This window comes from Gracilinanus agilis, chromosome X (genome assembly GCF_016433145.1).
Source record: "Gracilinanus agilis isolate LMUSP501 chromosome X, AgileGrace, whole genome shotgun sequence".
NCBI classification, from domain to species: Eukaryota; Metazoa; Chordata; class Mammalia; order Didelphimorphia; family Didelphidae; genus Gracilinanus; species Gracilinanus agilis.
Genome location: NC_058136.1, coordinates 74,140,147 through 74,210,637, shown reverse-complemented (window position 1 = coordinate 74,210,637; position 70,491 = coordinate 74,140,147). Strand labels below are relative to the sequence as shown.

The window sequence follows — 70,491 nt, the reverse complement described above, 5'->3', positions numbered from 1 at the left end:
AAGACTGTGAAACATGGAACTATGGGAAAATAGTCAAAACAAAAACTTTAAAAAAAAATTAAGGGAAATCAGGAGTCCAAACTCAAGTTTGTCACTACTTAGATGTATGCATGCCCTTTGGCTAGTCACCCTCAGTGACACGAATGAACTGAACAGAGAAACTAAAAGTAAGAAAGATGAAGTTGATATCACGTCATCTCCAAGCCACTTTCAAGGGCCCTGCCCAGGGTCACACATGAGGAGGTGCCTGAGGCCAGATTTGAACCCAGGCCCCAAGCCACTTTCAAGAAAGCACCCGGATCTTGAAAAGACCCAAGGACCAGCTCACCCGTAGGTTCACGAGGGGAGAGAGAAGACAAGAGGCAAAATAGGAAGAGCTTGAAGACCTGCTGGGTACCTTTCCTGCAGGCAGCCGGGCCACCATCAGACGACCTGCGCTGGTCAAGAGCTGAAGAAGAAAGGAGATAAGCAAGGGCTGGGACCAGGGCCTCCTCCCTCCTCCGTTTAACCTTTGGGGAAGGAGGAGGGAAACAAGCATTCGTCAGGTACCTAGTAGGGGCCTAAGCACTTCACAAGTACGGCATCTTTGCTACAATTCTGCGAGGTGGGTGCTAGGTTATCCCCATTTTACAGTTGAGGAAACAGAGACAAATCGAAGTGAAGCCCTTTGCCCAGGCCAGGCAGCCAGTCCATTTTGGAGGCTAGATTCGAGCTGAAGGCCCAGTGTTCTCTCTACTGCATCATCTAGTCACCTTGGGGGTTCAGTTCGAGCGTGAGCCCATTAATCTCCACGTGAAGGCGCTACTAGACTCAAGGTGGGTCCCTCAAGGAGGAAATCCCTCGCCGGCCTTGGGCCCAGCTTGAGCAGATGAAATGACTGAACAGTGACCAAAGGAGCAAAACAGGGATCCAGAACAGGGATCGTCAAAACATTTAAACAGAGCAGGGAGAATCGAACAAGGACATCTACAAACAGTTAAAATGAAAAAGAATTAAATGTAAAATGTTAAAGCTAAGTGGCCCAGCTGATAGAGGGGTGGGCCAGAGTCAGAGAGACCTGAATTCAAATCTGGCCTCAGACATGTCCTGGCTATGTGACTGGGCAAATCACTTCACCCATGCCTCAGTTTTCTCATCTGAAAAATGGGGATAATCATGGCACCTCTTTCCCAGGGTGGTGGTAAGGACCAAAGTTATAAAGTGCTCAGAGCGGTACACATAGCACTAAACAAATGCCAGCTTTTATTATTATTATTATTATTATTATTATTATTATTATTATTATTATAGCAATTGAGTTTTCAACAGAGGCAATTTCACTTCACAAGTAGGAGAAAAGCCTGGACCGACTCAGAGGTTGTCACCTTAGATTGCCATCCAGAAAAGCGTCCCGGGGCCTCTTCCTGAAGGGGGAGAGGCACGCCTTGCCAGGGACGCTATGGAGACTGTGCTCTGGTCGAGTGGAGGAGTGACACGGCTCAAACAGTCACTGTAGGACCGACGGACGGGAGGGAGGGAGGAAAGAGATCCAGTAGGAGTCTGATGCACTAAGATTGGGCAAGGGGTGGCGAGGGCCTGCCCTAATAGAGGGAAGGAAGCAGCCGGGAAAGCTACTCTAGATGCAGAGATGGCACCATACTGTGACTGGCTGGGGGCGGGGCGGGAAGAGGAGGGCCGTCAGTGAACAGACCTTTCGGAAGACTTAGTCTAGGCCAAAGGCTGCGGGTACAAAGGAGAGACCGGAGCCCTCGTGCTCTCAAAGGAGACATTCCATGGGGGGAGACACCATGCAAAGACCCTGTGGATGGCAAGAGAGGGAGACTGCCAGAGCACTCCGGTGGAAAGTAGGATTTGAGAAGAGTCTGAAAGGAAGCCAGCGAAACTGGGAGGTGGAGGTGAGGAGGCCAAGCAGGAGAGCCAGTCCCCCCAGGCGTGGGGGACAGCCAGGGCAGAGCTCAGGAGATGGAGACGTTTGTGTGAGAAGTGGAAGATGAGGCTGTGGCCACCAACCAGAGTGCATGAAAGGACAGTGACGCCATCAGCAGAAATTAGGACATGTGGAAAAGGGAAACGTTGAGAGGGAGAGTCTGACACATCTCTGGGCCGTACAGGTCAAACAATCCAGCAGCTGATTGGTTATTTAGTGTTGAACCTCAGGAGAGAGCCGAGGGCTTGACATTTATATCCTTGAAGTCAGTTAAGTCCGTGGTAGCAGACAGGATGAGGACTGAGGAAAGGCCATTGGATTTGGTACTTAAGAGATCACTGAGGGGCAGCTGGGTGGCTCAGTGGGTTGAGAACCAGGCCTAGAGCAGGAGGTCCCGGGTTCAAAATTGGCTCCAGACATTTCCTAGCTGGGTGACCCTGGCCAAGTCACTTTGCCCCCATTGCCCACCCCTTACCGCTCTTCTGCCTTGGAGCCCACATCTGATTCTGAGATGGAAGACAAGGTTTAAAGAAGGAGAGAGACAGAGACAGAGACAGAAACGGTGAGATCATTGGTATCTTTGGGGAGAGGAATCTCTTGATGAGTTGGGTGTCGAGGCCACATTACAAAGGTCTGAAGAGCAAGTAAGAGAACAAAAGAAGGCCATGAGTGTAGCCTGCTTTTTCTAGTTGTTTGGCCTGGAAAGGGAAGACGGAGACAGAAACAGAGGCCGGGGAGGGTGGAGAAAGGGGGAAGCTGCTAGAAAAGGTGGAGCAGCTGGCCTCCCCGGGGAAAATAAATGTACGCACGCACGCGCGCGTGCACACACACCACACACACACACACACACACACACACACACTTTGGAGCTCTGTTTTTACTGAAAATTTCAGTTTTATTTCTATGACTAACTAGAGCAAAAGCATACATATGTGCGCCTGGCGTCCAGCCACTACAATTGCCACTTTTTCTACTTGGCTTCTCCCTACAAAGCCAGGGCCAATTGGGGTGGCCATCGGCGGCCCAGCTAGAAATGCAAAGCTATAAGGAAATCGCTACAAAATCTTCATTTCAAACCGTGTCTTAAGAGACGTGACCTAAACTGTGTATGAGATCCCCCAACAGCTCAAGTGCCAGAAAGCAGTCCCGGGCGGCCAAGGCTAGCGTGTCTCCCCCCCCCCCCCCGGGTATCCGACAGCAGTCTTAGCCATTTGCCAGATGCTGTCTCTTTGCTACGAATGTAAGCGTCATCGGCTTGGCAGAAGAGCGACATCATGGCATTCCCTGTTCTGCTCTCGGGGATGTGGAAGTTGTCCTCGTGCCCCAATGAAGGCAGGCGGTCCTGGTGCTGGGCTCGTTAGGCCCCGGGCCCGATGACCAGAATTTAGAGAGCCTCTGCCTGTTCTTCTGCAGCAGGGCCAGGGAAGAGAAATGCACTAACGGACTCGGACCCGGGAACAGAAACCCCCAGCAGCCTCGGTCAGTGTAGCGTGCATGAAAAGGCCATCTTTCCCTTCTCAAGTTTCAAAGAAAGTGTCTTGGCGAGAGGCCAAGCTGCAGTTCTTGTGCCCCCACCTCCTCCGAGGCAGAGCTGGCGTTAACTCCCCAACGCGGCACCTGTAGGCCTCGCGTAGGCCCGTACACAGGGAGATAGAGGCGAATTACCTTGGAGGACCTTCTCTGCGGTCACGCAGCAGCCCTGTGGCATCTATCGGGCAGAACAGCGTCGTGTGGGCTTTGCACACAAAAGCGGGTGCTCTGGCCAGGGGTCAGTTCCATTTTCCAGCCCTGGCATGCTGCCCCCACAGGGAGCTGGGGAGGACTCGACCGGGATGAGTTCCCCCCCGTTTGCAGCTCTGAGTCATCTCGAGGAGGAGGAAGGGAGCGGTTTGAAGTTCAAGTTCTAGGCTGAAAAGTTCCAGCAGGACGAAAGCAGGCCAGAGCTCGGGCTGATCCCAGCCAGGGTCCTCGGTCTAGTAGCCGCAGGCTTGCTGTGGGTGGAACATTTCGTCAAGGAGCTGGAGAGCCCGGTGTAAGTGGATCTCAATCCAGCAAGGGGTTTGCTTAATGCTCTCTCTCGAGTACTCGGGCCCCCAGCCTTTGACGAGGCTCATCCTGAGCAAGCATAAGTGGTGCAGGTCTTCAGCCCTGATCCCAGCAGCCGCCAGAGGCCCGAGAGCAGGGACCCCTCTCCCTCTCAGTCCAGGGACATTTCCGGCTACTGGTGCCATCTGGGTAGCCGCCGCGGCCTGCGCCATAGCCACCTGGTACTGCATCTCATACTGGCACTGCTGTAAATCAAACACCTTGATATGTGCACTCGGGTAGATCTTGTGGATGGCTTCTCCGGGGCCTCGGCCAGCCTCTCGGTCCAGGTAGTAACTCTGCACGAACAGCGGGTGGTCACTGAGGCACTTGACCCACACGTCCCCTTCGTTCTTGCACTCCAGCTGCACCCCCTTGCCTACGAGCATCCTGGCTTTCTCGATGGCTCTGGTTCTGTAGATGTTGCGCAGCCGCCCCAGGCAAAAGTGGTCCCCTCCGGAGGGGTCCATGTAGCCGTCAACGGTCACAATTGGGCAGCTCGAGAGGAACTTAAGGGTCTCTCCTACCTGGATGTTCCTTTCAAAGTAGGCGATCGAACACCAGTATTCGAGGGGAGGACGAGTGGCAGGGAGAGGCTGCGACGGAACCTGGTTGGGAGCCAGCTGGAACTGCTCAGGATAGTGTGGCATGTGCAGGAGGGGCTGAGGGAGGCTGTTGTGGTGGTAAGGCACGTTGGGCATGTATTCTGCAGCTCTGCCGCCGGTCCAGGTGGCAGCGCTGTTTGGCTGCCAAGTACCTGGCTGGAGAGTAAACTCATTCTGCTGCTGCTGCTGTTGCTGCTGCTGCTGCTGTTGCTGCTGCTGCTGTTGCTGCTGCTGCTGCTGCTGTTGCTGCTGCTGCTGTTGGCCAGGTCCCGAAGCGATCTGCAGGAGTCCGTCACCGTGACAGCCCATCAGCACTCTGGCAGGCTGACTCGTGGGAGCCACCGGAAAATTGGCAAAGACGGGGGTCCTGGTGGTCATAGAACGCGATGGATTCAACATGGCTCCGTTGCCGGGTGCCTCTCCAGATACCTGGTTCCTCGATGGATGCTGGACGGTCTGGATCAAATGGCCTTGGACGGGGGGCAGTCGGGGCCGGTCGTCCTCCCTCAGAGCACGAGCATAGTCTATGGAGCAGAGCTTTGCTGGGTCAGTCCCAAGAGCTCGATGCCCGTCTTGACCCAGGCACCGTCACATTTCAGGCACTCTGACTGTATTTCATGGTCCTTCTCGTGAAGATCAGGCCACATCCAGAGAGGAGCAGATCACGAGGGAAACCTTCCAACCGGCCCCTCCCAACCCCCCCGAGTTTGCCAGCCAGCGCCTAGGCCAGGCCTAGTCGGAGCCACAACTGTTAGCGAATCCGACTCATCCTTCTCCTTCAGCAAACTTTCAACTGCTCTTTTTGCAAAAGTTTCACTTTCTCCACCTCGTCCACGGAACATCCAATCACGAACGGTGCTCGGACATGCGTCATTCCTCGTGGGGGTGTTAGCAAGACACATATTTATTGTCCACTTGTTACCATTTTTGTCCTTTGAATCAAATCAGCCCCAAATTCCTAGAACAATTGTGGCAGTGCCCGGGCAGCAAAGAACAGCTCCTGCCCATGGGCAAATCTCCTCCTCCTCTCCTTCCTCGAGGACTCGGGGTGGGAGGGGAGGGACACCACCAAGGCGGGGCACGGATTCTGCTACCTGGGACACTCCGTGAAAGCCATAACACTTTTAGGTCGACTCTATGTTATTAACACTTTCTTAAGTCCAGATAGCCAACCGGTAGTCCACTGAGCCCTGGTCCGTGCGGCTGCCAATTTCTGAGGGGCAGGTAGAAGGGGCTCGCTTGGAAAGGAGGACTCAGTCTTGGCAAAGTAGGGTTTGGAATGCCTTCGGGTTTCTCAGGAAGGCCGAAGTGCCCAGCCGTGGCGAGGTGGGGGTGGGGGCAGCTGAAGCATTTTGGGGCTGAGGAGGGAAGAGAAGGTTGGGGAATTTGGAATAACTTTGGTGCCAAATGAGATGGGGCTTAGGGGAAGGAGGAAAAGGGCTGCCTCACCCCAGACGGCCCGATCCACGAGGTAGCCATTCGGCAGCTTTATGACTTCCTCTGACCCCCTCAGCATCCCCTAATCCAAAAGTGAGTTTGGGGCAGAGAGGAGCGGTGGCAGGAGGGAACTGGAGGGACCTGAGGACAGAAAAGAAGGCAAATGGCCCACTCTAGGGGGGGAATCTCAAAATGGGGGAAAGGGACAGCGATCGGGGCGGGCCTGACAAAGTACTAAGGGTGGGGGAACCGGGCTCTCAAGGAGGCTGGAGAATGTTCAGGAGGGTGAGGCATAGGGAGAAGCGGATGCCAGTTCCTAATGAAGAACATGAGATGCTTGTGGCTATTGGTGAGACCCATTGTGTGGCCACTCCTTTGGTGGCTGATGGGCAATTTCTAGCACGGAGGGCAGTTGATTGTTTAAGAAACCGTCCGAGGTTTTTTGGTTGAGAAATCTTCAGACCACTGTCGTGGACCCCCCAAAGGGCTTGCAGATCACTACATGGGAATCGCTGCTCTAGGCCGAGCACGCCCTTCCTAACTAACTGTCGGAAGGTCATCCCTCAGGCTCCATCCCAGACCCAGGCCTAACTTGCTTCCAATCTGGCCCTCTCCCTGTAAGAACAGTGCCAGTTGTGGGGAGGAGGCACGAAAGGGAAACAGTTGTACATGTATTAAATGATCTCTTGTGGAAAACGACCAAGTCACTTGCCGGACCAGGCCAAAAACGGGCATGAAGGAACCGGCCACCCTGGACTGGGCTCTGGCACGTCGAGGTCCCGGCAGAATCTTCTCCCCTTCGATGGATGTGATAAGAATGAAAGTGGGCGGCACTCCTGATTTAGAAATGGGGCTCAGGCAAGTCTGGGAGCTCCAAAAATCAGGGCCACTCAGTTCTGGTTTGGGAGACGGACAGGCAACTCTCAAGCGAGAGACTCTCTCTGTGTCTCTCTCCGGGGGAAAAATAGCTCTGCCAGCAGTTTCATCAGGACGTCTCGTCCAGTTTACAGAAACGATGTCTTGATAGAAATGCGCCGGGTCACAAGCACTTTGTGCCCTTCGTGCCCAGGGCAGTTAGGTGGCACTGTAGCTAGCCCGGAGGGCCCGAAGTCAAGAAAAGCAGACTTGGTGAGCACGGGCACAATTGCTTAACCACTGTCTGCCCCCATTTCATCTACAGAAGGGGGAGAGAAGAGTGTCTACTTCCCGGGGGGGGGGGGTGGTGGTTGTGCAGAATCGCTATCTTGAAAGCACTTAGCATGATGCCCGGCACATAGGAGGGAAGAGAGAAATGGCAGATGCCACCCTTCTTTCTGCGACCCCACTTCTTGCAGTTCAACAGTCTTGGTGTCTCCCATTCCGAGGAATTCCTCTACTAGTATTTAGGAATCCTGGTCCTTTCTAGGGAGCACAGAAACGCTTCCCTTCGTGCCCGGCTCACTCCACCGCTCGCTGATCCTTTTAGGGGGTGGGGAAGGGTGCAGTTATTTACCCAGCACCGAGCTGGATGTCCCAGAGACATCTTAGGCTCAACGTGTCCAGAACTCAACCGATTATCTCCCCGCCGAGCTCGCCTTGATTCACTCCCACGATGGCTCTCTGATGTACTCCCTTCTTTCTGAAACTGTCCCCACTGTGGTGCAGGCACTCTCGCCTCCTGCCTGGATTCCTGTAGTAGCTGCAAGGTGTGTGTGTGTGTGTGTGTGTGTGTGTGTGTGTGTGTGTGTATGGGGCGGGGTGTCTGCTCGCCTCCGTTCTCTCCCTTCTCCAGGCCATCCTCCATTCGACCACCGAAGTGGGTTTCCTAAAAGGCAGGTCGGGTCTCATCATGTACTGCCCCACCCACCCAACTCGGGAAACTCCACTGGCTCCCTGTGGCCACCAGAATCAAGTACAAAACGTTTGGCCTGGCATTCGGAGCTCTTTGTAACCCAGCCCCCTCCCTACGCCTTATCCTTCTCCCCATATGTACAGAAGAGATCAGGGATATCTTAGGGAAACCTTCATAGCCGAAAGAGGCAGTATGGCATGGTAGAAAGGGCAATGACTGGGTGCCATTAGGAAAATCATTCCACCTCCTTGGGCCTCAGTTTCCTCATCTGGAAAAAGGAAGAGGGTGGTTCCTTCTAAGTGGCACAGGGTTCCAGAAGAGACCTCACAGATGAGCTCTCCGGGCACGTGAACTCACGGACATGAACTAAGCGAGCTAATAGGGTGGGTGCCAGAATCCAGATCCCCAAGAGCTCGATGAGCTAGAATGATGGACCAAAACAAGGAGGGTAACATTCACTTGGACCCGGTGCACCTCCCATGCAGAGAACACGTGGGCAAGATGGAACAAAACAACCTGTGGGCTCTGGCGCACGAGTCCCAGATGGGATGTGGTCATCGAGTATACCAGACATCAGCCCAGGGGAGCTGACCGCTTGCCTGCCATCAGACCATACTCCGAGGCTTGTGTCTGATCCTGGGTGCTGCGGTTTGGGAAGGGCCCAGACAAACTGAAGACCTTCAGAGGAGACTCAGAAGTGGCCGTACGAGAAATTGGGGGTGTTTACCTCGAAGAAGAAAAGATTTCGAGAACCCCGTTACTGGAAGAGCCCAGAGGAGAAAACTTGGACCAGTGGCAGAAGCTGCAGGGAACCCAGACGGCAACTCAATAGAAAGAAGAGCTGCATTGGATTGTGTACATGTGTCACACCCCCCCCCCCCAGTGTGTAAGCTCCCTGAGGGCAGGCAGGCTCGCGGTTTTGTCTTGGATACCCAGGAGGTGCTTGATTAAGGCTTGTTGAGGGAAAGAATCCTAGAACTCGGAGGTGTCCGGCAGTTGTGCATACTTGTTGCAGGGGGTAGTGAGTTCCCCATTCCTGAAGGCATTCAAGCAGCATATTGTTACGGGTGTCTTAGAGAGGACTTCCGATCCGCGAAGTCCCCTCCAAGTCTTTAAGTCAACTTGAACTCTGGACAAAACATAGCTTGTGTGAAGAAGGGGAACGCAAGGGAACAGGAGGGTTGTCTGTTTGGAGAGGTTTGAAGGCAGGAAAGGGAGAGCGAGGGGGAAAGGCACGAACAACAAGCCCTACCCAGAAGTCCTCATTCTAAAACCCAAGTGGGAAGAGTCACGGAGTCTCCCCTTTTCTTAACTCTTCCTGAGAACGCATGGCACTAGCTAGAGAGAGACCTGCTAGAATGAGCACCAAAGACTGGCACATCCCAATGGTGGCCCCAAAGCAAAGGGTTCTGGGTTTTTATTAGGCAAAAGTCTAAGGAAGTTCTCTGAAAACATCACGATGCAAAAAGCCTTCACGTCGGTACCTGCGGCGACATGCCATCGTTCCACTGATGTGGGCGGGGGCTGGGGAGGGAGTCAGCTTCTCTCCTGGCATGAAATCCCCCGGCTGGCGGCCCCTTGGGACCAGTGCTATCGCTGCCTCTGATGAGAGGTTGGTAATGGATGGCCTGGGTGACACCTAGATCCAGACTTTCCAGTCTGGGAGGAGGAGGCATGGTGCAACGGCCCAGACAAATCCCGTCTTGATATTAGCCACGTGACTTTGGGCCTCGGCTTCCTCCTCTAGAAAACTGGCCTGGATGATCTCGCAGGTCCTTTCCGGCTCTAGGCCTACAATGCTCTGATCACTAGAAGAGAACTTTTCTGCTCTGTGTATCATTTCCCTCCTCGGGGGTGGGGGGAGCCACCGCCTTGGATCTGGGATTCCTCCCGGACGCTACCATGATCCTGAGACAACTCGGGTGGAGGTGAAAGAACAGGGTTGGAATCACCTGGGGGCGGGGGGCAGGCACGGCGCCAGGAAGGCTCTAGGCGGCCCTCTTCCTCATGTCGGCTTGGGGGGCGTCTCTCTTTTGGCTCTGCGGTACGGATCTGCTCTTTCTCCTTGGCTGAGGAGGCTCCCTTCAGGAGGAAGGAAGGAAGGAGGAAGCCCAGGGCACCGAGATGCCAAGGGACTCCCCCGAGGTCACATGGGCAGCAGGTACTGGGATTTCTGACTCTCTAGCCACTCCGCACCTCCACGTGCTCATCTGTAAAATGGTGCCGTCGCCTTCTCCGTCTCTGGTACAGGGTTGGCCAGTTCAAGTGAGAGCATATCTCATGGATATGTGGATGCTCCACAAATATTCAGGTGCTACCTGGGTCCAGGGGATAGCGATTAGCAGCAGCGGCACGGCCGTTAGCTCGGAGCCATACCCCTGGACAGCGAGGCGGTGCCACGGGGCACTCAGTTCAAAATCTTGCCTCAGATACTTGCTAGCCAGTCACTGTAGCTGTTTGCCTCAGTTTCCTCCTCTGTCAAGTGGGGATCACAGCCGCATCCACCCCCCCAGGGTCGCTGGGAGGATCCGATGAGGTCATGTTTATAAAGTGCTTAGCCTGGCTCACGGCACACAGTCGATGCCCTGGAAATGCGACTTAGTCCTTTCTCCTTCCTTCCCCTGAAGCCACACTCGCTTCTCTGCCTTTCAGAGCCAGCAAAGTTGTCCCACTTCCATCAGCCCCCAACCCCATCTCATTTGCTCTGGCTCCAGCAGGGAGCTCCTTATGGCCCCTTCAGGTTCGAAAGCATCTGTAAAATGGGCTACTAGGTCTCCTGGGAGGCCCAAAGGAGCCAAACTCGAGTGGTGGAGATGGCAGCTCTGGCTCTCACCGGCCAGCCCAGATATCAGTATCTCCCTACACAGCCAAGGCCATCTGGCTGCTTTGGCGGCGACATCAGACTTCTTTACTGCCTGCCGCGAGGCAAGCCCGGCAAATCTCTGTTTCCTCTTTTCAGCGTCGTGCCCCTCCGTGTGGCATTCCAGGGCTTGGCCAAGTGGATTTCTAAAATCTTGTTGAACTCTGACATCAAATGGCATCAGCAAGGCCCGAGTTCGAATCTGAGATCTGCCACTTACTGTGTGACCTGGGCCAAAAGCACGGCAGCTCTCTGGACCCCTGTCCAATGAGGGCCTTGAAGGCCTCCTTGAACCTGACTTTTTTCCTCCCGGGGTCACAGTTTCCCCGTCTGTAAAATGAGGGGCTTTTATCAGATGGTCCCTAAAGTCACTTCTACCTGCCCTCCTGGGACCCGGTGATACGTGGGCTGAGAAGCAGACCCAGAATACCGCGTTCAGAATGCAGATGCCAAAGGCGAGATGTGAGAATCCCCTCCGGAATGGGCAGGGGGTGGGAATCTGATGCTTGCCTGAAAGCATGGACGAGACCGCCCAAGATGGCCACGTTCTGCTCCCGAAGCCGGAGCTTCTGACTTCCCGTGTCATTTTGGACCTGTCTTATGCCTCGATTTCCTCATCTGTCCAATAAGGGGCTGGGACTAGCCTGAATCCTCAGATGGTCAGGGAAGGAGAGAGGATTGGATTGGGAACTGGAAGCCCAGGGTTCACATACTGGTCTTGAGTGAGAGCATTCTATTTGGAGTCACTGGGCTTGGGTTCAAATCCAAGCCTAGTCCCTTGTGTGATTTTGGGTAAGTCACTTCCTCTCTATAAAATGTGGGAATTGGACTATCTCTGAGGCCCCTTTGAAAGGCAGACTTATCCTCCTCTGATTGTACCTCTGATCACTGACCTTGCCAGGAAGCAAAGGCTGCATGGCACGGGTAGTTGAGACCCCCGAGACTCCCTCTGCTATTTCTCAGAGCAGAGTACGGAGGCCTCGGTCTGGGTCCAGACTCTGAGGCAAACTAGCTATATAATCCTGGAATCGGGCACTCAGCTTCTGAGGACCTCAGTCTTCCTAATCTCTAAAATGGGGCGGCGGTTAAGCTAAGGGGTGAAATCTCTTCCAGGCCTAAGCAATGTTATTCCCTAGTCTGAGCCTATCTTAAGGAATTCAGAAACAAAGGGATTTCTCGTGGGTATTGCACGGGAGGGAGCTGATCTGGATTCCCCAGAAGGCCTAAGAAGTAAACAAAGCTTCTGCTCGTGGAAGAGAACGGGAAGTGCTTTGCCTTTGGCTTGGATGGGGGGCCATGGAGCCTACTAGACCGTCTTGGGCGCGTCCCCCCATGTCGCTAGCAAGAACATGCTTCAATGTCGTGGGGAGCTCAAGGGGGCCAGTCGGACCACTGGTACGAGACTTCCTTCTCCGGAGGACGTGCACTTCTTTCTGGTGCCCCGTGTGCTCGGTGGCTGGCGGGCCTCATCTCCACGGCTCAAGTCTTAGGCTTGAAGTCCGAGGAAGCGGGCCGTGTTGAGCACGTCGTCTCTTGTCAGGTAACAGCCGCAGAGCTGGCGATAGCCTGTGAATGATTCCCGGCCGTGTAGAACACGCCAGTTATCTATAAATAGGGCCTGCGAATGAACGAAGGGAAAGAGAGGACGTCGTGAGAACAGGACGAGGCCCCGAAATCCACACGGGTTACTTCCAAGCAAAGCTCCGCGTGGACCGCTCGGAGGGAGCTCGAGAAACCAAGCACTGTCTACCGCCTACTCCGGGGAGTCCCCACGGTGGGCCCTGCCGGAAGTGCCGTGTGTTAGCCAAGATAATTACCTCTCCATCACACAGACTTCCTGAGTCCCAGTTCTAGCACACACTCTGCTCCCAAGGAATGCTGGGAGGCTCACAGGGGCACCTGTAAGGACCGTGTGGATGGGAACTTGGTTCTTGGGGTTCCTGGCTCCCTCTGGGGTTCTACCCAAGTGCTTCCTCCTCCATGAGACTTGCCCTCCTCATATTATTACCCCGCATGGTACCTACTTACACGGATGCTTTCTCTGATAGAACACAAGCTCCCTTGGGACAGGGACCGTTCCATGTCCGGCTCCATTTTTTCTTTTAGACCAAATACTGCCGCTTTGCCATTCCCCTAGACTGTCTGAAGGCCCGAGCGTTTGGCTGACCTCCCCTTCTCTCTCTGTCCCGCTTCACTTGGGAGTCCCATCAGCTCCCGTGGGCGTACTGACCACTCCAGGCTCCCAGTGAAAAGAAGAGCAATGGCACCACTTGGAAACCCCAATACCTTCTCATCGCGCCCAGCTCACGTGACTTTTGATACGTCCCTGAAGGGGGGACCCACCTTGCCTGGCTTCAGTTTGATCCATAACTCATTCTCTGGCCTCCTCAACTCTGTCGTGAGGGTCCGGTGTGCTGCGTACCAGCGGTGGACGACGTCGTACGGCACCGTGTTGATGACGGCGCGGTCGTAGTTGTTGTACCTGGGGGACGACCCAGAAAAACGGGAGAGCCGTAAGGGAAACCCCAGCCTCAGAGCAGTCAGTCCGGGGGCCGGGGAGGAGGAGAGGAGGCTGGAGGGCGGGCGACAGGGGGTGATGGCTAATGCACATCAGCGACTTCAGGAGATTTCAACGGGCCACGGACAGGTGAAGAAGGGTCAGCCAGCCGGGCCGGCCGGCGGCATACCCTGAACCAGGCCTTCTTCTTCTCTAGTGAGAGAGACTTGCGCGCATTTGCATTCGAGGTCCCTCCTGCTTTTCTACCTACTAAGTGGTCAAAAGTCAGGCACTGAGACACACCCTGTTTGGATTTTGCTTTGGGGCTTCCCTCTCTTTTAGGAAGCTCCCTGAACCCAAGGCTCTCGTGGGGTTCTTTTCACTTCCCTCTTTCCAAGCTCACTCAAGACCCTTCTCTGGGATCCTCCTAGGAGCACAGGCTGCTTCCCCAACCTTGAGGGATGAAGCCTGAGGCAGCATCGTGCCAGCTCAACTGGTTCCCAGGGAGCTCCTGAGCAGGAACGAGCCTGTCATCTCCCGGTGATCCCCGCGGAGGGCCTTGGATCAGAGGGTGGGCGTGAAGCTCAAGAGTCACTCTGGAGACTGCGAAACCCCGAAGGGTTCATACGCACCTGATCAAGTAGAGCTCTTTGTTCCACGGGTAGATGTTCAAGACGGGCCCAACCCCAATCATGTGGTTGTGACATTCTCCCACGTTCTCGATATACTCATGTTTCAGCGGCACCTTGCTGAGGAGATCAAAGTCCGCAGGAGCCCTCTGCAGGACCCTTTCAGCTGCATAGAATCCATCCACGAGCAGAGTCTTGCCTCCAGTCCCTTCGTGTTTGAGACAGTGAAACACCTGAATCCTAAAGGAGAAGGGAAAAAGGGGGAGCCGATCAATCCCTCCATTCATCGGGGAACAGAGGAGCTGATTGGAACAGAAAAGCAATGGGGGGGGGGGCGGAATGGAAACGTCCTCTCGTTAGCATGGATCATATTACGAAAGAATCCATAAAAATATAGCTGCCCCAATCATCTCCCTCCACTCCTCCAGATAATCTCCAGAGTGTCTCCTCCGTCCACATCACTCCTCTGCTCAAGAACTGGCGATGGCTCCCTACTGCTTCACGGATCAAAGAGAAATGATGGATTTTAAAGCCTACTTTCCTCGGCTCAGGAAACATCCTTCCCCTCCATAACTCTACACTCCAGCCAGATTCTATCTTCTCCATCTGGGCCTTGCTACGGGCTAGCCCCAGGACTCCAACGTTCTCCCTCCTCAGAAAGTCCCCCGTGCCTTTTGGGATCATTTAGGACAACTCTCCTTAGTTGCTAGTATTCTCTAAGTTCACATTTCTAGGAACCCCAGTAGAATAGCCGTTTCTTAAGAAGAAGGGCCAGTTCTTCATTTTCGTCATCTGGTGCCTAGCAGACCAGACCTAAAGAGAGGGCCGGCCCCTTGCTTGTCGAGCTGCAGACAGTCACGTAGCTCAGTAAAGGGCAGCCACTGACAAACGGTTAGTTGGTCCACAAACGCTTGTCGAGTGTCTTTCTGGGCCAGGGATTGTGCAAAACACTGAAAAAGCCAAAAAAGAACCCCCACCCTCCAGGAGCTCACAGTCTAACAAGGGAGGCAACAGGGGAATCCCCACTGGGGGAAGGCACTCTCGTTAAGGGAGATTGGGAAAGGCTTCCTGGAGAAGGCCAGATTTTCTCTGGGACTTGAAGGAAGCCGGCGGGGAAGTCAGGAGGTGGAGATGAGGAGGGGAGGAAAGAGCCTTGTAATCCTTGAGAGCTAAAAGAGGCCCCGAAATACAAATACTGGGGCAGGGAGGAAGCACCATTAGTTATTATTATAACTCACTCTTGGGGTAGTTAAGTGGCCAAGAGCACCAGGCCTGGAGTTGGGAGGCCCTGGGTTCAAATGTGACCTCAGACATCTCCTAGCTGTGTGACCCTGGGCAAGTCACTTAACCCCCATTGCCTCGCCCTTGCCCTTCCGTCTTAGAGTTGTTATTTGGACAGACAGTAAGGATTTGAAGAAAAATAACACCCCTGCCAAGAGTCATTCCTAATCTATTTTCTTGAAGAAGGCAGCATGAGAGAGAATCATGTGAACGCTTGGATCTTGGGTCAACGTAGGAAGAATCAGCTGGTCGCCTTGGCGTCGCAGACTCCATTTTGGGCCCGAGTAGTTGCTATCTACACAAGTTGCTTTTCCATAAGAAGACAAGGACTTTGGCGCTCTTGTTTGGCAATCAATGCGCGTGTGTCTTCCAAATGTGGTAAATGATGGCTTATGCGTCTTCCAGGTTTGGTAAACAACTGTTTAATGACTGGTAAAAGCCCATAAACCTCTGCTAGTGAACAGATCCTGCGTGTAACAGCCAGAACGAGGAGAAACCCACCGGAGACCCCTAGTCTCCAGCCTCCTCCCGAGTCATGACCCCGGCTGGCTCCTGTACTCCTTGCACTGGAGACTCGAATCCCCGGGGTCCCCTGAGGCAGTGCAGACGGCCCGAGGGAGATGGGCTGACTTTCTGGGCCAACGCTTCAGAGGGAGCTGCGTGGCCTCTGGCCGGGCAGAAGCCACACGAACCTTGCTGCTGAGTGCTAGTTGAAGCCATGTTTCTTGGGAAGCCCTAGCAAATCAGGCTGGCCGTTTGTTTCGGGGGGGGGGGGGGCTACGGTTTCAGGCCATCTAAAGGGACGACTGTGGGCATTTGATCGATGCCATCTCTTTCTGGCTCTGAGAAGGCGGGCCAGGCTGATGAATAGGTTTCTCCTGCTGGTTAGCAGAAGTGACAGTGAGTCTGTGGTGTGGGCACGTGCTCCGGCCTGTCGCTTTTACACAACATCATTAGTCTGACTTTCATGTCTCCATTTGCAGAGGACTCATGACTGCCTCTGAGGTTCCCTAGCAGCCACTGGCCAATCACTAGCTCTTGGGAGTCTGGCCGAGCTGGGAGAGATCCAAAAGGGAAGGAAGGTGTGGCTGTCAGTGGCAGCACTGACTTTGCCCCCTAGTTCAGATCTGAGGAATAAACAGACTTTGGCAACCACCAGGGACGGTCAGAGGTGCAGCCCTGGATTCTCCTCACCGTGAGGACAGGGGAATGAGAACAGGCCAGCTAGCCCAAGCCACAGGGCTAGCGTCTGACCGGCTCTCCTCTCCCCAACTTCTCATCCAGTGAGACACGTTGGTTTCCCCTGTTAATGTCACTCTTTCTGGGTCTTTTCTGGGTTCATCAAGGAAAAAGTGGATCCCGTTCTGGAGAAAAGAGCATAGGGAGCATGGCTGACGTTTCAGAGGAAGAGGACCAGAGCAGTATAGACTGTGCTTCTGGGGGGGGGGAAGGGATGCAAGGAGGGGGCCCTCGCTATTGGTTTTCTTTTCAGAGGGTGTGAAGACAGGGGTTTTCTCTACAAAGGTGCCAGACGATAACCACTCCATGGGAAAACTTATTTTGAAATGGTGGCTGCTTTGGGGAAAACCAACTTGATAAGATGTAAACTCTTGGCTCTGAAAGCGGAAAGCTTTCTTTTCCTGTGTAAAATGTTAGGGTCCCCTCAACAGGCCGATTAAAGTGACTGAATCACAAAATGGCTGTGCTTGCAGAAGGACAGGGACATAAAAACTCAATGCAATCACTGGCCTTCAAGCAAGATGTTGGTGTATCACTGAAAGAAAGAGTCAGCAGCCCAAGGAGTGGCCCCAGTGGCCGCCACCGGCCCGAGAGCGAAGCTCTCATCCTGGTTAGTCAGTTCACATACCCACATGGCTCTTGGAAATAGGTGGTGTCCGTGTGGCGGTCCAAGGCTAGCTTGGTGTATGCCGTGTCTCCTCTGGAGAAATCCGAAGTAAAATACCACATCCTCCCGTAGATGGTTTCTCTGTGAGATGAAGAGATGAGAGATGACCTGTTTGCCATGTTCGCTTTTCCCTTTCGATCTTCGCTCTGCTATCTACCCTGAAATCTTTTCTTCCCCTTCCTTTCCCTCCCCCCGCCCCCCAGTAGTCAATAAGCTAACCAGGCTGCTCTCTGGGAAAAGAGAACACGCTGCATCAAAGCCAAACATAGCCATATCCTCAGCTCGCTGCTCGCCCTCTCCAGAGGTTGGAATTGGAGTAAAAAAACGATAGATCACTTTGCATGACGTCTTAGAACTCTAGAGATTGCTCGACGCGGCCCCCCTCCCCCAAAGACGCACCCTAACGGGTGGGGAACTCGCTAACACTAACAAGAGGGCTGATTTCTCTGGACAGCTCTAGTGGGAGGAGGTTGCCAGCTAAGGCCCAGCCCTCTGTGAACTGTGAGACCCCCACCTCCTGAGGCATTCCCTTTTTCAGGCGAGCCATTCCCGCTTGCTCCCTATTACTTTGGGGGCACCGAAGTCACGCTCCGAGCCCCGGAAATGCTTCCCAACTGTGGCCTTCTATAATGGTGGCACATAAGAATCGAACAAACAGTCCAAATGTGAGCTGACCAACACAGGGCACCTCGAAGCCAACTATTACTTCTGCTGGCCTAGGGAGTCCCGTCTCGTTCCTGATTCATTCGCTGCGGAAGTTACTTGAACTTCTCAGGATCTCGGCCGCTCTGTCTCCTCCTTGGGCCATGATAAGAAGGAAGGCCCGAGAGAAGTCTGGGCAAAGTACTTTATGAACTGAAAGATCGCAGGAGGCAGAGACTGTGATCACTTCACATTTCGTGGAACAGGTGGTCCGTTAGGACCTTTAGGCCTTTCGCCCACGAACCCACTGAATGCCCAGGAGCACTCTTTCCTCTTATCCCCCGCCTGATTCTAGGCCCGAGAAGCCACTTTTTCTTAACTCCCGTGCATTTGTCCCTATGGATTCCCCTGAAGTTTTAGCTAAGTTTTCTAGCTGGTTGTGAGCTTATAAATGTGTGGTTGTGGCCGCTGACATTAGTGAGTTGTTCATTCATTCACTCATTCATTCATTCATTCATTCATTCATTCATTCATTCACCAAATTCTAGGACTTCAGAGACGAGAAGTCCTCAAGGACCTTCGGGATCGCTCGCTTCCCAAGGTGGCGCCTCCCACTCAGGGATGGCTCTCGAGATCTGTAGAAAGGTTTTGCTGAAGTCAGCCCATGCCCACACCCATCTTTGCAGCTTCTACACGTGGCTCCTACCGCTGTCTTCTGGGACTGAACAGCAGAGTTAAATACTTGAAGACACACGGGGCGTTTCTTTCCCCTCGATCGATCGCCTCTTTTCCAGGAGCCCAGTTCTAACCACGCTTCGTGTGCCTCCCCCCCTCTGGGCATTCTTTTGGTCTTCTCAAAGTGGGCCCCTAATATGCCAGATGTAGCCTGACCAGGACAAGTGGCAGCACGATGAGTGCCTCCCTGGTCTGGATGATCTGACTCCCGACTGCCGCCCAGGATCATCTTAGCTAACGTTAACATACTGACCTGTAGCAACCCTCCGAGGGTCTTTTCATGTGAACCGTCGTCTAGCTGGGCTCCCCCCTGTCCTGGGTGCAAGAACTGCTTTTTGGGCTGCAAGTGTGGCACTTTCTTTTTCTAGTCTACATTTCCTCTTCCCAGATTGAGGCCATCACCAGAGGCTGTTGAGGTCGCTGCCCCCAAGCTGAAGAGCATCTTGTCGGTTGGGTGTTGTGCAGAGTGGGGGGCAGGGAAGCCGGAGGGCCGGTGGGAAGCCCAGCTCCGCTACTCTTCTTTCCTGGTACACGCTTGGCCATGCATATGGAACAAGAAGCACGCGCGTGCATGTGTACATGTGTCGCGTCACTCCTAGGGTGCCGTACTCGCAACAACGGAGCGCCTCAGTTCTCTCTCCCTCTTGCTGCTAGCCCTTGTGACAAAGTGCCACCAGAATTCCCAGTTTTCCACTCATGTTTGCCCTCTTGGGGTCTTTCTGGCTTGGGGATCAATCACCCGGGGCTTGGAAAATGTGGGGGAACGTCTGTCCTGATGGGCTGGACCCCCTGAAATGGCCGCTCTGGGGGCTGTTTGTAAGGGCTTGGCATCTCCCAACCTGTGCTCCCATGCCACGACGGTGCGCACACGACCGGTGCTTATTCTTTGCATCCTTTTACAGTGTGCAGCCTTCAGCTCTCCCACCGCTCGGGCTGCTCCCGTCTCCCTCCCCGTCTGGGGCTCGGGCTTCAGCTCGCTCCGCTAGGGCATCCCCAGCCGGGCCCCTTTGCTAGTCCTGGCTTCCACAAAGCGCTGTTTCTGGCACACGGGAATGCCATTCTCCTTCAGCAGCTCCTCCTGCCCCTTGGATCCAAGCACTCTGCTTGCTTTATGCCCCTTCGGAAAGTGGCTGTGACCAGCTTTCTAGACTTTCTCTCATTCGCTCGGAATTCTGCTCGCTATTAGCTATACGCGGCATTTGTCTGCCTCCCCGTCCCGGAAGGCCCTCCTCCCTCCTCGTGTCCGCCTTGGGGAATCGGCCCCGAGCTCCCTTCAGGGCTCGGCTCAGCGGCTGCGTCCTCTACGAGCCACCGCCATCTGCATTTATTTTGTTGTGTTTGGTACCGACTTGGATCTGAACAGCAGAGTGTCAGCAGGTCCGAGGGCAAAGGCTCCTTTATCCCTGCTTTGTAGCCCCAGCACCAGGCCTGGCACATAGTAGGCACTTAGTAAGGGCGTGCTGAATTGTGTAGCATAGGAATGAGCTGTGGAAGCATTTCATTGTGTCCCTTGGGCTTAGCTCTCACAGAGATCATCCAGGTCTATGTTTTTGTCTTACTTTAAATCCTCCTCTTGGGAGCAGCCGGGTGGCTCCGTGGATGGAGAGCCAGGCCTAGAGATGGGTCGTTCTGGGTTCCAATCTGGCCTCAGACACTTCCCAGCCGGGTGACCCTGGGCAGGTCACTGAACCCCCATGGCCTAGCCCTGACCACTCTTCTGCCTTGGAGCCCACACACAGACTTGATTCTAAGAGGGAAGGGGAGGGTTAAAAAAACTTCTCCTCTTGCCACACCGATCCCTGCTCTCCCCTGGGAAATCAAGGCATTTCGTGACTTCTTCCGGAACTAGTTCGTTTCAACCAATTTGCCTCTTAAGTGCAATCTCTTCTAGAATTCTGCCAGGGCACAGCAGCGAGCGCTCCTCCCCTTTCTTCCCTTGGCTTCTGTTTCTAGAACAGACCTTCACAGACCCCTACATGGCACCGCATCAGGTTTGGACACACCAAAAAGCCCAGCACAAAAGGAAGTGCCAGAGATCTTACTGCCTCCCCGTATTTTGAACTTGGGCCTAAGAACGAGTGATCACGTCACATTTGACTCCTGGCCCGGCGGCCCTGCAGATTAGCCAGAGAACGGCTGTCCTCTAGGCCCCGCTGCGAACGCTTACCGGATCAAACTGATTCTTCCCGCTAGCTTTTCGGTGTCCTCTCGGGTCGGGGGGACATTCTCTACAAACGCAATTCCGTAGAGCAGGAAGTTTTGCAGAAACTTCTTCAGACCATCCTTGGTCTCCAGAAAGCTCTGGAAGTCGACAGGCAGCACCTGGGCCTGCCGGTAGATTTCAGCATTCCACAGAATTCTAGGCTGGACGGCCTGCTTCTGCCCTTCATAGCTGTTCTTCAGCAGCCACTCCAAATTGTACCTGGTCACATGACCATCTGGCCCTTTAGAAGGGAAAAAAAAGGAAACATCAGAAAACACACTGCCTGGGCGGGACTGTGGAGACTTCCTGGGGCTCAAGCTGGTGTTCTCCACAACCAGTTACCCAGGGCTACGCTCTCCACTGAGCATATTTCAGTGGGCAGGAAGCAGCTACGTAGTTCAGCGGATGGAGAGCCAGGCCTAGAGACAGGAGGTCCTGGGTTCCAATCTGGCCCCAGATATTTCCTAGCTGGGTGACCCTGGACAAGTCACTTGACCCCCATGGCCTAGCCCTGACCGCTCTTCTGCCTTGGAGCCAATACACAGAGTTGACTCCAAGACAGAAGGTGAGGGGTAAAAAATATGTCGCTGCTCCTGACCAGGAGACAAAGACGGTGAAGAGGATCTCCAAGGAGTGGCCAAGGGATGTGACACATCAAAATGAAGCTCGTCTAGGCTTCCATTACGAGGCTGGCCGCGAGCTGAGTGCTAAAGGAAACTCGGAATCCTAGGAGGCAGGGCGAGGAGGAAGTGGAAAGGGGAAGTGCAAGTCACCAGCCTCAAACGCAACCAATGAAGATGAAGTCCAAGCCACTGGTGAGAGCCGTTTTGCCTAACTATGTGCCCCAAACACTAAAAACTCGAAGCCAAACGAATAGTTACAGAAACCATGACCGGCCAAGCCAGACGGAAGAGGAGCTCGAATAGCTTGGCAAAAGGCAGCCAGGCCATCAGTGAGGTCCCCAAGAACAGCCCCGCGGGACGAGATGCATTTAGCAGTAATCCGGGCCAAACCCGGAAAGAAAAGCGATTTCAATATTCCATCAATGGGCTGAAACCAGGAAAGCAAGGATCCTGCTCGGTTCCCTCTAGAACAGGGATCTGGGGTTTGGCCCCCACTCGTCTTGTCTAGCTCCTCTGCTAGCTGTCTTGGCAACCTCCCTAATGGCGAGCGATGCGAAAAATGGAAATACGATATCTTCAAGGAGCTCGACAAAGCTCACACCCTCTGACCAGGGGCACGTAGAGCAGGCATGCAGGGCTGCTCCAGCATTAGCCAAAACATACTAACAAATGCAGAACGAGTTTTAGACAAAATACAACCCCAACACGAGAAAGCACAAGAATAAACGGGCCGATTCTTAACATGGTAAGAACAAACAGTAAAAACGGCCGGGAAGACTGGAAAGCAGTCAGAGAAAGTGGGCACGGCCCAACGTCTCCCGCCACATACCACAAGAGGGCCAAAATGGGCACACGATGAAGACACGCAGGAGGGGCGACATGATAAGCACATTAGGGGAGCAGGAAAAATGTTAGCCATCAGAACTATAGATAAGGGAATAGTTCAGGACCAGCCTGAGACAGAGGATCATGGGAGGTCAAATGAATCATTCGTATTGCCTTAAATTAAAAGGGCTTTGTACAAAAGCTCAATGCTGCCAAGATGAGAAGGAAAGCCAGAAACTGGGGGGGGGGGGTGGAGAGACAGGAACAGGAATCTTTACAGTGAGTTTTTCTGATAAAAGTCTCATTCCTAAAATATAGAGGCGACCAGGCCAGATTTATAAAAAGAAGAGCCAGTCTCCAGTGGATGAACGGCACCCAGGAACAGGCCGTTTTCAGAAGAAGCAATCAAAGCTATTAATTGTCACGTGAAAAAAGCTCCGAATCGCCAACAATTCGAGAAACGCAAACGAAACCGATTCTGAAGTACCACCTTCCACATTCATGACAAATGCTGGGGGAGCGGGAAATTAGGACTCTACTGCACATTGGTCCAACCACTGTGGAGAACAATTTGGAACTCTTCCCAAAAGGCCATCAAACAGTGCGTGTCCTCAACCCACCAATACCGCCTCTAGTTCCGTATCGCAGCGAAATCAAAGAAAAATGACCCCGTGCACAAAAATGTTCACGGCAGCTCTTTTTGCGGTGGCAGAGAATTAGAAATTCAGGGGATACCTGCCTGTCCATTAGGGAACGACTGAACGAGTCAGGGGATCTGACTGTAACGGAGAACGACTGTGCTACTGTAGGAAATGAGGGACAGGATGCTCTCAGAACAAATCTGGGAAGACTCGTGTGAACCGATGCAAAATGAGGTGAGCAGAACTAGAACACCCAGTGTCCCTCGAGCCCCCCTAAGAGGGGAATTCTCATCCCTGAGCTCTTTTGTCTCCTAGTCAGGAGCAATAAAATTTTACCTCCCAAGAGTTCTCTTGGGGTGCCGGCAATTCAACCCGTGCCATCGAGTATCAGACCAAAGCATGGATTTCCCTGGGCACTCCAGCAGAACCAGAACGCGGTTAAAAATGTCCCTGCTCCCCTCACTTGCTTATCCTATCATCCTGTATATCTGTCACGTACCCATTTTGGTCCTATCTTGGTATACGGTGTGGGCTGTGGCTCTCCGCCTACTCTCTCTGATTGCTTTCCAATTTTCCCAGCACTTTTTACTATTTACTATTTGCTTTGCGACAAATGCCCTTTCTCATTTTACTCGTTCCACTTATTCCTGTCCCTGCTAGTGTTCTGAATAGGAATGGCTGTTGTATTCGCATCAGCAATATCGTAAAGACTGATCAGCTGTGGAAGACTTAGCGGCTTTGAGTGGTACAACGATCCACACCAACGATCCAGTGATCCGTCGTCGTGTTCACCAGGAAAAATGCTCTCCACCTCCTGAGAGAAGAGCTGAATTCTGAGGGCAGATAGAAGCAGCAGCTTCTGCTGCCTCTTTCTTTTTTCCTGTTTCTTCTCCTTCTGTCACACCCTGGCCAACTGGTGGTTTGTTGGAGAAGAGACAGAAAGTGCACACCGATGAGAACGGTCCAAACTAGGACCAAGAAGAGAACCAGACGAACGGTTCCAGCGAAATCTGCTGGGAAGGTTCAGGATATCCTCATGGAGAAGAAGAGAAGAGAGAAGCTTCTGAAAAGGAGAAGTGAGAAAGGCAGCACCAGGCCTGGAGGCAGGCATCATTCCGGGCCATTTGTAAAATGAAGAGGATGGACTAGATGAGCTCTGAGGTCCTTTGAGGACTTCGCTCTATCAGCCCATGAGAAGCAGGTGAGGGCAAAGGAACAGAGGAGAGTCGTCAGGTGAAGACATGCAGAGATCAAGGAGAATGAAAAGAGGGAGGAGGCCAGCGGACTTCGCCGTAACAAGAGAACTGGGAATCTTGGAGAGAGCCGTTCAGTGCTTAGAAAACTGGGGCAGTGACTGAACGGCTCTTTCTAGGAACTTGAGAGAAAGGAAGAGTTAAGTGAAGAGTTCTTAAGGATGGGAGAAACCTGAGTGTGTTTGTTGGTGTAACCAAGAACTAATACAGGTACAGAGTCCGTGAGCACGCCGACCGGGCATAAATTCTCCGAGTGGGAGAGGGTGGCAGCCATTTTCTAGGAAAATCATGACGGTATGTAACATCCCATCTTGGAGAGACAGCAGAACGTGCCCAGCCATTCTAGAACTGGTTTCAGACTGCTAACCACGTGATTAGGAAGGGCAGAAGCTAGCTGCACCCGTGGACCTGGAACTAGAGGCCCTTTCAGAGGCCTGAGCTGGCTGCCCTCTCTCTGTTCGACTCCACGGCTAATGATATCTAGTAAGAGATGACGCTGTACGGCGGGGAAGCCGCCTCCCCTTTCAAGCCTGCACGCGGTCTCACAGAAATGGCTCTCTAGCTTTGTGCTTCTGGGGTTGTTCTTTTCTGTTTTAAGCAAAGGGGTTCACGCTTCTAAGCGTAAGAGCTTTGAAAGGGCCAGATGCGCCAGTGCCACAGGCTCTGGGTTCGATAGCCAGCTCAGCATCAACCTTCAGGGCGTCAGGAGTTGAGACAGACTCTCATTTGGTGGTGATACTCATTTGGACAACGACCCAAACTTGGCAGGCTCAAGGCTACGTAGAAATTGTGCCAAGCGAGAGCCCGCTCTTCCCACAAGATTGGGGCGGCATCAGGAAGCGTGCCCCCATGTTGCTGGGGGAGGGGGAGGAATATCTGGACTTCTGTTTTCATTTTATCTTCCAAGGAAGTAAACGAATTGATGTAAAGTGGTTAAAAGGATGCCGGCGAGGCGAAAACAACCAGTAAGAGCTCCTGAACGCCACGGGCTACCTTAGAATCCAGCAGGGGAAATAAAGCCTGCCAAGGGCGGGAAGACTAAGGCAGAGAAACTCGATGCATAGACAGGAAGGAGGCGGTAAATAGGGAGCCATCGGAGGTGAGAGTGGGAGTGATCTGACAAAAACTTTCCCACAAGCCTGCATTCCGGCTTCCCCCTTAGCAATGTGCTGCTCAATTAAGTTCTGAGCCTTTGGCTGGCAATGCTCCTCGGTCACCCCGCGATTCTGGCATCATCTGAATCCTAAAGCTCATGGGCATGGGACTCCCTCCCACTGCTGGAGACCAACAGCCCACACCTGGGTGGAGCTGGCAAAAACGGGAGAGGAGAGGTTTGGTTCCCCTCAAGTTCTCGGGTCTCTTGGGGTTCTGCAACAGTTTGGCCTAGTCTAGCTTCCAGCTTTGAGGGAGAATGGAAGATGGCAAGCCCACGTTAGGTGGCTGAAGGGAGAATAAGAGGGGGAAGAAGCTGGCATGAGAGGGGCTGGCAGTCTCCCTTAGGCCCCCTTCTCTCTCAGTCAGGCTGAATTTGAGCTCATTCACTCTGTATTGTCTGGTAGGAGCTTTCCTACGCATGCTTCCTCCGCTTCCTGGTTTCTTCACTGCTTACTACGGGAGTTCATGGTGGAACTGGCACTTGAGGATAAGGAAGTCAAGCGGTGGCTCTAAAGCTTGGGTTCCTCCTTTCCCCGTTAATGATTAACCAGCAGAAACTCAGTTTGAACCCGAAGATCACAGCCTTAGATAGGCTTCAACCTTTCGTACTGAAGGGAGCAGATCATATTTGAGCGAGCAGATAGAGCTCAGTATCGCCTCTCTCGGGGGAGGGCAGAGTGGCGATCTCTGGCTCCTTTCCCTTGGAGAAGGTGGGGCAAGGTGGGGCCGAAGAGGCTGGAGATGTTCTGCCTCCCTCTGAGCCACACAAGGCCACCTTTATGCTGCAGGTGGAGAGCAGGCCTCCCTCCACTGGCAGCGGGCTGCCTATACCTTTGTCTCCAACGTAGCCTCGACTTATCCGAGACCCTGGCCCGAGGGTCCTCTTTGCCACTGCCCCGGAATTTCACCCATGGCTGGTCTCTCAGACAGTGTATGACATCATCACTTCTGCTCAGTGCCCAGTCTGCTTTTAGCTGCAGTGACAGGGCTGCCTGCTGTACTACCACTCCCCAGCAGGGGGATCCAAAGACTGCTGAATCGATCGATCAATCAATCAATGACCAATTAAATGATCTGTTTAAGTGTGGAAGCAAAGAGGGGGAAAGTAGATCTTCCTTAATTAAGCATATTTACTGTACCGAGCCGTGGATAAAAAGAAGAAGCCGCCTCCGAGGAGTTTACATGTTACGGGGGGAAACACTGCACAGACACACACATCAGTGCACCCAAGAAAACCTGGGGAAAGAAAGAAACAACTGGTAGAGGGCCCGGGAGGAGAAGGAGGCAAAGCCCTCAGAAGGAGATGGCCTGTGAGCTGAGCTTCAAGGGAAACTAGGGCCAGACTGGGAAAGGCTTTCACTGCCAAATGGAAAAGTTGAAGATTTTCCCTCTTGACTAGAGTGGACCCCTTTGGCAGTTTGGTGAAGCCAATGGATCCTTCCTCAGAAGGAAGCTTTGGTGTCTCCATTCATCATGGAAGGACGTTGGTGAAAATCCAAATGTCAAATTTTGTTTTCTTCCCTTCCAAGATGGCGAGCTTCTTAAAGTAGAGCACGATCAGATTTGAACTTGCGGAGGAGCATTGGGGGAGCCGTGTGGATGATGGATTGGGGAGGATCAGGGAGACCAATTAGGAGACTATTCTAGAGGGGGATGAAGGGGAGGAAAGAAAGGCCAAGGCTTGGCGGCTGAGTCAATAGAGAGACTGGAGGTGAGAGCCAGCAAGGAGCTAAGGAGGACTCCACCAGAGAATCCAAGTAGAAAGTGTCCTCAGAGGTCATCTCACACACACACACACACACACACACACCCAGCCTAAGCCTGAAGTGAAAAGGGTGATGAAGCAAACAGAGCGCCAGGTCTGGAGTCAGGAACACCCAAGTTCAAATCTGATGTCAGATAGTAACTGTGTGATCCTGGGCAAGTCACTTCACCTCTGTTTGCCTTAATCCACTGGAGAAGGAAATGGCAAATTCACTCCAGTATCTCTGCCAAGAAAACCCCATGGACAGTATTGGTGGGCCACAGTCCACAACTGAACAACAAGCCCCAAAAGATCCCGCCCCACTCACAGGTGGAGAGCCCTGATTATAAGGGATGTTTTTCCTTTTGTCTCAATTGGCCTCTCTGCAATGTCTACCTACGTTTTCCAGTTCTGCCTTTGAGGTCCAGAAGAAGGTGGCTAACTTTGGCTCTACACGCTGCTTCTCCGAATATTTGAAAATAGCCACCAGACCCCCTTTCCCACTCCAAGTCTTCCTTGCTCCAAGCTAAACGGGCTAACCATCCCCCTACCCGAAAACCGGTATCATTACAGACTTGACAAACGGCCAAGGCCAGACCTCAGAGGCATCCCCTCCCCCGGGACACGGATCCGCCAATCGTTATTCTTGACACTCTATCAATTCTCAGTCCATCTCGTCCACAAGGAGAGACTTTGCCACATGTTTGGCTCTAAGCTAGGTAGCCAATGTTCATCCCTTATCTCTCTATCTGCCACTCCAGGATGCCAGCTAAAGAAAGGCATTAGGCGAGCCTGGCAGGTCCTGTTCTTATGAAGCTTGACTCACTTCCTGTGCCCGCTGTTCCCCTTTGAAGTGCTCACAAGCCATCCCTTTGATGATGAGCTAGAAGTTTTCCAAGGCCGCAGGCCTGCAGTCTTACAGACTCTTTGAAAACGGGCATGTTTCCCTTTCTGTGGTATTACGACACCCTTCTGTCCTCTGTGAGTTTTCAAAGAACACTGACAGCGACTCAGTGATCACGTCAGGTCGCCCTTTGGGGTTCCTCGTGTGTGCTCCAGTTAGGCCTGCAGATGAGCTCCCTGAAGGCAGCTAGAGGCTACACATGATTCTCAAGGCCTGGGCCGCCCTCCATCTTTGCTTGGGAAGAAGAGACATGGCACGGCCACCACACCTGCCCAGAAGTGCTGGAGGCCTCGTGTCGATGGAAGGGGGAAGTCAGGCAGGCAGTAGTAGTCTTGCCTTGTCTTTGGCCTGCCGCTGTGGTCAGCAGGCAGCCAGAAGCTAGGGAAGCTCTCTCATCGAAGCTGTGGTGGTTCTTGTCCTGGCCTAAGCCAGCCCACTCTGCCCCTCTTAAGACCTGAGGCTTTCTGAAATTCCTCCCAAGTGGCCTGCCTTGAGCCAGGCCCATGGGCACTGAGTGTTTGGCTTTCTGGAGGGGATCCAGCCTGGCCTCAGCTTTCAGAGGCCCCCTTGAGTAGGCAGAGCCTACTTACAAACGTTAGCACTGCAGGCTCGATTGTCTTCTCCGACCCAAGACAGAAAATGGCTCCTGGTGGTGGTGTGGCACTGCTACGCGAGCCCAGGTAGCCAAGGAGAAAGAACATGCCAGAGGCAAATAAGCCACCTGACCCTTCCTGCCCTTGGGCAGCCTCCCTGCTCCCTGCTGTGTGGGCTACAAGCATTATCGACAGGGGGTGTTCTGCTCTCTGACATGCTTGTGGAGTGAGAATCTTGTCTATGGAAAGTTCTCAAACATACTGGAAGGGTACTGACTTGTGATGCTTCCCTGGTAAAAATAGGACTTCCTATCAGAGGCTGCATAATGTGCAGAGCCCTGAATCCAGAGGCAGGAAGGCCCAAGTTCAAATCCCACCTCGGGTTCTCATCTGTAAAATGGGCATCGACAATAGCACCTCTCTGCCTGGACCGTCGTGAGGTCCGAATGAGATAACATTTGTCAAATGCCTAGCACGGTGCCCGGCACGAGGGAGGTCCTGAATAAATGTCTGTTGCCTTCCTTCCAGAAGGAGCCTGGAAAGATTTGGGATCTGGGTCACATGGCTAGCAAAGTACACTTGTCCACACTGTGTGGTTCGTGGCGATAAACGAATTGGATTTGCACCGAGTAATTACAAGTCTGCCTTTTTGCTGCCCCAACTTCACAGTCCTTATCAGTGGAACAGCAGCAGCTGCGCTCCCACGGCCCAGTGGGTCTGAATCCCAGGCCAAATAGGATACCGTTCGGGGCAGTTTCAGCCTTGGAAATCGTTATTTCAGCGATAAGAGCCCCAATCCGCACTGTCTGTGCTGGGGAGAGCAGGGAGGCTTCGACGGGACTGAATAGGAGGGCCACAGATGACCTGGGAGTCGCCACGTTCGCGGTATGTGCCACGCGCCGAGAAAAGAACCTCGGCCAACCTCGGGCAGCACTCAGAAGAGAAAAACAGGGGCTGGATGGCCCACGGAGAGGCACGATACAATTCGGTCTTCCTGAAAGCGGAGCTGGACCCAGATGCACAGACAAGGCCATTGCATCAGCTTCTGGGAGCCGTTCCTCAAGACGGGGCTCTTCTCTGGCTCACACGTGCACATCTGGGCACTGCTCTGGAGCCATGGCCGTCATAAGCAGAAGTGTTTTCATGTCCCCTACGTAGCCCACGTAGCCCTGCGATCCGAGCTTAACCCTTGTCTGTGGGAAGCTTGCAAAGAAGCAGCTGGCCCTGCCCATCCACATAGTTACTCAGAAATGAATAGAGGACATCGATCCACCTCGAGATCTGTGTTTACATTTACTGTGCCAGCAGAGAGCTCTCACTGCGTCCCCCAGTGCCTAGCACAGTGCCTGGCACACAGTAGACGCCGAAGAAACGTTTCAGGGGAGGGACACATTTGGAAATGAAGGGGATACCAATAAAGAGAAGAAACTCTCCACCTGCTCCTCCTTATCTTCCCTGCCAGGCCTGTGCTAGAATAGGCTCGGGAAAGTGGTTGTGCCCATTTACACCTTGGAAATTGGCAGACGCTATAAATCGGGGTTTGGCCGGCTGCCACACTGCTTGGTGCCTCTCTGCTCCAGGGCTCGGGAAAGCAATGGGAAGCCAGAAGTCTTTTTAAGGACACCAGAACGGGGAGCTAGGATGTTGGGAAACGTAGCGCTCATTCCCTTCCTATCCGCATCACTGTCTTGCTGAGTGACTTCCTTGGGGTATTGCAGGAGGCACTGGCGGAAGGCTGGCTCCCTCCAGAAGACCCCGCAGCACACTGACTCCCCTTAAGATGTGAGATGTAGCTTCTGTCCCCCTCCTGCCCGCACTCTGACAGGCGCATTGGGCCCTCCCTACTCAGCAGGCTCTTTCCTGGAGGTTGACGCTATCCGCTTTCATTGGCTGAAGCCTCAGAGCCGTATCCCATCTCCCAAGGCCAGTGGGCCTCCCTTCTCAAGGAGTTCAGGATTTGGGCTGACAGTCTTACTCCCTGTTAGCTCTACTGGTGGCCCTTCAGGAAATCTGCCCTCCCAGTTCATCAGCCTCTCAAACTGCCACGATGAACTCCTTCGTCCCGCTTTACTATCGCACAGGTCCGGCGTGGCCTCGAGCTCGGCACGTGGAGGGAGACGCGGAGAAGCACGAGGACCTGGCGTTGGTGAAGAACGCCACAGATGACAAGAGTCTACCTAGGAGCAAGCTTCATGAGGAGAAGACATTTTGGGATGGGGATGGGTCCCGTGCTCCAGCAGATCCCCCAATGGGTCAAACAACCCGTGTGACCCTGCGTCCGTGAGGGCTCATGACCTGCAAGGCGGCCCCTTGCAGCAAAAGAATCCGATGGCCACCCTCGGCATCGCTGAAATGCTATGGAAGAGCCAGATGAGGAAGTCCTTTCTCTAGCTTGGGGACTCCGGCTTATGGAGTAGAGAATGACTCGGGAGCTTCTGGGAAAAGCCTAGGGCCACGCGTGCCTGTTCTACTGTTGGCTGGTCGATGTGCTCGAAAGGAAATTCTTTCTCACCCGTTCTGAGGATGCCGGCGGCTTTGGCTGACTTGGTTTCTCCCATCCTCTCCCCCCCACTCTCCTAACTGGCCACCACGGACGACCCTGAGTCCAGAAGAAGGAGAACTTCTTTTGCTTTGCAATAACACAGATCGTGTCCAGGGGTCCTCTAGGTTTGCCTGGGACGGTGGATTTGGGCTAGAAGGGACTCCCTCGTCTGTTGGGGGGACGAGGACGCCGGGGCCCAGAGAGAGAGGAGGCTCAGGCTTACGTGGCGATGGGGTAGACATGGAAAAAGAAATTCTCCTTAATCTGAAAAGGGTCAAACGAACACGTGTAACAGAGGCCTGAAACTCGAGCTAAGTAAGGGGCCAGTAAGACGATGCCCCAGAAGCCCTAAGTGCTGAGTCCAGGCCACCAGGCACCCTCCTACATCACAAAGTGTCCTGAGCCTGATCAGGCATGATGCTGAGTCACTGACAGTGACTGCTAAAAGGCTGTGGCTAGTAGAGAAGGGGCCTTGGCCCTGGACACAGGCACATGTTAGCCACATAAGAAGCGAACAGCTTTTCAAGCCCTTCCCTTCCTTCTTAGAACCAATACTGTGCATGGGTGCCAAGGCAGAAGAGTGGTAAGGGCTGGGGGGGGGGAGTGACCTGCCTAAAGTCACACAGCTAGGAAGTGTCTGAGGTCAAATTCGAACCCAGGACCTCCTCTCTCTAAGCCACTGAGCCCCCCGGCTGCCCCCCTCTTTGGCCTGCCCTTTGAAAGGCCCATCTTCACGAAAGCTGGAGCCCGATGAACATCAAGAGGCAAAGCCAAAAGCAATGGCTGGAACTGACAGATGCTCAAAAGAAAAAAATCTTCCGAATCGGTCCACCGTTTTCAGACTTGGAAGGATCTATTTGCCTTCGGAGTCCCTCGACCTCTTCAAGCAGGCATGGAATGCCCACTTGCTTGAGGGGTGGGGGTGGGGTGGGGGGTTGGAGGACCTCCAGTCTGGGAAGATTCAGTGAAATTCAAGGAGCCCCGTCTTCCCTGCTGCCCAGATGAGCCACGCTTCCCATTTTAACATGCTAAATAGCATTGCTGTGTCAGCAAACAAACGGCGCAACTTCCTGTTCCGAAACGAATCGGGAGCCTAGAATTCGAGTGTCTGCAGCGCAGGCAGGCACAGAACCCGGGCTGGGGAGGGGTCAGCGACCACGTGAGCCCGGGGTGAGCTGGGCCGTCTCGCCCGGTCTTATTCCGAGTCGGGCAACTGAAATTCTCCATCTCTTTTCAGATGGTCCCATCTCTTTACAGCCCCTGCATCTTTGGCATGACCTAGGCTAGTCTTTCCTGGCCCTCTCCTGGGCCCCCCCCCCCACTGGGGAATCGGTTCGGCTCTGTCCTTTTGAATCCGTACACGCTGGTGGACCACCGACCACGTGTGGCCCAAACCCAGACATCGATCGCCCCCACCAGCCAAATACTTTGCTCCCATTTCAGCCTGCCAGACTGGGGGAAGTCCTGAAACTCTGCTACCAGTCAGCCAGCGTTTATGAAGCATCTGCTGTGTACCAGGCACTGTGGGGGTACAAGAAGAGGCAGAAGACAGTTTCTGCCCTCCAAGATGGGAGGGGGTTTGAGTGACAACACACTGAAGGAAGCTGAACGGTACCAGGGAAGGAAGGTGCCCAGCCCGGGGCGGAGGTGGGGAGGGGGCATGACGCAGCCCAGCTCAGGGAGCAGAAGCTGGTGGGAGAGGAAGAGATGGCCGGCCTGGGAGTCGGCCCTCTTGAGATGGAGCCTTTGGGCGGAGTTCCTGGCTCTGCTCTCCAATCAGAGGGGCAGAAGGGGCCAAGGGAGCCCAAGGCTGATACAACCTCAAAGGATGAGGAGTTTCCTGGGGGCTTGAGGAAGACCAGCCGCAAATGGGGCAGCCAGGTGGGAAGAGGGGATTCAGTTACCGTGGAGACCAACGATTAGCAAATGATTGCTTAGAGTTAAATGAGTGAACCAGGCCAGCAAGGTGGGTCTTAATCCGATTTTCCTGTTGCTTGGCATGGAGACTGTAGAGACAACCAGAGGTTGAACCACAGGTTCAAGAGTATAGCTCCAATCCAAGGAAGGGGACTGTCAGAACAGAGGATTCTGGGAATGGCGGTCCAGGGCTCAGGGCCTAGATCTGACTCAGCCAAAATGCAGTGGGTTCATTCGCTACACGTTTATCGGGTGCCTATTGTGTGGAAGAAGGGACTGTGCTAAATGATACAAAGTCCAAACTAAACTGAAGTCACTCTGGCCCTTGGGGAGCTTAGAAACAGATAAAAGATATACAGCCCGAACTGGGGCAACTACAAAGTATCTGATTTCTCTTGAGTCCTTGTGGCCCGCTCTTCAGCCAGGCGATTCCACAACTTGTCGTTCCTTCTCAAGCCCATTCGAGGACTTTGCCTTCCCCTCCCCAGAGGAAGACGTCCCTCAGAGTTCACTAACAACCCCAGGAAGATGGAGGCTATTCCCCGAGAGCTCCCTCTTCCCTTCACGTCCCCCCAGACATAACTCGACTATGGGGCCCGTCATTCACCCCAGTCTCTGATGGAGAAACAGCCCTGCTACTCGCCAAGGCGATCCCCTCCTCCTTAGAAGAACGGACCGAACTGAGAGCAGGTTGACAGAACTCGCTGCAGCTCGAGGTCCCCTTAAAGCCCTTTGCATTTCGAGTTTGATTTTTCAGCTCCAAGTTCTGTCCCTCTCGTAATAAGAAGGAAGGGAGCCTGCAGCCGGCGTTAGCAGAGAAGGGGGGAGAGAGGGAGAGTCTGCGTGAGTCTGTCCCGTCCTTCCACTCTCGGCTCTTCCTAACCCTCCCGGAGAAAGCAGGAAGAGCAAAGCCCGTCCTGAACATGAATCAGAGTTTGCCGAGCCTCCTCGACCTCACTCTCAGCCACGGCTTCTCCGTGTGGAAGTGGGCGGCGGGTTTCGTCGCGAGTCCTCTGCAGCCGTGGTGGGCCGCGGTGCCCGTGGAAACATTCCTACAAGCCTTCCCAGGTGCACTTGGAACCTCGGGCATAATTTCTCAGGACACAATAATATTCTCTCATATCCATATGCTACAACACGTCTCCCCCACTGTCCATTCAATGGACAACCTCCCAGTTTCCAAACCTCAGAACTGTCAGAAGTATTTTTGCAGGGAGCAGCTGGGTGGCTCCGTGGATGGAGAGCCAGGCCTAGCGACAGGAGGTCCTGGGTTCAAATCTGGCCTCGGACACTTCCCAGCTGGGTGACCCTGGGCAGGTCACTGAACCCCCATGGCCCAGCCCTGACCACTCTTCTGCCTTGGAGCCAACACACAGTGTTGATTCTAAGGCGGAAGGGGAGGGTTTAAAAAAAGCGAAGTAGTTTTGTACAGATGAGTTCTTTCTTCCTTCTTTCCCCCTTTTGGGGTCCAGATCTACCAGCGGTATCAATTTAACCCTGAACGTTCGCAGCTTAGTTCCAGATTGCTTTCCAGAATATCTAGACCAGATCGTAGCTCCGCCAATAGGACATGAATTCCTCTAGCATTTGTCATTGTCATTTTTTGGTCAACTTTGCAAATCTGAGGGCTATGAGGTGGCCCCTCAGAGTGGCTCCAATGTACATTCCTGATTGGAGCATTTTTGAATATGGCTCCTGCTGGTTTGGCCATCTTCCTCTGGAAACGGCTGAGAGCATTTGTCTCTTGAGAAGAGCTCTTCTTCAGATAAATACAAGTCGGTCCATCTGACATCTCATAAAGAAGTTTTCATCAGCAAAACTCGCCGCAAAGGATCCTCCCCCACCAGTTTATTGCTTCTCCTGATTAACATTTTGTGTAATCAAAATCGTCCATTTTACCCCCGGTCAACCTTTCTATCTCTTGCTTGGCCACAACAGCTTCCTCAACCCACAGATCTCATGGGTAACTTTTTTCTTGCCCCCCCCCACCTTATTTACGATGTGACCCTTTATGTCTAAGTCATGTAACCATTTGGAGCTTGGCTTGGTATGACGTGTCAGACATTGGTCTATACCAGTTTACCCAGTCGTTTTGGTCAAATCGTGAGTTCTTGACCCAATGATTAAGATCTGTGCATTTGTTAAACACGAGGCTGCTTTGCTCATCTCTTTCTGGACATCGTGTACCTAATCCGTTCCACTGACCGATCTCGCTTCTTACCTAGTATTAAACAGTTTGGATGATTGTGGCTTGGCAGTCTAGACCCGATATTTCTAGGTCTCCTTCCTTAGCACTTTGTAGAAATGAATTCCCTTGATATACTTGATGCTGTTTTTCTCTCAATGAATTTTGTTATTACTTGATTGATTGGCATGGAATTGGTTTAGGGAGTATTGTCAGTTTTAACATATTGGCTTGCCCTATCCAGGAGCAGTGAGTATTTCTCCCATCATTTAGATCCACCTTTATTTGCACAGTGTTTTCACTGTATTCACGTCCAGAAAGTAGCCTCCCTCTTCTTCCTCACCTCCTCTAGTCAGTTGGAATGTTCTCTCTCTTTCTGCTGGATTCTGCTGGCTACAGAAAGTCAGATTCTTTATGTGAGTTGATCTATCCCACAGCTTTGCTGAAGGAATTGTTTCATTTAGCTTTTTCGCTTGACTTTCTAGGGTTCTGACGGTAAACCATCATAACATCCACAACAACGATAACCTTGTCTCTTCTTTGCCTATACTTATTCCTTCCGTTTCTTTTTCTTCTTAGGGCTCTAACTGAATAGCAATGGCGACACTGGGCGTACTTCCTTTACTCATGATCTTATTGGAAAGGCTGTAGCTTACCTCCATTGTCTCTTGGGTTTTGGTGATAAATACTATTTAGCATTTTGGAGGCACCGAGGTGGCTCAGTGGATGGAGCACTGGGCCTGTATTCAGGAAGACCTGTTTTCAAATCCAGCTTCTGACACTGTTTAGCACTTAACCTCTGTCTGCCTTAATCTGTTGGTGATGGAGATGGCAAAGCACTCCAGTATCTTTGCCAAGAAATCCCCACGGACAGGGATAAAAGATACACAAACATGTGATCTAGCCATCTGTAGAGATACTGATAGTTAGCTATGGCTAATAGCCGTCCCGCGATTAATGAACAATTAAAGGATATGAATAAACAATGCTCAAACACTGCAAAGTATTCACAGTCAAGTGATAATATGCTTCAAATCACGAATGATAAGAAAAATGCAAATCAAAAGCACTCTCACACTCTGAAGACTGGAAAAATGACCCCAAATGATAACAATCCAATGTTGGACGGGTTGACGGATAATCGGTCCCCGTATATATTGTTGGGGCAGCTGTGAGAGGGTACAACTATATGGGGAAGCAACTTGGAATTATGCAAATGTCCGTATCCTTTAAGCTAGAAAGGAAACAACTGATGAGAAAAAACTTCCCATATAATCCAAAATACTTACAGCAATACTTTTTTAGGTAACTTTTTGAATAACTACGTGCTGGAAACAAAGTAGGGACCGGCTGAGTAAATCGTGGCACGCCAGTGTAACGGAATCTTACTCTTTTGGAGGAAGTGGTCATGTTTGAAGAATACGGAAAAACATGGAAAGATCGCTATGAACTGATGCAGAGGGAAGTCAGCAGAACCAAGAAAACAACACACGTAGTAACTACAACAGAAATAGAAAGAAGTAGCACACATGCACGCACAAATCAAAAGCAACTGTAACAAAATCTATACTTGCTCGTAGGCCCAGCGTGAAGAGATACGAGAGAACGCTCTGACCTGCCCCTTTGTACAGGTGGGAGGTTCACAAGAATCATATATTTGGCACCTGTTTGGGGGCTTTTTCAGTCCCCTGATCGGGTGTGCTGACTTTTTTTTTTCCTCTCTCAAAAATAGTATCTAGGGGCAGCTGGGGAGCTCAGTGGAGTGAGAGTCAGGCCTAGAGACGGGAGGTCCTGGGTTCAAACCCGGCCTCAGCCACTTCCCAGCTGTGTGACCCTGGGCAAGTCACTTGACCCCCATGGCCCACCCTTACCACTCTTCCACCTATGAGAAAATACACCGAAGTACAAGGGTTTAAAAAAAATAGTATCTATCACCTGGGATAGCCAGAAAAAGAGAAGCACATGTGACTGACATTACGGTGATGCGGGAAACAGAAGACGTCGCTAAAAAGCTTTCATTATATAAAAAATAACTGAAGTCTAAATAACTTAATTCTAAAGAATGGGTGGGTCAAAGAACAAATCAGAGGAACTATCAGTAATTTGACCACAAATGACAGCAACGAGCATAGCATAATTTTATGCTACATCTGATGTAGTTATTAGGGAAAGATTAACATCTCTAAACGTCTTCCTCCATAAGAGGGGAAAAGAACATAGCGATGTGCAACTAATAAAGCCTTAATAAAAACACTAACAAAGGCAGCTGGGTGGCTCAGTAGATGGAGACCCAGACCTAGAGACAGAAGGTCCTGGGTTCAAATCTAGCCTCCAACACTTCCTAGCTGTGTGGCCCTGGGCAAGTCACTGAACCCCCATGGCCTACCTGCCTACGCTAGAAGGTAAGAGTTTAAAAAAAAAACCAACAAACCAAATTCAATTTTGATTCACTAACCTAATTAAACACCCAAATAGATCCCTTGAAAACAAAAGGAGAGCTTAATAAAATCAAAAAAAGAAAAATTAAATTTACCCCCAAATCAGTTATCTCTTTTGAAAAAAAAAAATAAGCCGCCATTAACTAATTTGGTTTTTTTTTTTAAAACGCTCACCTTCCGTCTTAGAATCACTACTGTGTATTGGTTCTGAGGCAGAATAGAGGGAAGGCCTAGGCTATGGGGGTTAACTGACTTGCCCAGGGTCACACAGCTAAGAAGTGTTTGAGGCCGAATTTGAACCCAGAACCTCCTGTCTCTAGGCCTGACTCTCTATCCACTGAGCCACTTAGCTGCTCCCCCCCAAATTCATTTGAAAGAAGTTTCTCCTCAGAGCAGTGACTGATTTTGGTCTTGTATTTGCATCCCTAGTTCTCAGAACAGTAGTTGACACATAGGAAAAAAAACACCTAGAAGTGCTTTTTTTCTAAACCCTTCACTTCTGTGTATCGGCTCCTTGGTGGGAGAGTGGTAAGGGTGGGCCATGGGGGTCAAGTGACTTGCCCAGGGTCACCCAGCTGGGAAGTGTCTGAGGCTGGATTTGAACCCAGGACCTCCGGTCTCTGGGCCTGGCTCTCCATCCACTGAGTCACCCAGCTGCTCCTAGCAAGTGCTTTTTGAAAAATAATTAGTGAATGGCCTAAGGAGCCTGGGAGTTTCCTGCTCCAGAGACTCATTTCCTCTAAGAAGGAGTGAGACTGCCCTTGGGAATGTAGGCCGAGGGAATGAGGGCACTCCACAGGTCTCTATTGCTGTGCAAGCCAATACACTCTTCTGAGCGAGTGTGCCGAAGTAGCAAGCGAGGAAGGGAAACACACTAGACCTACCTGAAAGATGCTGAATCACTGCTGACTGTCCCTTCTCTCTAACTGCAGGGCAAATTTCCTTTCGCTGAGGGTTCGGGGGCCTGTGAGTGCACTCTGTTCCCATTTGGAGCCTGAGCCACTGGGCCAGATGGCATTAAAGGGGCCCACGACTGGGGTTGTGGGAGTAGGAAGAGCAGTGTTCCATGCAGGGCCCCTTGCCAAGGAGCCTTTGCTCGCCTCACCACCCCCTGCCTTCCTCCCTTTCCACCAAGCCACCTTGCATCTCTCGGGTTCCAGTCTCTTGGCCAGGATGCCTGCAGGAGAAAGCCAGGCCTGTGGGCCCCATGCCCCATCCTCCTGGTCAACTCCGACTCCTGCTGATCCACTCTGATCTGGACGGGCTGCAGCTGGGGCCAGGATAGTCTTGGTGGAGTCTACGTATACGCGGCTGGCGTAACGAGACCTGATGCCCTTCCTCGGGCATGGGACCTCTCCAGGCAGCTAGGCTACCGGTCATTCATTCCTGGCCATCCTGGACCTCCGCAGCTGGAATGAAAGCGGCCACACTGCCCCGCGGGCAATTCCAGCTGCCCCTCCAACCACATGATAGCACTCATTCCTCTGCAGCATTAGTTCATCTGCTCCCAGCTCTCGAGGTAGAACCACCTGGGTTTAGAGCTCAGGCAGGTGCAGCCAGGAGAGGAGGGCTCGCCAGGAGGTCAAACTGGGGCAGAGGGGGGACTAGGAGCTCTCCATGGTGCCTTTAGAGCAGTCGAGGCAGGATGAAGGAACCATGGGTTTCAAGCTGAAAGGGACCTTGGAGATCCTCCATTCTAATCTCCTCCTTTTATAGAGGAGGAGACTGAGGCACAGAGAGGCGAAACTACTCAGTATGAAGTGACAAAGCTGGGATTTGAACTGAGATCCTTTAGCTCCCAAGCCCTTCCCACTGTGAGAGCATGACATAATCCGATAAAAAGAGAACGCTAACACTCAGAAGGGACTCGGGCCAACAAGGGAAACTAAGGACAACAATGAGGTGTGTGTTTTTCAAGCTCTGTTGGCAGAAAAAAGGAGGCTCAAGGAAGGACAGAAGCTTGGCTTAGAGTAGATGGGATGATGGGAACTACCAAGAGAGAGAATGCAGAGCTGCTTCCTCCCGATCTGGAGAAGGGCCTTGAAAGACAAAGGAGCGGGATGAAGAGGCCACCAGAGAGATGCTCCCTCCGACAAACAAGGGCATTCTGAGGGAACACCTCGTGCTGCAGCAATTGACCAACCACTTGGCCCCTGTGAACTGCATTCTCCAGTACTAGAAGACCTGACATTTGCAGTTGCAAAGCCACAGTGCCGCAAGACTGGAGACAGCCCAATGGCCCACTTTTCCAGAGAGAAGAGAACCAGAGGCCGCCCCTGAGCTTGACTTTGACCTCGGTCCAAATTCTCTGCTAGATCACTGAAGGTCAGACGGCTGGCAAACAGCTAGAAAGGGACGTGACGAGGCCAACAAAACCAGTACGGCCTCCTGGAGGCCAACGTCACTTCCTTTTCTGAAAGGGCTGGTAGATGAGTGACATGCTATGGATGTAGTTGATCTGGCTCGCCAAAGGTTTTAGCCACGCATCTATTCTTGTGGGGAAGACGGAGCTTGTCTCCTGCCCTCTAACCTCACCCATCCGACTTCCAGACATCTCAAACTGGATGCCCAGTAACAGGTTTTTTAAAAAACCCTCACCTTCTGTCTTAGAGTCAATACTGTGTATTGGTGGCAAGGCAGCAGGGTGGTAAGGGTTTGGCAATGGGAGTTAAGTGACTTGGCCAGGGTCACCCAGCTGGGAAGTGTCTGAGGCTAGAATTGAACTCAGGACCTCCCATCTCCAGGCCTGGCCTTCTAACCACTGACCAGCTAGCTGCCCTCTGTACAATAACATCTTCATCTCAAAGTGTCCAAAACAGAATTCTTCTTTCTCCTTAAACCCTGCCTTCCCCATTACTGTAGAGGGCATCCCCACCCTCCTCGTCCCTCAGGCTGGCAATCTAGTTGTCATCCTGGACTCCTCACCTTCTCTCACCTCCCGCCCCCCCATATCCAAACCTGTTGATCGCACCATTGTAGCATCTCTCCTCCAGCACTGCCCCCACCCTGGTGCAGGTCCTCATCCCCTCTCTCGCTGCAAAAGCCTTCAAGTCAACTTGCCTGCCTCCAGGCTCTCCCCACAGTAGTTTTTCTCCATTCAGTCACCAAGTAATTATCCTGAAGCATGGATCTGATTAAGCTACCCTTCCCCCACTCAGTAAACCCTAGGCGCTTCCTCTGGCCTTCAAGGCCAAATACAAAAGGCTGTGCATGGTCTTCAAAGTCCTTCCGAACCCAGCCCTTTCCAGTCTTCTCATGCCTAACCCCGACACATACCCTTCCATCCAGTGACATTGGCTTCTTGGCTCTTCCACAAACAAGACTCTCCATCTCGGAGCTCTGGTCGTCCCCTCTGCCTGAAATGCTTCCCCTCCTCATCTCCCTGGCTTCCTCTAAGTCCCAACTGAAATCCCATCTTCTACAGGAAGCTTTCCTCAACCCCTCTTGATTCCAGGGCTTTCCCACTCTTGATTATTTCCTACTTCCCTACTTCTCTTCTCTTCATCTCTCTGTCTCTGTCTCTCTCCTTTTTGTATCCCCAATGCTTAGCACAGTGCATGGCACTTCCTGAGTGCTTAATAGATGTTTATGATTGACGGAATCTTGGGCTCTATCAAGGAAGGCACAGCTTCAAACAATATGGAAGTTCATAGTAATACTGTAGGTCGACCTCATCCCACCGTATCTCGAACACTTTGTTCAATCTGGCACGCCGTTGTTTAAGGAGGACACGTATAAGCGAGAAGGCTGTAAATGGCCCGGGCCGCCACGACAGAGCAAGGCCTCAAGGCCGTGACCTCTAGAGGATCTATCAGAGGCACTCACAGGGTTACATGGCCCCGGTATCAGGCCTGCTCTGTCTAACGAGAAGGGCACGGCTAGGAACGATGAGGAGGAGTTGCCAAGAGGCCAATTTTGGCTTGCTGTCAGGACAAACTTTATCCCAAAGAGGCAGGGGCTGCTTCAAGCGGCCTTCAGATGACCACTTGTTTGGGTATGTTACAGTGAGGACTGCACTAATTGGTTACTGAGGTCTTTTCCAATAATCACAATAACAACAACAACAACAACAACAACAACAATAATAATTCTCCTCTTCTTCTTCCTCCTCCTTCCCCCTCCTCCTCCTCCTCCTCCATGCCTGCTAGCTAACGTTTTCCATCTTGACATTACTTACATGTGAGAAAGAGCATGCTCTCGTTCATACGGACGGTCTGAGGCTTGATGCCCAAGTCCACACTTGCAGTGTCCAAGCTGCGCTGGTTGGTCTTGGAGTTGTAGCAAGAAGCCGAGCGGCAGTGGTCTCTCAGCCAAACGTAATCGAATCTCATCACCGTGCCCGCATAGCGGAGTTCTGGGAAGGAGACAAAATACTGACAATAGAGATGTTTGTTGGGCAAATCCCGAAATTCCGAGTGTCCACAAAGTAATCCACAAACCCAACTGGAGGTCACCAGAATGAAGATCCTGGAGAACATTTATGGCTGCCCTAAAAACCTGCCTTTTCAAGCTGGCCTGCAGGCAGGAGAAAGGGACTTGCTGGAGCTGAGCCTTACCAAGGGGTCCTTCCAAAACTCCAGGGCCCCGGCCCACGTGGCTCTGGCCTCATGACTCTTCTTCTCGCGCTGCTCTTATACCAGCAAAGGCGCTTTACTGCTTATCGATTTTGAGGGGCCAGACGATACGGCCCTCGACTCGATTCAGCCAGCACGCAGTGAGCTTACGTTTAGATTTTGTTCTGTTGGCCATGGGCTTCCTGGGGGGTGTGGACGGGCCAAAATAGCTGTATGTAGCTCCGTCTGCACATATCCGTATCTGTATAAATCCAGGAAGGTGGGAAGTCACCAGGGATTTCAGTAGGCAAAGGTGAAGAGGGACTGGACAAAGCTGCCCAGGCAGGAAGCCCCACAGACTGCTGTGCTTGGAAAGTCCCCCATGATGCCACTGGGCACGGCAGATGACAGCACAGGATGCTTGGATCACTTTACAGATACTGGGCCCTGGTGGCTGGTTTGGAAACTTCTGTGGCACAGCGCTAATGAGGATGGCCTGAACAGTGCTGCTGGCCCACTGCATACCACAGGCAGAGAGTATCAGTATCCCACCGCTGCCTGCTTCCAATGATGATCCAAAGTAAGGGCCAGGCTCTCAGGGTTAGGTGACTTACCTAGGGAGTATCTGAGGCCACATTTGAACCCGGGTCTTCCCGGTGCCTGGCCTGGTGCTCTGTCCACTATGCTACCTCCCTTCCAATGACCTTAAACTCCTTTCCTAAGGTACTGCCTCCTGCCTGTTAGCCCCCACCCTTTGGTTGCATGAGTATGAGGGGGGCAAGGACTGGAGCTGCTTGGCCATGATTTTTCCTTTTCACACCAGACTCATGTTTGCTGCTCCCCCTACCCTGGTCAGACCATCTCCACTACCCAGTCATGGCCCAACACCTCCTTCAAAACCAGCCTCCAAACACCTGCCTTTAGGGTGCTTCCCTAACTCAGCCTCCATCTCTTTACGGGAATGATGGGCTATTGAGACGCTCTGTTAGTTTATGCCACCCACAAATACTGACCGCCCGCCTATAATGTGTCTATAATGTCTACCTGGTGCAGTCAAGGGCAGAACTCGGTTCAGCTCATTAAACCTTTACGAAGTGCGTGGGGTGGGCCAGGCCCTCTGCAGGACCCCGGGAAGTGGCCCTGCTCTCCAGGAGCTCCTCTTCTATTGGCAGTGATCCGAGACCCCACAGATAAGGAATTCCAGGGGAACTGGGATATGGTGAGAGTGCCGACAAGAGGAAAGCTGTGAGGAAGCACCCAAGAAGAGAGGCCCCAGACTGGAGCTTCGAAAATGTCAAGTGGGTCTGATGAGGAACAGGTGAACTCCAGGCAAGGGGGAAAGCTTAGGTAGGTGCATGGAGCTGGGAGGCAGCACATGGGCTCCGGGTTCGAGTTTGGCTGGAATGTAGAATAATAAAGGCACTGAAATATGCCGTGTGGGACCAAGTTGGAAAGCGAGATTGAAGACAGATTCTGTAGGGCCTTAAAAATCAGGGTGAGGGTTTATATGCGGCTCTAGAGGCAACGAGGAATCCCTGAAGATTCTTGAGCAAGAGAGGGACGTGGTTAGAGAAGTGCCTTAGGAAGCTGTTTCTGGCAGCTGGGTGGAGACTAGATTGGGAAGGAACCGGCTACAGAGAGCTCACTAAGGAGGCCATTACAGCTATCCATGTGAGAGCGGATAAAGGTCTGTGTCTTTAAGAAGTTCACTGGACAAACCAGTAGGTCCAAAATGTGCCATACAGCGGCCACCACGTCCATACTCTAGGGGTGCTGAGCAGAAGGGCAGAAGGCAAGGCTCGGCCATGTGCACTGTGCCCCAAACGCTCACTACGTCGTCATTTGAGACGTGGTGAGGACGAGGGGGCGCTGCAGGCAGAAGTCGGGGGGATACTGAGCTGTCGGCTCCGGTAAGGTAGGGCTCGTGGGAGTAAAGCAGAATCTGAATGGAAAGTCAGGTTGTTGCATGCTTCCTGGATGTGGATCTGTGTACTAGAAGGCAAAGTGAAACAAGTCACTCCTTCTGAGAACTTGTCCTCTATCTTGGGAGAAGAATCCTTCCCTGGCAGCTCCTTCAGAGCAGGAGAAGCGAATGCTCTCCTCCTGCAGAGCTCTCAAGGCCTCCCGTGTTGTCTGCGTAGCACGTAGTCACTTCCTTTGCCTGGCCCTTAGTTTGCACACCGGTGGCAATAACCCTCCTACCTATGAACCCGCAGAGGCCACGTGGGGCGGAGATCGAGACCGGTAAACTGGATTTATGACAGGGCTACCGGGCTGGCCCGCCATTAGGGGAATAATCCAACGCCATTAAAAATGAAAACCTCCCAAACCACACGCTTATCTCCGTGGATGCAGTCACTGCAGGAACACGGCGCTCTTTTCTGCTAAAGCCCAGCAGAGTCGAGGCCTTCTCAATACTGTAAAAAGTATCTCCCTAAAAGCAAAAGCCAGCATCGCGCCATCTGCAAGGGGCGAAACGGGAAGAAGCAAAGACAGCCATTCTCCCCTTTGTTGTCTGATGGAGTACAAGAAAGCCATGAAAGGCATTACTGTGGATGAAGAGCAGGTAAAGCCATCCCTACTTGCTCACTTGCAGAAGGAACACTAAGAAAATCCCAGAGAATCAGCAAAAACGAATTACAGGAGACGATGCGTTCAGCAGAGTTGCGGGCCACAAAATAAACCCTCAGAAATCCACTGCATTCATCCCGAATGCGAGAAGATCCAAGAGGAAGGGAAATCTCATTCTAAATAGCTGCAAAATTCATCAAGGATCTGGGTAGCGTTCTACAAAAAAAGACTTGCATAGCAGTTAAGAAAAAGTCTGGGGGGGGGGGGTGCAACTGGGTGGCTCAGTGGATGGAGAGCCAGGCCCAGAGATGGGAGGTCCTGGGTTCAAATCTGACCTCAGACACTTCCCAGCTGGGTGACCCTGGGCGAGTCCCTTGACCCCCATTGTCTAGCCCTTACCTCTCTTCTGCCTTGGAGCCGATACACAGTATTGACTCCAAGGTGGAAGGTGGGGGTTTATTGAAAAAAAGAAAGAAAGAAAGAAAAAGTCTCGGAAGCAGTCTTCTGAGCAAGTAGACTTTAGTCTCACAGCAGGTCAAATCATCCAAGTCAGGGGTCTGCAGACACACCCGGCCTAATCTGAGACGCTGGGCATCAGCCAGGCCAAGTCTTTACAGACAGAAAGAGGAACTCAAAGAGACTTGTCACTGCCTTCCCCAATAACAGGGGTCTTGTGTTTGGGGCTAAAACTTCACGTCCTGATCCTCTGGGGGTGGCTCGAGGAGAGAGGCTCAGGGTGACGGCGGGGAAATGTCTGTGGTCCCCTTCGCCTCTTCAGTCTCCCGTAGAGTCCTCTCAAAAGCAAGTCTACACGGGGCAAGTCAGTGGCAAAAGTAGGGAGAGGCCTTGCTTCTCTAGGTCTCGGGGGGTCGACAGAGTTACAGTGATTACCTCGTTACTGCTGCAGATTATATAGCATAAGTGTCGAAAGCAGTTATTCAATCTACTCGTGACTGCAGCTATCTCTTACTATTAAGCCAACGATTAGAGTTTGGCCAGATAGTCTGATGACAGCGACGGCGACGACAACACCACCAACACCACCACCAACACCACCAAACCTATAATCGATCTCGTCATACTCAAGATTTGGAGCGCAAAACCGCCCCACTAGCAGGCTGTGAAACTGCCAGGCAAAGCTCAAACCAGAGAAAAGAGACCTGGGAAATGTTTAACAACATAAATAAAAGTATCACATAAATATGCTGATTCGTGGTTTTCTCAGGCAATACACAGCAGCCCAGTTTCTCCGAGGGTTTTCTTACACTGTTGCACACATTCGGTTACAAATCCCCCTTGAAAGGAATAAAGGACAGCTGAGCTATCTGGAGGAATGTTCCCTAATCACGCCTGGGCCTTGCCAAAGTAACAAAAACAACAATAGGCCAGATACCACTTTATACTTTGAATGCCGTACGAGCGAAAGTATCTCGAATTCGATAAAATAATAACAAAATTCATCTTGAGGAACAAAAGACCGAGAATAAACTATAAAAAAGCAACAGTCGCCCAAACCATCTGGTACCGGCTTAAAAAAACGAAAGATAACGAGAACAGAGCAGATAGACCGAACCAGAAACAATGGGCCTCCGTAACTCAGGGTTTGATAAACTTGAGAACAGAGATTAGGGGGAAACTCCCTGCTTGCTAGAACTTCTGGGAAAACGAAAAAGCAGTGTGGCAGAAATGGGGCTTAACCCGCCGCCACATGCATGATGTATTCTATTTGAAAAGGGGCTTCTTTCTGTTTTCTGTTTCTGACATTACTCTGTTATCAAAAAGATCCCTCATCCTCCCCTCCCAGAATCCTCCCCAGTGACAGAGAGCATTTTTGTAGAAAGGGGGGAAAGTCAGTGCCACTAAGACGACAGGGACAGTAGTCTAAAATGCCCCCCAGATGCCCAAAGGGCATGGCCGGCAGTGTTTTCTCTTCTCTCTTCATTCAAGGCCACTTAATGTTTATAAGGCCGCCACGTTTCCTTTGGAGTTTCTGGAATGTCATTCTTTCCATTTACAGCATCGTAATGGCCATATAGATTGTTTCCTTGGCTCTGCTAACGTCACTCTCCATCAGTTCATATAGAGCCCGACATGGTTCTCTGTATCCATCGCCTCCATCATTTCCTACAGTCCAGTGATGTTCCATTGCATCCATATAACTTGTTTGGCCGTTCCCCAGACAATGAGCATGTACTTTGTTTCCACTTCTTATTCATCACCCAAAGTGCTGCTATAAATATCTGGGGCTATGTGGGGACTTTTCCCCTTATCCATAGCTGGCTTCCTTGGGGAATAAGCACAAGTCCAAGTAACAGAGTCTCTGGGACATTCTGGTGACTTTATTTGCATAACTGCAATCTGCTTTCCAAAATGGCTGTACCACGCCACAACTCCCCCGACAATGTATTAGTGCGCCCGTCTTTCCACAGCCCTTCCGAAAGCGACTTGTGCCTTTTTTTGTCATTCTGCCCATTTTCAGAGTGCAAGGTAAAACCTCAGGGCTGGTCTGCTTGCATTTCTTTTCTGACACTTTTTCGTGTGTGGCTTTTATTTTGAGATCGTTCTTGTCCTTGGGCCATCTATCTCCTGAAGACTGGCTGCTAGTCTTGTAGAGATTTGGTCAAGATTCCTGCAGAAATGCCAAATGGAACACTAACAAGGAGACCGCATCAATACATCGCCAAGGTCACACTAGGAATTCAAGGCAGGTTCGGTATTGGGAAAACTATCAACATAATTGACCGACTCCATAACAAAAACAACCACATCATATGATTATTTGATAGATCCAGAAAAAAGCTTCTGACACAATGTGGCGCCCATTCGTTCCCCCCAAATTCACCACATCACGCTGTCAAGGTCCAGAGGGAAAAAGACAAATCTGGATGGGGCTGTGGAAGAACAGGTACATTACTGAACTCTTGGGGCAACGATGAGCTGACTGGCCCGCCCATGCTGGAAAGCCATCTGCAATTGTGTCCAAAAGGCTATTGGACTTGTCGCCACGAGGACGACATTATGAAGTCTGTAACCCCGAAGAGATCAAAGAAGGGAGAAAAGGACTCACATGTATAAAAACCATCTATAGAGCGGATGCTAATCAACCGGGCAACGGCGGAACAAGTTATGGAACATGAACGTAACGGAATACTATTGGACTGGAAGAAACAGCGAAGGGAATGGCTTCAGACACACGGCTGCAAAGTGAAGTCAGCAGAGTCAGGAGGACAATTTGTACAGTGACAAAGATACTACAGGACTTGGGAACTCTGCTCGGCCCGATGATCAACCTCAGATTCCAAAGGCTTCCTGAGAAGACGAGCAGAGTTCCCAAGCAGAGTTCTCTGCCTCTCCAGGCAGAGAAGCGACGGAGGGATCTCAGGAAGGGTCAGCCTGGTGGGTTCCGCTAGATGGTGGATTCAGAAGGGAAGGTACTTAAAACTGCTTCGGGAGTTCCTGTTTGGTTAAAATAAAAGAAATGCAAACGAGAACTTCCTTCCACTCGCTGACTGAGGAAGCTTCATATTTACATCAGTCGGGGTTGTTGGTGATTCCACCAGGAACCTCGCTTTCCAGCGAGCTAGACATTGCCACTCTTCCCTTGGTTGACTTTCAGTAGGCAGGAAGCCTGGAGATTTTTGTTTGTGAAAGAAACCTGGTTTACCACGTATAGATTATTCATGACGATGTGGTTTGAAAGATCTGAAGCATCCCAGTGTTCTGGAGCAAGAACACCCCTCAGGCCCTGGGGCTGCTTTCCTGGATGGCTCTCCAGAGAAAAGGAAAATGTGTCATCCTTCGGTTCTCAGAGAACGGTTACCGTAACACTGTAAACTGTTGAAATGAAACCAAGTTGTCTAAGTACGTGAAAAGCTGAAAGAGCAACTGCAGTGGGCCTTTGTTTCGTGTGGAAAAACAACAGAGAGCTATGTGGGAGGTGGGAGAGGGAGAGGAAGTCGGCACAACTCCTCCAAGGGAAAGGATCTGCCTTTCACTTGGGATCCCCATTTGTAGAGGAGAGCAGTGCACGGAAGGGAGAGTGGGCTGCGGAGGGGCGCGGCAAGCGCAGTCTTAGAGCCAGCTGGAGAACGATGAAGGTTCTGATGTCTGTACATCTCTGATCACTATTTCTAGACAGGCTCGCCACGCTCACTTGCGAGATGCCCATTTCGTTACCAGTGGACAGAGATGACACTGTTTCAGATGGCCTTCGTGCCCCCAGTTTGTCCCTTGGTTTGGAGTACGTGTTTCGGGAAACGCTTCAAAGTATGAAGAAATCAATCTTATCGGGGAAAGTCCCATTTTCTTTGCGTCCGTGGCCGTGCTACTTCGGCAACGTTCTCCTTTGGGCTCTGCTGATTTACTTCCCATGCCAGGAGTCTAAAACAGAACTGCAAGCCACTCCCATTTCAAGCAAGATCTGTCTCTCCTGCCCCCCCCCTTAGAATGGCGGCACGACTGGACTCTCTAAATTAAGCAGGTTTTGATGACTTGTGATTTGGCATTAAGGTCGACTGTTTATAGACTGCAAGAATAAGAGTCACTTTTATAACCCTGAATGCGACTGGATTTTTACCTGGTGTCTAGATCTGGTCTAGAAGGCCTAACTTCACGGCTGATACATTTTTATTCTGCAAGAAAAATTCAAGAATATGTTGGATGGAGGCAGCTAGGTGGCTTAGGGGACAGAGAGCCAAGCCTGGAGACCTGAGGTCTTGGGTTCGAATCTGTCCTCAGATACTTGTCAGCAGTGTGACTCTGGGCAAGGCCCTTACCCCCACTGCCTTGCCCTTACTGCTCTAGACAGAAGGAAGGGTGGTTTTTTAAATGCATTTGACGCCATTTGCCTGGCACTAAGTTTTGGTTTAGGGCTATGATTTCGGTTCTCGATGTCATATCATTCTGTAGAGTTCCTTCTGGATTGTACCGAGAGCGCACTTGGACGGTAGCTTGCCCTTCGGATCACATGTCGCGGATAATAACGAAATGGGGCTCCTTTGGGGCTGGTCGGGAAATCCCCTTTTCTTGCAGGACTCTGGCGGCCGTGCTGAGCAATGACTTGTTTGTGCTTTGTCTGAGTTTATCTTTATCTTCATCTGGCCCACGTGGGAATGGCGGCACTTTCTCTTGGCACCCCAATTTCCAAAATGTGACTCTTTTCTCCGCTGATTTTTATACTAGAACGGCTTTAATCTGACAAAGTAAAATGGTGAATGAAGGCTTTTGTTAAGATGCTGGATATCCTCAGTAAGTAGCTACTTCCTGTTTGCTGGTTCGAAAGTCTGCTCCGTGGGATGGAGCTGGGATTTGAATGACTCTAAGTTAGAATTCGGGAATAACCAATCCACCATTCAAGGGAAGTGCTATAGATTAGGTGCTTAGGCCCCTTTGGGGAGCGCCGCTGATGAATTTTAATTGAAAAGATGGAATTACAAGGATCCTCTTGACTCCGTTTCCCCACTGAGCTATCTCCTTTGTGAACGGGAATCTTTCCCATCCGGTCCATTCTGAGTCTGGCTAAGATGTCCCGTGGAATACTCTGGAACTCTTGTTGCCCAACTGGTTGTACCAAAAGGTATTTATGACTTTTATCTAAATCCAAACTGAATTAAGGGCACGATGTTCGGTGGCTCCATAACTCGGAGCTCGAGGAAGCAGTCCTGACTTGGACTCAGCAGCATTCCCCCCCCCCCCTTCAGAATGTGATGCTAATTTTTAATGTTTATTTCCTTTTTTTTTAAACCTTTAACTTCTGTGTATTGGCTTCCTAGGTGGGAGAGTGGTAAGGGTGGGCAATGGGGTCAAGTGACTTGCCCAGGGTCACCCAGCTGGGAAGTGTCTGAGGCCGGATTTGAACCCAGGACCTCCTGTCTCTAGGCCTGGCTCTCCATTCACTGAGCTACCCAGCTGCCCCGTGTTTATTTCCTTTTATTCCTTTTTATTATACTGGTCCTTGTGGAACATTCTGGCTAACTGAAGCCTGTTTTCTGTTCCTATTAACCTCAGCTCACTCGTGGGAATGACGATATTAAGGAAAGACTTTTTAAGGAAGCCAAACAGGAGTTTGAGCTCCCTCCAACTCAGTAGTTCTCTTTGAGGCAGAGAAATCCCCCCTCAATCACAGGCCACCGTGAACCCTCTAAATGTAGCTGAATCTGTAACCTGACTTAGTTTACCTATAGAAGCTGTTTAACTAGCTTTGTTTCCGTAGGGACTGTCTGTTCCGTACCTCACGAGCTCAGAGAGCAGATCTCTCTCCCACAGCAGCAACTTGCTCTGATCTGACATTTCAGAATAGATCTTTGTTGTACTCAGTCAGTATCTCTGGATTGTTAAGTGTGAACGGCTCCATCGCTCTGAGAGGTTTTTTAATGGTTCTGGCTTTGCGCCCGTTGTAATCAGCTTCTTTATTTCTCCGTCTAGTACGAGGTTCGGGTAAGGATGGAAAGAGCGAGTGGCACGAGATGCCCGAGATTCTCGGCCTGCTCAAATGTAGTTTCGGCAGCCTAACTGAATGTTCTTCTTCTAGCTCTGCTGCTTATGAGGTTAGCTCCAGAAGGCAGAGGGTCTAAACTGCTTTTATGACATGAATTCGACAGAAGGCCAACGGGATTCGATTCGGGTCGGTTATTGCATTAAATGATTCCAAGTTTGATCAGGCTTAATAAGCACGACTGAGGGAACCTCTGCAAGAGACTTTTGTTTTTACTTGTTTAGTCGTGCCCGACTCTTCGTGACCCCCCGGATCACACTGTCCATGGGGTTTCCTCAGCAAAGATACTGGAGTGGTTTGCCACTTCCTTCTCGGGTGGCTTAAGGCAAACAGAGGCGAAGTGACTTGCCCAGGGTCACACAGCTAGCGAGTGCCGGAGGCTGGGTTTACTCAGGTCTTTCTGACTCCAAGCCCAGTGCTCTCTCCACTGAACCACCCAGCTGCCTCCAAGTGACTTGGAACCTAAGAAGTGGATCCACTGGAAGGAGCCCTTCTCCAGAACTGCCCTAGGAACAAAGCCTGATCTAGGTATTACTGAAATCTGACATCCTAATGGAGGACTCCCGAATTTGAACTCAACGGGACCCTTCGTAAACACTGTTCTAGGACCAGTAAAACCTTTGGGCACATAATTTCCAAAGGAAAACATTTCCCAGAAGCAAATGATTTCATGGGATAGCTAAACCCAAGACAAAAGAGGAAGAAATATGATGTCTAAATGGACACAGGGGGCTGGAAGCCAGGGATGGGCCGGACTAAAGAAATCATCTTGTTGCTTCTGTTTGGCTGTGCTAGACTTGTCTCTGCCCAAGGAAATGCTTGCCATAAAACTGATATTGAGGCACTGAGAGAAGTGACTGAGTGGATTATATAAGACTATGGTCACAGGAAGGCATTTTATTTCCCTCTATGACCAAGAGGAGGGAATGTCATAAGAGGTTTCCATTTTCCTTTCTTTGGGGCTCCAGAATAGCTATTTTATCTGTCAGAAAACTCACGGAATTTAGCCCAGACTTCCAATAATGGCTTCATTCCGAAATCAACCTTTGCTAGACTAACTCCCATGTTTGAGCATCAATTTACAACTTAAGCTGATATAATTTTCCTCTGGCTATCTTTTGGCATATAAATCTCTCTCCTCTCCATCTGCCTGTTAGAAAATGTACAAGTTTCTTTTTGAAATGTAAATGTTTACTTTTTCCTTTTGGCGAGCCCATCTTTTGTTCCCCTTTGATTTAGCTGGTAACTGTATGGGCCTCACTAGAACTTGTCTATTCCCCAGAAGTGATATAGAATCATGAACTTTGTTCTGAGCATACTAAAACTGGATTTTAAAATGTCTGTCCGTCCTGATAAGTATGATCGTCAGTAATGCCCAGCGAAGAATCACTGGGTGTTTTTACAACACGAGTATCATCTTCTCATATAAGGATGGAAATGCGTGAAGCTTATTTCATCCATTATAATTTCTCGGATGTTCATCTTTTGTCTACTTCTTTTGAGCCCTGTGTCCTCTACTTCTAGCAGCTCTGGTCTTTTCACCAGGAATGCTTGGAAGTCCTTTATTTCATTACAGATTCATTTTCTCCTCCGTATATAGATGCAGTTTTCCTGTGTAGATTATTTTTGGCTGAAATAGCATATTCCAACCTCTCCGTTCCCTTAATGCAATGGCTAGTAAATCTTCTTGTGGCTCCTTGGAACTTGTATTCTCTCTTTCTGGTCACTTGTAGTATTTTATCCCGGCCCCAGGAGCTTTGGATTTGGGCTAAAATCTCTCGGGGCCTTTTCATTTTGGGGTTGCTTTCAGAAGGTCACTGGTGGAGTCTTTCGATGTCTAGTTCACCCTCAGAGTTCTAAGACACAGGGGCAGTTTTCCTTTATGATTTCTTGAAATATGATGTTGACGTTCCTTTTTCATTCGTGCCTTTTAGGAAGTCTAATGGCTTTTAAATTTTAACTTCTCTCTCTTCAATCTCCTTTCCAAGGCAGTTGTTTTTCCTATGAGATGTTCCATATTTCCCTATTTATTCTGATTTTTTGCTTTGTTTTATTATTTCTTGCTATCTCGTGGAGTCATTCGTAAGCTTCCCTTGGCCAATTCTGATTTTTAAGGCGTCGGGGTTTTCTCGGTGAGCTTTTGGACCTCTTCTTTTTATGTGGCTGGTTCTCTTTGCCTCTCTTTCTTCCACAGCTCTCATATGACTTTGCAAACCTCTTCATTTTAAAAAAGAAATGTCATATTTTTCTCCTTCCTCCCCCTCTCACTTCCTCCTCATTAGAATGTAAGCTCCTTGAGGGCTGAGACAGTTTTTCCCCTTTAAAACCCCTACTTTCTGTCTTAAAATAGATCCTGGGTATTGGTTCCAAGGCAGAAGAGCAGTAAGGGCTGGGCCACTGGGGGCAAGTGGCTTGTCCAAGATCATACAGATGGGAAATATCTAAGGCTAGATTTGACTGTTTCATATTAACCTTCTGTCTCCTCAATGCCTGGGCAACTACATGGAATAATGAATAGAACACTAGGCCTGGATTCAGAAAGACTTATCTTCTTGAGTTCAAATCTGGCCTTGGATACTTATGACCTCAGGTCAGCATGACCTTGAGCAAGTCACTTACCCCCAATTGCCTCAGTTTCCTCATCTGAAAAATGAGCTAGAGAAGGAAATGTCCCCGGTGCCCAGCATAATGCCTGACAAATAGTCGGTGATTCATAAATGTCTGTCTTCTTGCTTTTACTGTCTCCCCTCTCCAAACTATCCTTGATTAAGCTGCTAAAAGGGGCAGCTGGGTGGCTCAGTGGATGGAGAGCCAGGCCTAGAGATGGGAGGTCCTAGGTTCAAATCTGGCCTCAGACACTTCCCAACTGGGTGACCCTGGGCAAGTCACTTGACCCCCATTGCCTGGCCTTTACTGCTCTTCTGCCCAGGAACCAAGAGACAGTGTTGATTCTAAGACAGAAGATAAGGATTTACATTTTTTTAAATGAAGCTGCTAAAGTCATCTTTCTAAAGCAGAGGTCTTACCACATCGCCCCCCCCCATGCTCTCCTCTGTCAATAAAGACCATCCCCATCTTGGCTCCTACATTCTTTTCAAAAACGCAGATCTTATTGCTCTCATTCACAAGCTACATAGTTCAAGCGAGAACGGACTATTTCTTAGCTGTTGCCCGAGCCCATTGCTCATCTCTGATCTCCGGACATTTAGAGCAGCCATCTCTCAAAACTCTTTTCTTTCTTCCGGGTCCCCCCTCCCCCTTGGCCGCCTCCCCCACAGCACTGCCAAGGCCTTCCCTGTTCTTGGTGCTGGCCGGGAACAGTCTGCTTGGCTTTCTCTTTCCTCCTAGATCCTAGCTTGTCTCGTGCTTTTCTGAGGACGCCTCTCGGTCCTCTCCAGTCCCGCTAGCTAAGTACCCCGTGTTCCCAGCATCCAGCACGCAGCTGCCAAATGAGGCAGGCTGGGCAAGTCTTCTAGGGTTGTCACTGTCATTACAGCTAGTGTCACTTGCTTGCTGGTTGACTATGTTTGCTGCCATCATCTCTAATTGAGGGCAGGGGACAATCGCTACAGATCCTCTGGACACTTCAGCAAGCATTTCCGGGTAGCCTCAAAGTGCCTTCCCGCAGCACATGTCTGCGAACAAATTCTGGCGTCAGCCAACTCCTACCCAAGTGATCCTCATGCTGTTGCCAGGCACCATTCGGAGGCCCCACGGCTGAGTGTCGCCATCGGTGCGCTGCTGGAATTCTCTCTTGGAAGCAGGGATACCGAAGGGCCTGGAGGCGGAATCCTCCCTTCAGCTGGTGTCGAGTGCCGCCGAACATCTGGGATAGCCTGGGGTACCACATCCTGGGGAAAAGAGCAAAAGGGAAAGCGAGTCAGAGGCACCACGAAACGCAGTTACAGGCGACAGGGACATAACGATCTCAAGGACAGGGGGACAGCCTCAATGGAAAAAGCCCTAGCCACTGCTTTCTTTTGTCCCAGCCACCATTTCCTTGGGCCCCAGAAATCCAGCTCTGGGGACTTCCATCACAAAACCTTCCAGCTGGATGGGAACTCCAAGGTCACCTAAGTGATGTGGGAATAAGACCATAATGATGGCATAATGGTGGCATTTCTAAGAATAGGGAAAGGATATTCCCTCTGTCCTCTGCCATAGTTGGGCCTCATTTGTATCACTGCTCAGTTCTGAGCACCACAGTTTAAGTCCATCGATGAGCTGGAGAATGTCCAGAGAAGGGCCACCAGGATGGAGAAAGTTCTTGAATCCATTGTCACAGGAGAAAATGGGCACAGTTAGCCTGGAGAAGAGATGACTCATGGGAGACATCCTAAAGGAAAAGGGAAACAGCCACTTCAGGAAGTAATGAATTCGCCTCAGGAAGTCTTCGAGCAAACACTGGATGGCCACTCTTTTTTTAAAAATCCTTCCCTTCCCTCTTAGAATCAATATCGTGTATCAGTTCCAAGGCAGAACAGCAGTTAGGACTAGGCAAAGGGGGTGAAATGACTTGTGCAGGGTCACACAGCTAGCAGGTATCTGAGGCCACATTTGAAACCAGGACTTCCTGTCTCTAGGCCTGACTCTCAACCCACTGAGCCGCCTAGATGCTCCCAACCACTTCTTAGAGACAGAAAACCAGAATTCTTTTTCAGTGATGGCTTGGGCCAGGTGACCACTGACATCTCTTCCACTTCTGCCATGTCCAATTCCATGAATAATCTCTACAGTGGCCCAAATGCCTTTCGCCAATGTTCATCCGGGTGTCTAAAAACAATGGCCTTTTCCCAATTCTCGTCTTCCGTGATTTTTTTGGCAGCATCTGAAACGATTCTTTCCCAGTGATGAATATCCCCTTCTTTAAACCCTCTTACTCCCTCCTTCGAATTCTCGTTCTTGCCTGCCTTTCTATAACACCATGTTCTCCTGATTTTCCTTCTTTTCTTTTTTTTTTAAACCTTTACCTTCCATCTTAGAAGCAATACTGTGCGTCAGAACAGCAGTGAGGGCTAGGCAGTGGAGGTCAAGTGACTCATCCAGAGTCACACAGCTAGAAAGTGTCTGAGGCCAGATTGGAACCCAGGACCACCCATCTCTCTGCACCTGGCTTTCGATTATCTACTGAGCCACCCAGCTGCCCCTAGTTTTCCTTCTTTTCCAACCACTTCCCTGTTTCTTTTCGTTGTCTCTCCTTGTTCTTCCTACCTCCCATGCCCTCGCCTTCTGTTCTTTTCATTCCACACTTGGCCCTTTGAAAACGTTACCAGCTCTCAACTCACTAGGCTGATTACTTTAAGATCTCTGTCTCTGGATAGGCAGAGCCAAGAGGGTGGCGTAAAGGGAGCATTTTTGCCAAGTTCTCCCAACATTCACCTCTAAACAGCTTTCAAAAAGCGCATCAAATCAAATGCTAAATGGCATAACCCATAACAAGGTAGAGGAACCCATTTCCCAGCCCAAGACAACTTAGAAGACCACAAAGAGAAATCGGTGGCAGTGCAGCAGAGGGCGGCTGCAGAAGGGGGTGGGCCTTAGAGGTGGCAGGGCAGAAGGGGCAACAGCAGTACCTGGAGCACTTACTGCCCAGAGATGGTAAGGAAACCGAACATCTGGTCAGAGAGAGATTCCAGGGGACCCTGGGAGTCACTAAGCCCAGGTTGTTATTGTTCAGTCATTTCTGACTTTCTCGGCAAAGATACTAGAAAAGTTTGCCGTTTCCTTTTCTAGCTTATTTTGCAGAGGAGGAAAGTGAGGCAAACAGGGTGGAGTGACTGGCCCAGGGTCACACAACTAGGAAGTATCTGAGGCCAAATTTGAACTCCAGATCTGGCACTCTTACTTGGTGGCCCTCCTATGGGGTGCTGGGTGCAGGACCAGGTGCCATTTGGCAACAATACTGCCCCTTAACTAGTTCTAGGGAGGAGAGGAGTATTGACAGGCACGAGGGAGCAGGGCCCCATCTGGGTAAGGATCAGAACACAGGTCGGGAGAGCAGTGACCATGCCTCTCCCCAGATCTCACCATCTTGGAAGCAATGCAAATGCCTAGGCCTCCAGGACTAGCCATGAAAGCAGCAGAAGGGCATAAAGGCAGCCATCCTCATGCCACCTCCCCAAGGGGAGTAGCGCCCAACTCTACCATGAAGTCCAAAGCCAAGAAACAATCCGGAAAAAGGAACAGAGAGCAAAAGAACTTGACCCAAACCAGCCACTGTGGCGACGGGGAAGCTGAAGACACAAACTAAACTCGGAAGAAGACAATGACAAGCAACGCCTCAAAGAAAAATGGAAACACATTTCCGGCGACTTTCTCTGATAAAAGTTTTATTTCTCAAGAGCCACCCTCCGACTGAAAGGTGGTCAAAGGGCATGAAGTGGCCACGTTCAGCAGGAGAAACCAAGGCTATCGCTGGTCCTGCAAAAATACTCTGAATCTCAAAGAGAGTTCAGTGAAATTAAAGCAACTCTTCCGGCATCACCTGATAGCCATCGGATTGTCTAAGAGGACCGAAAAGGAATGTGCCAAATGCTGGAGGGGATGTGGAGAAAACAGGGACGCTCTGTGGGTGGGACCCTGAACTGGTGCAACCATTATGGAGAGCAATTTGGAACTCTGCCCAAAAGGCTATGTTGCTAGCAGTGCCACTAGTAGGTCTATTTCCCAAAGAGCTCAAAGAAAAAGGAAAAGGCTCCATATGTGTAAAAATATGTATAGCAGTTCTACATCGAAGTGATAAATATTTACAGCAGCAAAGAATTACCAGCTTCGAGGATGCTTATCAGTTGGGGAATGGCTGAACAAGTCAGGGCATGTGACTATGATGAGCTACTATTGTACTACAAGAGAGGGGAGGCTTTCAGAGAAACCTCAGAAGACTTGCATTACTCGATGCAAAGCGAAGTGAGAGGAACCAGGAGAACATTGTACACAGTATCAGCAATACTGTGTGTGACCAACTGTAAAAGCTTAGCGACTCCCATCAAGACAGCGACCCAAGCCGATTCCAAGGGGCCCATGATGAGAGATGCTCCCCACCTCCAGAGACAACTGATCAACTCTGAATGCAGACTGAAGCGCCGTTTTCTACTTTCTTGGCTTTTCTTCCTCCCCCTCGCCCTGTTTTGCAACACAGCCAATGTAGAAATGTGTTTTGCGTATGCACAATGGATGGAGCATAGCTTGTCTTCCCAATGGATTGGGGAGGAACTAGATGGCAGGAGAGAATCTGGAACTCAAAATTTAAACAAAAATTTAAAGAAAGAAAAGATTTCTATCTCCAGTCCCGAGTGTGGACCTAGCTGACTACAGGGCCTCTACGCTCGGATGAACGTAACAGGTCCCAAATGATCCCTCCCCCCAGTCCCCCGTCTCAAAACGAGCTACCCATTGCAGGTTGTCCATCTCTTTCAGCGTCACCGTCTTCCTCATCTCGTAGTCTTTCAACCTCAAGAAGGGTTGTCTCTCCCTTCTTGTACTCATGTTCAATCAGTCATCATGTCGCATTGGTCCTCCTTTTATACTGTCTCCTGAATTGATCCTTTTTCTATTTCCCTTGTCAGGCCCTCATCAATTTATGTCTATATTACTGTAATAATTTCCTAACAGCTTTTCCTGCTGCCAATCCATCCTGCACAGCACTGCCAAAGTGATCCTCTTAAAAACCCCGTCATTGCCTTATTTGAAAGCTCATGAGCACTCCCAGCTGTCCAGCCAATCGAGCTTCTCCAACCGGAGCTATGATATTCCAGGTGTGAATACTGCTCACAGGCTCTTCTTTTCTCTCTTCTAGTGATGAGCACTGGCGGGGCGATGGACAACAACCGATTGGGGTGAAATTATTCTCAACTCTAAGGCCGACGGCTTACAAAGCAACTGGCCTCCGTCTGGGCACGGGAAGATTAAATGCTCTTCTTTCCCCCGATTTTCTACAAAAAGGGCTTCAGGGAATTTGTCCTTTTAGAATATTAAGCATTAAAGTAGGGCATCTTTAAATTCCATTTTCTTCCTCAGAGCTTGAAGTCAAAAGCAAAGGAAGTCTCCAGCAATCCTGACCCTCCCTCTGTCACGATTACAGAGGGGAAGCAAAAGCAGAGATGAATAGTCAATAAACATTTATTAAGCACCTCCTGTGTGCCATACGAATATGAAAAAAGAAAGGCAGTCCCTGCCTTCGAAGAACTTAAAATTGAATAAGGGAAGAGGAGCCCCAAAAGGAAACAAAAAATGGAGAGCAGGGCAGAGAAGGGGGCCCCAACATGGGGGCATGAGGGAGAAGTCAGTCAAGGAAGTTACAAAGTTAATGCCAATCAGGGGCAGTAACGAGGAGATGTTCTAAGCTGAACTCTCTCCTTAAATGGAAGTTACGGAGTTTATGGCTCCACCATCCAATCGGAAAGACAGAGGGTGGGGATGAGGAGGAAGACCAAGGCCAGTGAGATCTTACAGGATGAGGAGTTTATTCGTGAGCTTCCCTGGGGCCTGAGGAAGAAGTCAGACACAGCAAAGTCCCAAAGCAGTCTTAAAGATGCTCTTGGGCAATTCACATTTCAGCAGAAGCAAAGGAGCAAACTTCCTATCACCAGAAGTAAAACCTTCATATTGTTCAATTCACGGCTCTCCCCTACATCAAGCTGTTTTTGTAAACCCCACATCCCTGCATCTTTCTTCCAGCCCGAGTCTCCTTTGTATATTCCTGAAGAGATCCTCCCTTTGGAGAGATGGCAGCCCCTAACAAATAGGCCAAATATCCAATGGGGAACATGTGCGTCCTGGTCCCCATCTATTTTGGAGAGATGTCAGTTGTTTCTAAATGGGAGGGACCAGTTTAGAATACATGCAATTGAGCAGTTGTATGGGCAAAGCAGAGCCCTGATATCTCTATTCCTTTGCCCTTCTCCATCTTTTCTCCTTCACCTTCCACGTTCTCTCTTCCTCGCCACCCCAACTTCTCTTTCATCCCTTTTTGCCAACAGGCTTCTGCCTCCACTGTGCTACGAATACTTCTCTCCCAAAAGTCATCAAAGACCTGCTAATAACATGGCCCAATCTACGGGTCTTGGATCAGTTCTCATCCTTCTATATCTCCCTGCACCGTCTACACTCCTGACCACTGGCTGCTCCTATCCCATTGGTGATCTTCTCCCCTTGATTCAGATCCCATAATCCCCTAGTTTTCTTTTCCAGTCCTATTTTGTCTTCTTCACTGGCTCTTTAGTCTCTTCTCAGATCTTGCCTAGAGGTGTGTTGGCCCAGGCTCTGTTTTAGGTGTACCATTTCCTAACTCATTTACTCCTACCTTTCTTCTTACTTGCCTCTTAAGCATTTTGCACTCTAGCCAAATCGGAGTGATCGCCCACCCCCAACCAAACACACCTCCTGCTCTCCAGCACCTTTGCTCATGCTTTTCTCTGCGCGGAATGTCCTTCCCTCCCCTTCTTTGTGTTCAGGCTCATTCTGTAAAACCATCTCCAATACCACCTCACCCTGGAAGCTTTTCCATGGTCGCCAAACTCTTAGACCTTACAGAGAACTTTGTATTTCAATTTCCCAATACACTGATCACATACTAGGGTGGAGTCTAGTTATCTGTTTCCTTCTTCACCACCTACTATACTGTAGGTACAAACTTTGTATCGCCTCTAGAGCCTTGGGCTGCATTTGCTACATAGAATATATCCAATAAGTGGGTGACACACGCATATGAGTCTGACGCAAACACCATCGAGCTTCCTATAGAACTCAACTCAATTCAACCTATTCTGAGCATCTACTCTGTCTAAGACACTGAGTTAGTGCTGAGTGTAGATTCTAACATTAAATGATTGCATACACTATGGGATTCTCTCCCTTGGCCACAGTTCTAATCTGTCATGAAAAACTATGGAATAACTCTGCTCAAAATGAACCCAATCCATTGATGAATACACTGAGGAGAACAAAAAAGGATCCTTTAAAAAATATCTGGGAAGAGGGCAGGAAGATGATTTTAAAAGGGCCAGGCCGAGAAAGGGGAGGTCCGGGGTTCAAATGTGACCTCAGACACTTCCTAGCTCGTGACCCTGGGCAAGTCACTTAACCCCCACTGCCTAGCCCTTACTGCTCTTCTGCCTTGGAGCCAATACACAGTACTGATTCTAAGACAGAAGGGAAAGGTTTGAAAAGAAAAAGGAATGGGGGACTGCTGTTTGGGGCTTATGGAAGTGTGATAAAGGATTACGGAGTAAATGCAGAAGGATTCAACTCTTGGGTCAATTCCTCCTTTTCTCCGAAGGAGGATGATCTTTCAACGGAGAAGGCTAGAGAAGAAAAGGTTAAGGAGGGGGGAAACCCAAGGTAATGATTTAAAAGAGGAATTGAAATCCAAGAGCCTATGAAAGAGGACTCGGCTACCCTGAATTAGTTTAAGTCGCCAGGGGCCAGGATGGCTTGCATCCCAGGGCACTGAGAGACTCAGCAAATGTGATTGCTGAGGTACTGTCAGAGAACTAAGAAAAATGTTATAAATGGGAAAGAGAGCTCAGGACAAGACATTCTGACTTTGAAAAAAAGAGAGTGAAGCTTGCAGAGGCTGATACGCCTGCCTGGCGTTTTCATTTTGATTTCTGGCAAAATGGTAGAGACCGTTTTTCAAAGGACACGTTTGTGAACACTGATGGAGAAAGGGAAGTAATGAACACTAAAAGCGGGCGTGCCCCCACTCAAAACAGTGGTAGAAGACGAACTCCCTTTTGCCATCTTTTGGTAGGGTTACTAGAACGCAGATTTCAGGGTGGAGAGAGGAGAGAGGAGGGCCAGAAGATGGCAGACTTCCAAAGATCTCGAACTGGTGGAATGAGTAAATCCAAAGAGTACTCAGTAACTGATCAGTGCCAACTCGGAGGACCTTCCCCAGTGGCTCTGGGACCCTCCACATAGTCAGCTTAATAAACACCTCCCAAGGAGGCCCTTCCGTATATGTAGGAGAACGGAGAAAAGGAGAGGATACGAAAGACCCTACTTATGTCTAGCTTGCTGTGCTTTTCAAGTAGGTACATGCCAGCTGTGGCTCTTTCAAGACAAACATGGATACAGGCATCGATGATATGTTTGTCAAACCCACTAATGGCATGAAGTGGGAAGGGATGGCTAAGACAGGCTAAAACAGTAGGAAGAACTAAATAAGAGGAAAGCAGTAAGGACTGAGATCAGATCTTGTATGGAGCTTTAAAACCAGTAAAGTCCAGAATGGAAGATGAATGAGCAGAGCACAATTCCCGTGGCATAACAGCCTAGAGAGTCGTAGTGGCCTTTAAGGACAAGGTGAATTAACAGCGTGGGAGAGGCCTGGGGCCCTCCACCGGCTTCAGGAAGAGAACTATATCCATCGGAGTGCATTCGATGATCGCTATATCGTATTTTGGCCCAAGCAAACCACATCTGGAGAAGGACGTTCTGCTTGGTGCCCCTTTTAGAAACAATGCTGAAAACCTCGAGTGTTTCTAGTGTTAGGGGAGAATGGCAAGCAGCCTAGAGACCAGGACATCCAAGGGCTGATCAAAGCAACGGGGATGTTTTAAGTTGGAAAAGAAAAAAACTTGTGGAGGGACGGGGGAACGAGAGCCGACTTCAAGAATGCCAGGGGCTGTTCTGTGCAAAAGGACAGCCCTGGAAGGCCAAAGTTGCATGGAGGAAACTTTGGACTCAGTTTGAGGGAAATTTGAGCTAGATGTATGGGCTGCCTCAGGAGGGAGCGGGATCCCCACTCGCTAAGGTCTAGAACTAAGACTGGACGATGACTTGTCTGGGCAACTCTAAAGGGGATTTGGGGTTAGGTAGAGGGACAGATGACCCTGCCGGCTCCCTCGGGACTCTGAGGTTCAGTGACCCCTATCACTGGACTGATAAGCACCCTGGGCACCTCGTTATATTCTGAATTTCCTTGACCTCCGACAGCCCGATGCGTTTCGGTTTTAGCAACCTCGTTAGATTGCAAACTCCTTGAGGACAGTAGAAATGTCATGACCTCCCTTCATCTCTCCGAAATGCGCAGCTTCTATCCAATCAAGCATCAGGCACCATAGCCAAAGCTCCTGGAGAATTGTTTAAGCTTTAAATCTAGTCATTGTAGCCAGCAATTATATAATGGGTCCACTTGCACTTCTTCATTGTTATTACAAAGGAAGAAAGATCGCTTCCTGGAAGGCTGGAAGCCAACAGCCCATTTTGCTTCTGTTGATTTTTCCTTCAAAATGTGTCTCCAATTCAGCCCTCTCTCCATTCCCATCGCCACGACCCTAGGACATGCCCTCACATTACTTCACTTCTGGACGAATGCCATCGCTGAGCTAGTCTCCACGCTGTAGTCACTCCCCTTCCAATTCGTCCCCCACACCCCTGCCAGGCCAATTTGTTTAAAACCCCACTTTCATCAGATCATTGTCCAAGTGAAAGAATGCCAATGGCTCGCCATTATCTCCAGGCTCCAGTTCCATTGAGCCCTATCTAATTCATCCAACCTCGGAGCCCACCAGCTCCATGGCTCCCATGGCTCCCATGGCTCCCTCTGCCCGTCACTTCTTCCTTGGTCTCCTGTGCCCATTCAAAACTCTCCATACTTCAAAGCCTATCCCAGTTCCATTCAACAAATACTCTGTGTGAGGTGTGAGGTCCGACAGAGATAACCAAAATGGCTCTGCTCTCAAGGCGCTGACATTCCACAAGGGGGACGCATCATGTCAAGTAGTGAGGACCGAGAAGAAACGAGGAAGGCTGGGCAATAAGACAAGGGTTCTGAGTAGAGCTGGGAAGTGGGAGAGTGGATTCCAAGCTCCTACGAATAGATGGATCCAAGAGATAGAAAAAATGGGGAGTTTGGGGGCCAGCTAATAGGCCAGTTTGGCTGGAACTCCATGTGTGCAAAGAGGACTACTATGAAATAAATCTGAAAAGCCAAATGATAGTGGGCCTCAAAATCCAGCATATGGCATCTGCCTTTTTTGTTCCCAGGTCAATGGGGAGCCATGGAGGGTTTTTGAGCAGGGACTTTTCACGCAAGCTCTATTAAGCATCTGTTCCACGTCTGGCATGCTTCAGAATAGCTAGCTCCTAGGGAATCAAAGATAAAAGCAGGCCTTGTTCTTAAAAAGCTTACCTTCTGCTGGGGAAACACAACATGTACATACACTGAGAAGCATACAAAATCCTTTCCGAAAGGAGAGAGCAACCTGGGCATCAGCAAGGACCTCTTGTGTGAGGTGGCATCTAAGCTAAGCCTTGAATGAGGCCAGGCATTTGAAGACAAAAAGGTAAGGGAGAGTACATTCCAAGTATAGGCAAAAGCATGGAGGAGGGAGATGGCATGTCAGTTCCTGGTAATATCTACTAGGCCACTTTGTCTTGAACAAACAGTGACAAGAAAAGTGCCCTCAAAGCAGCCTTCAAAGGTAGGTGGGAGCCAGATGATAAGATATTTCAAATGTCAAATCGAGTTACCTGGAGGGAGCAGGAATCCGTTGGGGGCAGAGGCACACAGACAAACTTGTGAGCTAGGAATTTCAATCTGAGAGCTGTGTAGAAGCCAGACTTAGGAGGGGGCAGGCGAGTCTGGAAGCAAGGAGACCATTGGGTAGCCCGTTTCAATAGACTATTGAAACCTAGAGGAGGTGAGAGGTGATAAGATCCTGAATCAAAGGTAAACTGTGAATTCTATTTCCAGCATCAATGGAAGAAAGTAAGTAGAAAAGGAGTAGGGCAGGGGGAGGGGGGGAGGCTTGAGGTGAATGAGAAGGAAGAAAATTCTGAAGGTGATTTGGAAGGCTCTGGACGGGAGCTGAATCCCTGGATACAGTAAAAAGAAGCGTAGGCAGACGTGAAGGAGAACCGTATCAGGCCCAGATTCTACTTCTGGAAAAAATGGAGAGCTGAGGGGAAAAGAGTGGGCATGACTAAGGGCCTTAAGGAGTAAGGATCTGAAGAGAAGGAAAAGGAGAAGGGAGAGAAAAGAGATTGTAGAGTGAAACAAACTGATGAAACAAGGGAAGAGGTTGGCAGTGGGTGGCTAAGAAGAGGCCGTAGAAGGCTGTAAAGGTCTGAAGGAAATAAGTTGTAAATGACCATGGAGCAGTTAAAAAACAAGACCGACAACATCCATCGGTACGAACAGGGAGGGGAATTTTGCAATGATTTACAAAGAGAGTCCAGTGTTTGTATTTCTGCCACAGCCAAGTGACTGTCATCTATGTTCCAAGTGTCTGAGCTCCCTCCTAGAACATTAGGTGAAGGAACTCAAGGAATACCTTTCCATGAGCCTTGTTAGCAGGGACAAGGAACCAAGGGAGTGGGCCGTCATTGAGGGTGAGGGATCGGGAAGGACCCGAATCAGCAGAGCAGAAACACCCCTTGTCAGAAGGTTGGGGAGTGGAAGGATGTCATACAGGAAGATCTAGAACTTCTCCATTAAACAAATAATGCAAGCATCCAAAAAGAATCCGGTTAAGTACTCGGAAATGATGGGCCGGGATTGTACAAGACTTGGCAACTTCTACTCAAGTTAGAGGAGACCTTGGAATACAATACTCCAGGAATAGACTTTGCAATCAAGGGTTTTTCCTAAAAAAAGTAAAGTTCAATGTAATCCTATGGGAGGGAGGGGGAGAGGACCCTTAATGGACTACTAAATGCTCAAGCATTTCTGATGAGAAGACCAGAGCTAAGCAGAAACTCTGAAATACAAACCTGATAGTCAAGAGGCACCTAGAAAGGTAGATTTCTTGGAATGATTAGAAGGGGCTGCATACTCTAATAAGAGGGAAGAAACAAGTGTTCCTTTGGAACATGAATGTCTTCGATGGATATTAGTGAAGTTAAAGGGGGGAAAAAGAAGTCCTAGGGAAGGATTGTGCTGTTCTGAATATTTAATGAAGGGAAGGAGAAGAGAGGATAAAGAAAAAGGAAGAAGAAGGGAGTGGAACTTATACTTTCTTACAGGGCATGTAAGAATACACAGATATGGCAGAAGAGGTAGGGGCATCAGATGACCCTCACTCTTCTCTGAAATGGACAAAAGTGGATTCAACACACACCGTGAGAAATCCACAAAATTCATCAAGGGAAAAGAATCAGGATTGGGAGGAAGGACTTTTTTTTAACCCTTACCTTCCATCTTAGAATGGATATTAAATATTGGTTCGAAGGCAAGAAGAGTGATAAGACCCTAATGCAAATATTAATAATATGGAAAACAGGCTTTGATCAATGGCATATGTAAAACCCAGTGGAATTGCTTGTAGGCTATGGGGGAGGGGGTGGGAGGAGGGGAGGGAAAGAACATGAATCATGAAACCATGGAAAAATATTCTAAACCAATTAATTAAATAAAAATTTTCAAAGTCCAAAAAAAAAAAAAGAATTATTCTGGAAAAAAAGAAGAGTGATAAGAAGTAGGCGACTGGAGTTAAGTGACTTGCCCAGGATCACACAGCCACTAAGTGTCTGAGGCCAGATTTGAACCTAGGTCCTCCCCTCTCCAGGCCTGGTGCTCTAGCCACTGAGCCAATCTAACTGGCCAAAGGGGAGATGTTAAAAGAGAGGATAACACAGAGGAGAGTGTAACCACAAGCAAAACAATCTTCCTGATCCCAAATGGGAGAAAAAATAAAAGCAAAGAACTAGAATATAAGGCGGTACCCGTAAATTAGAGATTAACTCAAAAAAAAAAACCCTGGTACATAATGTAATGGGATCTTGTCATACTTTAAGTAATGATGAAAGTGACCATTCGAGATCCTACTCAGTATATGAACTGTTACAGAGTGAAGTGATCAGAACCAGGAGAACAGTTTGGGAAAGGACAGCAATAGTGGGAAAGAAATACAATTCTGAAAGACTTGGGAGCTCCGGATGCTTAGAATGACCATGTCTCCGGAGGATGTTATTCACCTTCAGAAGGAAAGGAGATGGATTCAAGGTGAAGAAAGAGACATACAAACGTTTCTGGACATGGCAGTGACTCAGATTTCTTTTGACTTTATCTGTCACAACGTTTTTTAGGGGGGGTTGTTGGTGGGAGGGAATAATACTGTTGCTAAAAAAAGAGCGCCATTGAAACATTTTGTAAATGCCCAGAGGAGAGCGGAAGAAGGCACAGACAAGAAGTACAGTGTTGAAAGCAGTGCCAGATCAACATTGTAGGCCATAGTATATCCTTTTAAAAGAAGAGTGGTATAAAATGGAGGTTCGTGGCTTCATAGGCAGTCTTCTTGCTGAGTTCAAAATAACCAAATAAAAAAGAACAAGCATGGCTTTATCTAGAACAAGTCATGTTAGATGAACTCAATTTCCTTTTTTTGGCAGAGACCCTAAACTGAAAAATCAGGGGAAAAGAAACCGGCCTAGAGTTTCCTTACTTGGATTTTAGAAAAGCATTAGATACTCTTTTTTGTGGAAAAGGTGGAGGTATGTAGACTAGACAGTAAGACAACAACTATAATATTAACTGGCTAACATACACGGTACCTACAGTGTGCCAGGCACCATGCTAAGCCCTTTACAAACATTAGCTCATGGGGTCCTCACAACAACCTGGGAGGTGAGTGTGATTATCATTCTCATTTTGCAGGGAAGGAAACGGAGACAAGAAAAGGTGAAATGAGTTGCTCAGGGTCACACAGCTAATGAATATCTGAGGCCATATTTGAATTCAGGTCTTCTTGACTCCAGGCCCAGCACTCTGTGTCCTGGGGCACTGCCCCCCCCCCTCCTCCCAGCTCTGGACACTTCCTAATACAATTAAATGGATTCCAAACTGGTAGAAGGGCCAATCTCAAAGTAGTTGAGAGACATTCAATGTGAACTTGCCAGGATCTGTACTTGGCTCTGAATAGAGGCAAAAAGGACTGGCTCATCAAATTTACCGATGGCACTCAACTTGGGAGGGCTGGCTAATACAATGGATGACAAAATTGGGATCCAAGTCAGGCCCTGGCCTGAGTCTAGGAAGATGAAATTCAATAAGGATAAACTGCAAGTCTTACACTTGGGTTCAATGAAACCATTTCACAGATAAGAAAGATAAGGTAAAGAGATTTCAAAGATAAGAAAGGCCTGCATAGCCAGGAGCCTGCTTCAAGAAGTGTGATATGGGGCCCACAGAAGCGAAAGCCATCTTGGCCCACATGGAGAGAGCATGGAGGGCAGCTAGGAATAAGGAGGTGATAGATGGATCCACTGTCCTCTTCCCCAGCCAATCCTTATGTTCAGCTTGGGGCACTAGAGTTTCGGAAGGGTAGTGATAAGGTTTGAGTATATGTCCTCTAAAGAGAGCTGGGGATTTAGAGCCTGGAAAAGATTCCAGGGAATCAGCTAGCTGCTCTCAAGGACTCAAGAAAGGTCATCCTGGAGGATGTTCCCTTTTATTAGACTTGTTCCCTTTATCTCTGAGGGCAAAACCTATAGATTGGCAGAAGTTGTAGAGGGGCAAATTCCTGCTAAAAACCTCCTAACAAACCTAAGAATGGGCTGCCATGAGAGGTGATGAACTGTTTTCAAGCAGATGCCTCATGCCAGCTCCTCAGACATATCCTAGTGCGAATTCCTTCTGACTAGGAGCTGGACCAGGGGGTCACTGAGATTCCTTCCAACTTTCAAATTCTATGGCCCTGTGATTCTACATAGAGTACAACAAACATTTATTAAGCACCCACTATGTGCCAGACACAGCTAAGTGCCCAGGATACAAACGAGAGGCAGAGTTGCAGTCTACTGAGGGGAGACTCCTTGAGGGCAGGCAGGGACTGCTTTTCTTTTGGATTAAGTATATCATGGCAGGCCCTCAGGTGCCAGATCTTGCGGCTGCCATTCTGCCTCTCCACTCCAGTCTTGGGTGCAGTAATAGTAGGAGGAGCAATAGACGCTGCCTGTGGCACTCCAGTACTCCTAGCAGAAATGCTATTATCTCAGTTTTACAAGTGGGCAAATTGAGGTTGAGATTGAATGGAACCTGGTTCAGCCACTACCATCTTCTGCCTGGACTAATGCAGTAGCTTCTTTACTTCTCTCCTTGTTTCTGGTCGGCGGCCTCCTCCTCCTCCTCCTTCTCCTCCTCCTCCTCTGCTCTATGCCTCTTTCCCATAACTGCCAAGACCATCTTCCCAAATCACAATCACGCCCCTACTCAGCTACCTAGGGATAAAATACAGACTCCTCAACTTGGCGTTTCCTGCCTCCACAACCGTTTCACATCCACCCTCTGCTTCAGCCAAACCATCCTTGTTATTGCCCTTCTGTGCCTTTGCACAGGCTGTGCCCCAAGCCACCTTGCCCCCATTTCCCTCTTAAAGCCCTGGGCTTCCTGAAAGACTCCACACAGGTGCTCCCTCCTCCACAAAGCCCTCCCTGGGCCTCTTCCCTGTTTGCACTTTCTCCCACCCCCTACTCTCTGCATACTTACCCAACAGAGTATAAGCTCACTGTGGGGAGGAGCTGTTCTTCCTTTGTCTCAGCCGACACTATTAGACTAGCCTGGACTGGATGAGGCCCCAAAGCCCGTGCATGTGTGTTCCTCACAGTTAGCAGAGCTGGGCTAGGCCCCAGGTTTCCTGACTTTGGGCTCCATCTCCTCCTGCTGCTGCCCTACACTGGAGCTTCCTTTCTCCTCTCTGATTTCCCTTCTTCAGGGCCTGGGTCCTTCCAGTGGCCTCTCAGCAGTTCACTTAACCTAAGTCACCCCCGATTCAATCATGAGCCCTGGGGGGGGGAGGCGAGGAATGAGGCATGTCATGGATGAGCTGCCACCTTCCCACAGTGCCAGGACCACAGTAGGTGTGCAATCCATTCTGCTTCCCTCAGGTTGAATTAATATTCCCCTAGCATCTAGCAGGATGGCCAAAGCTGCTGGACTTTAGCCACTGCTCTAAGTTCTAGTCAGAGCAGGCAATTATATAATGGCTTTACCTTCAGCTCTTCCTGGTTATTACTAAGGAATAAATAAGAAGAATCACCTCTGATGGAACCCTGAGCCAACAGACCATTTGGTTTTGGAGACAGCGACAGTTGTTCCTGAGGAGAATCAAAATGTCCTCATTGCATAACATTAAGGGATTGCAAAAGACAAATGGCTCTCTCTGGGTCTCTCTCCCTCCCTCATTTACTCTCCTATTCTCTCTTTCTCTACCTCCCTCTCCCCTCCTCCATCCCTCTCTCTCCCCTTCTCAGTCTTCTATTCTTTCTCTATCTCCCTCTCCCTTTCTCACTGTCTCCTATTCTTCTCTTTTTTTCTCTCCTTGTCTCCTCTTCTTCTTTCCCTTTTTCTTTCTCCCTTCCTTTCCCACTATTTCTCTTTCTCCTCTTTCCTCCTTCCTTCCCCCTCCCTAAAATTCTCTATCTCCCTCTCACTGTCTCCTATTCTTCTCTCTCTCTCTTCCTCCCCCTCTCCCT

At 50.3% G+C, this 70,491-nt stretch overlaps 2 protein-coding genes across 2 annotated transcripts; both read right to left on the bottom strand.

Moving 5' to 3' along the window:
* Positions 1–2,866: 2,866 nt before the first annotated feature.
* LOC123253784 (mothers against decapentaplegic homolog 4-like) lies at positions 2,867–5,264 on the bottom strand. The gene is given in 3 exon segments (XM_044682928.1): positions 2,867–4,586; positions 4,947–5,126; positions 5,129–5,264. Coding segments are annotated over 3 exon segments (1,002 nt in total). The 3' UTR covers positions 2,867–3,900.
* Positions 5,265–12,231: 6,967 nt separating this feature from the next.
* TMLHE (trimethyllysine hydroxylase, epsilon) lies at positions 12,232–69,202 on the bottom strand. Its single transcript, XM_044682927.1, has 8 exons — positions 69,108–69,202; positions 54,745–54,926; positions 41,636–41,812; positions 20,603–20,879; positions 17,020–17,139; positions 13,875–14,111; positions 13,089–13,227; positions 12,232–12,363 (listed from the first exon to the last, which is right to left on the bottom strand). Exons 1-8 carry the CDS (start codon positions 69,200–69,202, stop codon positions 12,232–12,234), a joined length of 1,359 nt encoding a protein of 452 aa, XP_044538862.1.
* Positions 69,203–70,491: the final 1,289 nt, after the last annotated feature.

What these genes read in the sequence shown, in the direction of transcription:
- TMLHE (XM_044682927.1), bottom strand. Translation starts at nt 69,202, where the DNA reads ATGGTCTTGGCAGTTATGGGAAAGAGGCATAGAGCAGAGGAGGAGGAG. An exon ending in GAGCATGCTCTTTCTCACAT is followed by an intron (nt 20,880 to 41,635) that starts GTAAGTAATGTC and finishes TCCCTTCTAAAG; the next exon opens with GGCCAGATGGTCATGTGACC. An exon ending in TATTTCCAAGAGCCATGTGG is followed by an intron (nt 14,112 to 17,019) that starts GTATGTGAACTG and finishes CTTCTCCTTTAG; the next exon opens with GATTCAGGTGTTTCACTGTC.